We start from the raw sequence: 72,089 nt of genomic DNA, 5'->3' as shown, positions 1-72,089 counted from the left end.
AAAATAATATAGAACATTTCTTATATTTTTATATAATAAATATTTCTTTTGTACACTAAGATTCTCTTGTTATTAAACATCATAGAAAATTATTTTAATGATTGTCCAATGGTCCATTTGCTGAAAGTTCAGAGCAATTATTTACCTCACTATTATCCTCTTGTTGAATATTTAGAATATTCTCATTTATAGTATTGCTATTACATGGTTGGTTGTGAATGTTAACCCAAGATATTGCACAGAATTTCTACTGCATTCCCCTAATCTACTGTCCATTCTCTTACAGATGTGTGTTTACTCTCTACTCCTTTAACTCTATCGACTCTATCTTTATACCTACAGGACAGGATCTTTTCCCCCTCATTCTGCCATTGCTTCTTCTAAAAAATAGAAGAAGAAAGAAGAAAAGAAACAAATTTTAAAAGAAGCAATTAGATCAGAATGTCCCCAGCTGCTAAACTCCTATCTATTCACTGGTTCATATATTTTGATTGAACAGTCTGTGTTCCCATTGAAGGACATCCTTTCTACTTGAGCAACTTTGCTTTAGAAAGTTTTTTTTTTTTTTTTCTCTCATGGTGTCTTCATTCATTTTCTGTTTCTATAACAAAACGTCTGAGGCCAGGTAATTTGTAAGTAACAGAAGTTTGGGGCTTATGTTTCTGGAGGCTGTAAAGTTCAAGAGCATGGTGCTCAACATTTGGTGAGGGATTTCATACCACACTTCATATGATGGAGGGCATTGCATGGCAAGGCACAGGAACAGTGCTAGCTGAGGTTTTGTTTTTTTGTTTGTTTGTTTGATTTTTCCTCTTTCATAAAGCCACTAATGTCTCCCTGGGGGATCCAGCCTCAAATTCTCAATTAATCCTGACCACTTCCCTAAGTCCCCACCTCCAAGAGCATTAACATGTGAATTAGGGATTACATTTCCAACACATGAATTTTGGGGGGACATATTCAAGCCATGCTATTTGCTTATTAATATTTTCCCTTTTTGACTAAATTATCCCAATAGCATATAAGTATCCTATTTCTCCCACCTTTAACAAAAGTGGGGAAAATACTTAGTATCACGTCCTTCACCTACTTCCTCTGTCTCTTTGGGAGGAAAACTTCCCAGTTTTTTTTTTTTTCTTTATGAGTTTTCTGCAGTTCTTTTTTTCCATTCTCTTTTGAATCCATTCCAATCAGGATTTCACTTCAGATACTACCAAAATATCCATCAAGTTTAGCAATGATTTCCACTTTGCTCAAAGTTAGTGACGAATTAATTCTCTATTATAATCTTACCTGTATATGCAGCAGTTAACTTACTTGACTGTTGATGACTTTCTTTTTTGAGACATCAAGGATTTTATATGCTCTTACTTCCCTACCTATTTTACTAGTTGCTTCTTCTCTATTATTATTATTATTATTATTATTATTATTATTATTTTGCTAGTTTTACTTTTACCACATATGCATGACCTTCACTACCTGGAAAACCCAAGCAAGAGTTCCGAACTACTTACAACCTCTTCCTTCTATAACATCCCACCTTTGTGTTCCCATCCATGGTTTTAAATACATCTACATGTCCCAAGTGTCCAAATTTATATCAATAATCTATACTTCTTTGCTGAAATCCAAGATCACATGTGTAGCTACCTATTAGCTATAGCTGTTGGCATGTGTAAGGAATCTCAAAGACTGAACTTACAAACTGTACTTCCAAATCTCCAAATATACTTTTCTACAAATGCTCTCAAATAAGTAAATGACAAATTTGCTGTTCCTATTACTCAACCTTAAGAAGAAAAAAAAGCCATTCATGATTATTACCTTTCTTTTGTACTTTCCTCTGTCAATACATTCTTTTGACTTTGTTATCAAAACATATGCAGTATCTGAATATGTCTCAACATCTCCACTATTCCTACCCTGATTCAAGCCATCATTGTGTCTCAGGTAAATTTTTGCAATGAACTTCTAAGTTCAGGGATGTACAAACATTTTTCTGTAAAATGTTAGATAGTAAGTTTTGGAGGTAATGTATGTAGGCCATAGGTCCTTGTTTGAACAACTTAACTCTCATGTGTGTGAAAACAGACAACACTGTGCAATTGAATGATCATGTCATTGTTCCAATAAAATTTCATTTTCAGAGGAAATAGTTCTCTAAATTTGATCTTTAAATGGCAATTTTCCAACACCTACTATAGTTTGTCTTCCTGATTCCTTTCTTCCTTTTCAAGTATACATTCTCAACACATGAACCACAGTGGTCCTTTTGAAATGAAATTCATATCACATAATATCTCTATTCAAAACTTCTTGGGCACCCCATTTCAATCACAGTAAAACCCAAAATCTTTACTATGTCATACAGAGCTTCAAAATAATATTTTCCACACTTTTTGCTCCCTCTGGTCCAGCCACAATGATTTCTTTGTCATTGTTTTGTTGTTGTTGTTTTTATTATTGGGTTTTGGTTTGCTGGTTGGTTTTTGCTACAAACAAGAGGGCATTGGTCTTATCTACGCATAGAACTTGATAGGACACATTTACTATAGAGCTATCTCTCCATCTTCCTTGGTTCCCTGATCAAATGTCATATTTTCAGTGAAGGCTTTCCTCCCTGAGAAACTACAGTCAATGTCTTCTCAATATGCTTTATCCTCTTTCCTGCTTTATTTTTCTCCATGGAAAATTTCATCACATCTGCCAACATGCTAAAAGGTTATCTTCTAAATTTCTTTGTCCCCTCCTTAAAATATACCAAATTACGATATTAGAATATACTTCAGAACAATTTAAATTTAATGTTTCCTTATTTCACTCCAGAGTTCAAATAAGTTGGTGGTATGTTATTGGGGATTAATAAATATTTGGCTGATTAAAGTATCATAGATAAACATGAGAAGGGTGAGAGATAGTCTTTGGCATAGATACATAGAAACTTAAGAATTTAAATAATGTGTTTAATATAATTTAGCAGATTTTATCTGTAAAAAATTAGTTACATGAAATTTTGACACTATTTTCCTCTTGTATTCAAAATTAAATGACTTTATTTAAAATGTTTTCCATGTTATCCAACAGAACCACAGGCACATGCCCAGTTGATTTTGTATTTTCTTTTTTTTTATTTATTTTTTTTTACTTATATATGACAGCAGAATGAATTACACATATAGAGCACAATTCTTCATATCACTGGTTGTACACAAAGTATAGTCACACTGATGTGTGTCTTTATACATGTACTTTGGATAATAATGATCATTACATTCCACCATCATTTATAACTTCATTCCCCCTCCCTTCCCCTCCAACCCCTCTTTCCTATCTAGAGTTCATCTATTCCTCCCATTCTCCCTCTCCCTATCCCACTATGAATCAGCTTCCTTATATCAGAGTAAACATTCGGCATTTGTTTTTTGGGGATTGGCTAACTTCACTTAGCATTATGTTCTCTAACTCTATCCATTTATCTGAAAATGCCATGATTTTATTCTCTTTTATTGCTGAGACATATTCCATTGTGTATATATACCACATTTTTTAATCTCTTCATCTTCTGAAGGGCATCTAGTTTGGTTCCCCAGTTTAGCTATTGTGAATTGTGCTGCTATAAACACTGATGTGGCTGTATCCCTATAGTATGCTGTTTTTAAGTCCTTTGGGTGTAGGCCAAAGAGAGAGATAGCTGGGTCAAATGGTGGTTCCATTCTCAAGTTTCCAAGAAATCTCCATACTGCTTTCCACCAATTCGAAGTCCCACTATCAGTGTATGAGTGTACCTTTTCCCCCACATTCTCACCAACACTTATTGTTGTTTGTATGCATAGTAGCTGCCATTCTGACTGGAGTGAGATGAAATATTAGAGTGGTTTTGATTTTCATTTATCTAATTGCTAGTGATGATGAACATTTTTTCATGTATTTATTGATTGATTGTACATCATCTTCTGAGAAGTGTCTGTTCAGGTCCTTGGCCCTATGGATTGGGTTATTTGTTTTTTTTGGTCTTTAGCTGTTTGAGTTCTTTATACACCCTAGAGATTAGTGCCGTATCTGATGTGTGAGGGGTAAAGATTTGCTCCCAAGATATAGGCTCTCTATTCACCTCACAGGTTGTTTCTTTTGCTGAGAAGAAACTTTTTAGTTTGAGTTCATTCCATTTATTGATTTTTTAATTTTAATTCTTGTGCCACAGGAGTCTTATTAAGGAAGTTGGGGCCTAATCCCACATGATGGAGATTAGGGCCTACTTTTTCTTCTATTAGACACAGGGTCTCTGCTTTTATTCCCAAGTCTTTGATCCATTTTGAATTTTGTGCCTGGTAAGAGACAGAGGTTTAATTTCATTTTGTTGCATATGGACTTCCAGTTTTCCTAGCACCATTTGTTGAAAAGGCTATCTTTTCTCCAATGATGTTCTTGGCACCTTTGTCTAATATAAGATGATTGTAATTTTGTGGGTTAGTCTCTGTGTCCTCTATTCTGTACCATTGGTGTACCAGTCTGTTTTGGTGTCAATACCATGCTGTTTTTGTTACTATTGCTCTGTAGTATAGTTTAAAGTCTGGTATAGTGATGCCACCTGCTTCACTCTTCCTGCTAAGGATTGCTTTAGCTATTCAGGGTCTCTTCTTTTTTCAGATGAATTTTATGATTGCTTTTTATATTTCTATGAGGAACATCACTGGGATTTTGATCGGAATTGCAATAAATCTATATAGTGCTTTTAGAAGTATGGTATTTTTGATAATATTAAAATATTATCTGCTGATCCAAGAGCAAGGTAGACCTTTCCATCTTCTAAGGTCTTCTTTGATTTCTTTCTTTAGGTTCTGTGATTTTCGTTATATAGATCTTTCACTTATTTCCTTAAGTTGATTTCCAAGGGGTTTTTTTTTTTTTTGAGGCTATTGTAAATGGGGTAGTTTTTCCTCGTTTCTCTTTCTAAGGATTTGTCACTGATATACAAAAATGCCTTTGATTTATGGGTATTGATTTTATATTCTGCTACTTTACTGAATTCACTTACTAGTTCTAGAAGTTTTCTGGTGAAACTTTTTTGAGTCTTCTCAGTATAGAATCATATCATCAGCAAATAGTGCAAATTTGAGTTCTTCTTTTCCTATGTGTATCCTTTTAATTTCTTTCATCTGTCTAATTGCTCTGGCCAGTGTTTGGAGAACTATGTTAAATAAAAGTGGTGAAAGAGGGCATCCCTGTCTTTTTCCAGTTTTTAGAGGGAATGCCTTCAATTTTTCTCCATTTAGAATGATGTTGGCTTAGGGCATAGCATAGATAGCCTTTATGATGTTATAGATAGCCTTTAGATATGTTCCTGTTATACCTAGTTTTCTAACATTTTGAACATAAAGGGGTGCTGTATTTTGTCAAATGCTTTTTCTGTGTCTACTGAGATGATCATGTGATTCTTTAAGTCTATTGATGTGATGAATTACATTTATTGATTTCCGTATGTTGAACCAAACTTACATCCCTGGGATGAATCCCACTTGATGGTGGTGCACAATCTTTTTGATATGTTTTTGTAGGTAATTTGCCAGAATTTTATTGAGAATTTTTGCATCTATGTTCATTAGAGATATTGGTCTGAAGTTTTCTTTTTTTGATGTGTCTTTGCCTGGTTTTTGAGTCAGGGTGATACTGTCCTCGTAGAATGAGTTTGGAAGTCTTCCTTCTTTTTCTATTCCTTGAAATAAATTGAAGAGTATTGGTATTAGTTCTTCTTTAAAGGTTTTGAAGAACTCACCTGTATATCCATCTGGTCTTTGGTTTTTCTTGGTTGGTAGACATTTGATGGGTCTTCTATTTCATCACTTGAGACATGATTTGTATCCCAGTCATTTTTGTTTATTTTTGGTATTTAACGTGAGTTGGTTTCTCCTCTGATTATATTTTCCTTTACATAATCCTTCCCTCTGCTGATTTTCATTATTCTTTTTCATTTCCTCTTCTTGGAATATTTTGCTGAGGATATTCTATAGTGCAGGCTTTCTTGTTATAAATTCTTTTAACTTTTGTTTATCATGGAAGATTTTTATTTCATCATCAAATCAAAAGCTTAGTTTTGCTGGTTATAAGATTCTTGGTTAGCATCCATTTTCTTTCAGAGCTTGGTATATGTTTTTCCAGGATTTCCTGGCTTTGAGGGTCTGGGTTGAAAAATCTGCTGAGATACAAATTGGTCTCCCTCATATGTGATCTGATTTCTCTCTCTTGAGGTTTTTAAGATTCTATACTTATTTTGTATCATAGGCATTTTCATTATAATGTGCCTTGGTGTAGATCTGTTGTAATTTTATACACTTGGTGTCCTGTAAGCCTCTTGTGTGTGGTTTTCCAATTAGTTCTTAATGCTTGGGAAATTTTCTGATATTTTCTCATTGAAGAGATTGTTCATTCCTTTGATTTGAACTCTGTGCCTTCCTCTAGCCTAGTAAATCTTAGATTTGGTCTTTTGATCTGTCCCATAATCCTTGGATGTTCTGTTCATGGTCTCTTATTATCTTCACTGTGTGACCAACTTTATTTTCCAGATTGTATACTTTGTCTTCATTATCTGACGTTCTTTCTTCCAGGTGTTCTAGTCTTTTGGTTATACTTTCTAGTCAGTTTTTATTTGATTTATTGCATCCTTCATTTCAAGGATTCCTGACTATTTTCTTTTTTTTCAGAGTCTTCATCTCTCTGTTGAAGTAATCTTTTGCTACCTACATTTTCTCTCTTATCTCTTTGTTGGAGTGATCAATTTTTGCCTTTATTTGCTCATTTAGGTAATTCTTTAATTCACAGATCATTTTAATTATGAACCTTCTGAACTCCTTCTCTGATACTTCATCAACTTCTCTGTCCTTGGGTTCTGTTATTATAGTGTCCTGGTTTGTTTGGGGCACTTTTCTCCCTTGTTTTTTCATGTTGTCTATATGTGTTCTTTTCTTGCAGTTTGAATGTGAGATATTACAGTGTCTTCCCTATATTCTTGTCCTATCTGCACAGACTGTCTGTACCTGACCTTGATGTTGGGCTTCCAGACCCTGCTGGTATCTCTCAATGTATGCTACTGCATCTGAATTTGGTGGCTGCAATAGCAGAGGTAACATGAGATAACAGTTAAGGTACCCCAAGATGGAAGCAATGTCTTACAGAGATGGGGCTGAAAGGGTGGGCCTCATACTCCCTTTGGAATGCCTGTTCTGAGATGCAGCTGCCCTGTTTGTTGTCAAAAAGTTAGGGGATACTGTGTGGGGAAGGCTATGGCGATGACTGCAGTGTCCCAAGATGGAAGTGGGTTAGGCTTAGGCTCCCAGGTGGGGGAGGGGCAAATTTGGACCTACCCTGGACCTGGGTCCTGAGCAAGTTGGTGTGGAGGGATCTGGGCTGGGTCTGGACTCCTGTGGTAGTCTGCTGGGCAGAAGAGACAGTCCTGTGCCTAAGTTCTGGCAGGTGTCTCCTCTGTGGGTAGAGGGGTGAACTCGGGCCTACTGAGAGCCTGGGTCCCACATGGGCTGGTGTGGTCAGTCTGTATTTTCTTATATGATGCCCACAAATGAAATAGGCAGGTCAATTTACTCATTTTCATTAGGATCAGAGAACTTAGTCCTATCTCTATAAAACCTAATGATTAATTCTCATTGTTGGCAATTTTCCCAGCCATCATGCTGTTGACTAGGTCTAATTTAACTTCTAACACACAGTTCCACAGGTATGAGTAAAGCACAGAATGAATGAATGGTTCATAGAGCTAGAATCAGAACTTAAGACTTTTTTATTCAAGTAAATTTTTTTTACTCAAGTAGATTTTGTTCCATTTCAACATACATTCTTTTAAGCACCATCTTTAAATAATTAAAGATATAGAAAGAATTAGAACTCAAGTTTAAAGAACAAAAACCAAAGCCCTACACACACTCAATTGTTATTCTAACCAGACAACAAAATCCATCACATGAAAAGGCTACCACAAGCCAACCCCAGAATCAGTTTCTCAAACTTAATTTAAAAACAAATGTAATAATAAATTTGTCCATGACTGGGTTTGGAAAGAGAACCTAAACAAACCATAAATGAACTTCATTTATGGTTACAAAGAATCAAGCCCAGAGAGATCACCTAAGCTCACATAGGTACCCAATGGCTTTGCCAATGATATACTTCAAGTTCCCTGCTTTTGATATTCTTGTTACTTTAATTATACACTTCTTCCCATAATTTAACCCACAATTGGAATTTTACTAAAAATTGCTCTCATAGTTAGAGCTCTATAAAGGGACAGAAATAACAGGATATGCATATGTATGAGTATTATTAGATTGGATGACAAGGTAGGGGCTCTATTGTCCCAAAATGATAAACTTGCATGCTGAAAAACCAGCAGAACCAGTAGCTACACAGTCCAAGAAGCTGAAGCTTCAGAACAAGAGGAACCAATGATGCTGTCCCAGCCTAAAAATGAAGGCCTGGAAACTCCCTGGATAATTGTTGGTCAGGATTGATGTTGGAAGCATGAAGGAGTTGAAATCTGACATCCAATGGTGAGGGCAGCAGCAATGGAGACACCCACCCAAGAAAAACTCAGTTTATACCCACAAGGAGCTCTCCTGTCTGTTGTGCCAGTTGGCTCCCAGCGTACTGTATAGTGTTGCCCACATTCAGGGCAGGTCTTCCCTCTCTCAATTTGCAGTCCCACATGTCAGTCACCCCTGGAAAAACCCTGGACAACAGATTCAGTTGTCTCTGAATTCTAGGCATCTCTCAATACAATCAAGCTGACAATCCAGATTAAAAATCACAGACATAGTGCTGGGTTGTGGCTCAGTGGTAGAGCACTTGCCTGGCATGTGTGAGGCACTGGGTTGGATCCTTAGCATCACATAAAAATAAATAAACAAAATAAAAGTATTGTGTCCCTTTACAATTAAAAAAAATTAAAAATCACAGGAATAATATATTTAGTTTCTTTCAAAGCAAAATAAAGTAGTTAGTATGTAAGAAATCCATTGTGCTACTCTCCTATGATAGCATCATACTTTCTGTAAAGGAACTAATTACAAACAGGGACTAGATTCTTATATAATCTGGAAGATTATTTCTTAATTGAATTCATTTTTCAAGCTAATAATTCAAAATCAATCACTGTCAGTTTACAGCAATAATAAGAGAGAAGTTAGAGAATATTGGTGCTATTACAGGGTTTAATTTCTTCCCAAGATGGGAAGATCAAATCAATCCAGCAACTGGGAATTGCATTACAACTATTTCTAAATGGAGTTTAGCTGCATCATTTTACATTCCAGGCCCTTTAGTCTCAATGTTCAATTTTTTTTTGTGTGAAAAATATATGCACAGTGGATTTAAGATGGTATTTTAGAACTAATTACACTCCTTTCAGCTTTCCTGAAGGAGGCTTTCTTAGCTTCAGCAATGCCTTCCTTTCTTTCTTTCTTTGGTTTTTGTCTAGTCAAAAAGGAATGACAAGCAACTAAGTCTTGAATGATTCTCTTTTGAGTTTCTGAAAGGGATGAATAAGAAAAGAATGTGCCAGTAAAGCAATAATATAGTGAATTTACATATTAATGATTTTCTACTCATATACAGAATTTGTTTCTCAAACAAACAACTTAAACTCTTCTGCCATTGTACCCTAACATGTGTAGAGTCACTTAGCCTACTGCCTAGCATAAGGGTTCTAAATGTTATTGTTAATAGTTTTCATAAATCTAAATCATAATATAATCATCTCCCCAATTATTAAGTCAGAATTCTAAAATTCAGTTAAATTCTTAAGAAGATAATGCATTGCATAATTCAAAATGTAACTGTTTTTATTTGGAAATTGTGTAATAATGTCAGGGTATAAACAATTTTGACAGAGAAATTCAATTGAGAATATTAAGATTGCATGTGGGGAGAAAAGGAAAAAACTATGCTGACTCATGGTCCATCTGACACTGTTTTTCTGGCCAAATGCTTCATTATATAAGAATTTCTTCTTTGGTGTAGCTACTCACTGTTGAAACTTCTGTGTGTCAGTGATCACATTGACCTCAAATACCACAAGGAACAATGTAAACATAATGGGTTTCCAAGGATTAACAAAAGACAGACTAGGATGGTCTTTTGAAGAACTGATTTGAGATAGCCATAAATAGCAATTTGATGAATACATCAACCTAATTTAAGGAGAAGTTATTTCTTTAAATTGAAGATGCAAATATTTGCTTTAGAAGGTTCCTGGAAGGGATAAATATAGTGCTGTAGAAAAGTTTCACATTTAGTACCTGACAGATGTTAGATACACACTATTACTGATTTCTTTCATCCTTTACATATGCCATGCAGCTGACTTCCTGTATACATTCTTAAAAACAGTAAAATTTATAATATTTTAGCTTTCTTAAATCCAAATTAATATATATACATACAGTCATTTTATATATATATATATATATATATATATACCCCAAAGTATATCAGCCCAATAATGGGCAGTACTGCTACAAAGGATGGTTGGCAATCAAGATTTGGATTATTCCTGGCTTTGTGTATTCAAATATGTCTGGAATTCAGGCTAAAGAATATCATTAGAAATCTGAATTTTAAAGCTTTTATCGCAAAGATGAAAAATTATCAATGCTTATGTCTTGAACAGGGTTTTTTAATGTATAAAAATAACGATCAATTGTTTGTCAATGGGCAATATCAGATTTTGAAAGTAAAAAAAAATACGTGTAATTTTTCAGTGATCATGAATAGCCTCAGACCTACGTTAGGTAAAATAAATTACTGAAAATAAATACTCCAAGAGGGCATACAGTCATTTTTTTAAAATTTCCTGCATGTACATTACACTTAACTGAGCTAACAAGGCACAGTATTAAACCAATATTTTTGATCAATATTTGCATTAGAGTAATGGTTCAGCTAAAGGTTCATAATGGGAAACTTTGTAGTCTACTAAGTTCATGAAATATTGTTGAGATATTTGGGAATGTGTTCTTCAGCTATGCAAAAACTATGAATTTAATTCATCAAAACTTTTTCTTTTGCTAGATTTATTCTCTGCTACTGAGAGTTTCAACAAAATGAACTTGAATTTTTGGCACGCTATAAGAATCAAATCATTAGACCCCCATGGCACAAAAAAATTGAAGGCTGGATTGCTAAAGAATTCAGAAATCATTAGGCCACTGCATAAATCTAGTATGTGTGATGCCTGCTCTACATTGGACACTTGGAAACATGAGAAAATTAACTCTACCATAAATAGTGGTTTGAGTATACTGTGGCACACACATGCAGAGAAATTATGTAACTCATACAAATGAAATAAAAAGCACTATTACGAAGGAAAAAGCTTTGGGAAGACTAGAATTCCATTAATTTGTTAAGACCATCTTAATGAAATTCTATAGACTGGGTGGATTAAACAACAAAAATTTAATTTCTCAAGAGTTTCAAAGGCCCAAGATCCAAGTATTGGAAAGTTTGGTTTCTCCTAGGGCCTCTTTCCTTAGCCTTCTGTGTCCTCACATGGAACTTCCTCTTTTTCTTTGTATGCAGGTATCTGTGGTAGGTCCTTCTCTTTTTATAAGGACATTAGTCAGAATAGATGATAGAGTCCACCCTATGGCCTCATTTTTAACTAAATCATTTTTAAAAATTTAATTTTGAGACAGGTTCTCAATAAGTTGTTTAGGACCTCACTCAGTTGCTGAAGCTTACTTGGAACTTGCAATCCTCCTGCCTCAGCCTGTGGAGCCACTGGGATTCATTTTTCGAAAGCTTTATTCCCACATATAGTTACATGGATAACTATATATAACCACATATAACCACACTTACTCTCAGTTACTCTATCTGCAAATAAGGGTTTCTAAGGTATTATAGATGCAGCTTCAACATATGAATTTGGGGCCCACACAATTCATACCATTTCGATAATCTATTTGCATACACCAGTTCCTTCATATTGCAATTCTACTGCAATTAACTTGATTTCCTTTTATGAACACATTGACTAAGTTTACTTGTTTATTTTGTTGTATATGTATCATTGTAATATTATCCTTGAAGGTTCATAGGTTGGTTCTTCATGTGACATAAGATATTTTATGTTTACTGGAACTTTTCACTATGACTACAACTTTTCCTGAAGTCTCTTACTTGGGAGAAATTTAATGGTAGAGCATGATACTAAACTTACATTGGGCAACTTAGTCTCCTTTAACATTTTCATTGGAACATACTACTAAGTCCAAACAGCACTGTAATTTTCTCTTTCTTCTGACGCTAAGGATGAATTAAAAGTGTATTTATATAAATGTAATTGCTAGGTTTACATAAATGTAGAACATTCAGGTTTCTCAAAAGAAATATTTAGTTGGTATTTCTCCACAGAGTTTACTTTGAATAAATTAGGTCAATTTTTGAAATGTAAAACTAATATATGGAATAATAAATTGACTCAGTTCTCATAATTTTGGAGCCCTAAAAGTTAAATATTTTCAATCCATTGTGCTACAAAGTGAAGAACTTTTCCAGGTTTTGATGCCACTGGAGAAAGCATAATTTGGATGTCAGTTATAAGACAAATCCTTTGAAATATTTATATTGCCTTGATTAAGTAGAGCCACAAAGCCTGTTTCATATGGATTTGTTTCTCCAGTCTTCTTCCTGATACATGGACTTGTACAGCCTGACACTTAAGGCTTCCTCCTGACAAGACATGGCCATGGGTTTGTGCAGGTGGAAATCTGGCTTTCATTTTCTCAAAAACAAGAAGGGAATTCCTTTGCATTTTCCATGGCACTTCTTTTTTTATATCTGCTTCAATTTTGTTATATTTATCATCCTCTTTAATTTTCAGTCCTCAATTTATTCTTATACAAAGTATTGACAATAACTACTTCTAAAATATTTTAATATGGGAAAAACAAACTTTCTTTCTTTCTTTCTTTCTTTCTTTCTTTCTTTCTTTCTTTCTTTCTTTCTTTCTTTCATTCTTTCTTTCTTTCTTTCTTTCTTTGTGTCTGTACTAGGAATTGAACCCAGGTGCATTTTACCACTGAACTGTGAACTTGGTCTTTTTAATTTTTATTTTTGAAATAGGGTCTTGCTAAGTTGCAAAGGGTCTTGCTGTATTACTAACACAACCTTGAACCTGAAATCTTCTTGTCTCATACTCCTGAGTTGCTGGGATGACAGGTGTGTGACGCCTCATGGGGTTAAAAAAAAAACAACTTTATTTCAAGAACAGACTGATAAATAGTAAAGATCAAGTTTTGGTTATATAGAAGCACTTATAAAATGATCAAAAATATTTCAAGATATATACATGCTGAGTAACTTTTGTAAACATCTAGATGTTTTTTTTTTTTTTCCAGGTTTAGGGATTTTAGTTTCATGGTGGTTGTTTGTTTGTTTGTTTTTAAGGATAAGGACTATCTTTTAATTCTATTTCTAACAAGTGATTATTTGCTTTAGAGCAATAGACATCTACTCCCAAAGTGAAAATATTTATATGAGACTACAGAAAATATACAGAATTGAAGAACTTAGAATTAAGTTCTAAGAATGAACAAGAATAAAGATAACTCTGAGGAATCTGGTTTCTTAGAAACTAAGTTGTACAGACAGTAAAAATTCTATTAAAAATAAAATTTGCAAGGAATTATGAGATGATATTATGATATGGCAAACTTTATGGTAGAAGGATGAGAAAATAAATGTCCCTTACTTGAAATGCTGGAAAAAAAATTATCTATTGACAAGATCATTGGAAGCAGAAAATTGAAGAAGAAATTTGTCCCATGTAAGTATTGCCAAAATAAATATGGATCCAAAACATAGCTCAATTTTCTGTTTTTCTTCTAACTTCCTCATCATAGGGAGTAGAAATAAAGCTTTGGAAAAATTCACAGATACAATGGGCTAAACTACAGTTATACCAGCATGTTTTAGAAATGCATTAAAAAAGAAGAAATCATAGAATAAATGCAGAAACAACATTGCTCTTAGCTTGATTTATGTCATTAAGATACTATATTTTTTCCCTTATATAAACAAAAGAGATTGACACAATCAATAGTAATCTAACCAGGTAGGGTAGGAGCACTGAGTTAGGCAAACAGTTATTCTAGACAGCCTACAAACTGTGTCCTTCATATACAATTCAATATCATATAAAGTTGAGGGAACATATTACAAAGAATATATTTTATATGAAAAAAGTACATATTTGAGGTCCTTGGAAAGAAAGGAAAAGAAACATGGGCCAAAATATATATTGAAATTACGATTGAAGAGAAGTTATGAAACTAAGAATTTAAATGTGAGAATTTAAAGAAAAACATAAGAAAAATCATATATATATGTTTTATTTAGCCCCTTTCAAACACTTGGCTTCAAATTACAGTGGAATAATATCTTAAAAATTCTGAAAACATGGCACCTTAAGAAATTTAAATGCAGGAAGTTTATCTTTTAAGTAAAGAACAACAAAGTGACATTCTAGCAAGTTTCAGCTAGAAATACCACACAGAAAAAAAATTAACATGAAAGTAAACAATATTAAACTAAAAAATTGATCAAATTGAAGAATTCAAGAATGGTTATGCTGAGGTGAATGGATTTTGAATACAGGTAACTACAAAACTAATACTCAATAAAGGTAGGAATTAATATTTCAAATGCAAATAATTGGCACATATCTTTACAGAATAAAATGAAACTATAACTAAATAGTATAATAAGTAAAGATAAGAGGAAATACAAGTGAGCTAATTTTGTCACTTTTGTCAAGAATTCACCATGGCTTAGAATTGAAATACATTGTTAAAAGAAACATACATCATAACCTTAAGTTTCTTCATAATATTTCTTTATCACTTTCTTTAGAAACTATATTCATTTCTTTAAAAAATTGTCTAAAATTTAGCATCCTTAAATTTGACATTATTTTTCTTTTGTAAAGTACATTTTATAGAGAAAAGTCTGAAACAAACTTAACTAATTTAAAAAAATGATTATATTTGTGGGACTTTTTTTCTTTTGCTTTTTTTTTTCTCTCCTTTGCATTTTTAGACTTTTTTGACTTGTTCAAAACAGCTAAATATATTTTTAACAAGACAGAAAATCTACCATTCTTTTAAAAAGTATAATCTAAATCATTACATATCTTTCAAATATACAAAAATTAACTGGTAAAACTGTACACATAGGAGAATAGAACAATAGTTTCTATTTTAGAGTTGACTTGAAATTAATTATAAAAAATGAAAATAGTTTTTAGCACATAGTTAAATGTACAATGTGTATTAACTATTCTTTCAAATAATTGCATTTGTACTAAATTGTTGCTTTTCTTAAGAGATAATTTGATAAATTAAAATTTGTAAGTAGTACTACTATATTTTCCCTTGAAGGATGGATTGATCAAATTGAAAAGACAGCATCTACTAAAGCATTAGTACAAGGGTTAAAAGAGATCATTCTTTAAATACAGATGCTGAGCAACTACTAGACTAACTAATTAATTCATGCTTACATACCACTTCATTGTACTCAAGTTTAATTTAATACCGGTTATAGATAAAGTATTGTGCTAGGCACTGAGGACACAATGATGAATACAACAGATGTGCTCATGGACATCCAAGGTTTCTCATGAATACTTAAAATTTTGAATGGTAAATCTTCTAATATAAAATTTCTAATGTCTTGATTAGCATATCCAATATATTTCAATGGTTATTATGAAAGAATTTAAACTCTTAAACTACATTTTATTAAGCTCATTTGCATCCTGTTATAAATTAATTCTGACATAATTTCAGTTATAATTTATTGAAAGCTTCGATAAATTGCTAAGATGTTAATACTGATGCAAATAGGGTTTTGACCTAAATCTTTCTGTGTTCCATACTGTTTTCTTCAGTAGCCTATGAGACCATGCTAAAGAAAAAAATGATTGTAAGGTTAAAAGATCTTCATTAATTGCCAACTACCAGTGACTGCCCAAAAGAAATCATTGTATGCTCTTATAATTACTTAATCACATTTTGACAAATTATCTTAGTGTTTTGTAAATCAATAAATTATTTTAATTAAGTCAATGTAACTTCTTTAGTAAAAAGTCATTATAATAGCTGGGTACAAAATAATAAATTACTAAGTTTAAAATGTCAAACACACACACAAACAAATCCAATAATGGACATATTTCCTAGAAATTATCTGCTTAATAATGTGTACAAGTCATTATCTAATAGAACCCATTAAGACCCACATTTTTATGTTATCTTAAACATAGGTAGTGCTTTAGATATAAAGTTGAATGCTTAAGCTAAATTTTTTTGCAAATCTTCACAAATATAGTAAGAAAATTGTGTTTTAAATGTTCATCTTAAATAGTAATAACAATAATTTGTCAGCTTATTGTCACATATTATATACATAAATGCATTATATTATATATTATTAGTAATTTAGGAAAATTGCTATTTTTTATAATCACAACTCTCTACCATACCCTTATATATTAAAGTATTATTGAATGTTTGTAAATATAAAATTTACAGACTAATTCTGAAATTGTAAATCAGTAAAATAAGTTCACTATTTACAGAAACTTTATCAGAATGCCCATCATGAATTGGTTCTAGCCAAGCCTTTCTGAGAAATATTTTCCTAGTCATGAAGATGTCAGAGCTGTATAAACCAATGAAAATTGAAGTGGCATTAAGTGACTAGAGAATAAGAAATATGTAAACCAGTAGCAGAATGTCTTGTCATACCAAGTAGTAAGTTCTGTAAGGATCAAAACAGCAATAAGATTGCTAAAAGGTAGCTTTTATCAAAATGTGTTAGCTGAAAAAACAAAAAAGATAAAACAACTACAGATGAAAGCAGACAGAACAAATTGGCTTTGAAGCAACTTTAGTACTACCATAAGGGAAATGTGTTCACTATTATGGACATTTTTACCAAAAGCAAACTGTCCAGACTAGAAAAGTCTTGTCACTCTCAAATGATTCTGATAGGAATACAGGTAAATATTTTCTGAACATCAAATTCACAGTACATAACAGAATATTCAAACACATTAACACCTTATGATTTACAAGCATATGAATTTGCCCTTTAGAACTTAACATGAATATGCAAAAGAAGTTTCCTCTATGAAACACTTTGAGCATGTTGATCAAATACTTTTCTAAATATAATCAACAAAATAGTCATAAAAATAATTGGCTAAATTAATTATGGTAAAGCCATGAAATCATAAGAATTCTTTTGAAAGACTCAAGTCAATTGATATGTACATATGTAAGTATACATATGTATGTATACTTATGAACTTATATGTACACATGTGATTTTATATGCACATATGTACTTATACATGTATATATACATATGTTTACACATATATGTACAGATATTTACATATCTACATATATATAGAAAGATGGCCTCCAAATATAATAAAAAAGCAAGTTCTAAAGCTACATGTATAATGTGATATTTCTGAAGTGATTAAGTAATGAGACATAATATAAAGCTTATGGTAAGCCCATGAAATCACAAGAATTATTTTGAAAGCCTTTAGTCAATTAATACGTACATATGTAAGTATACATATACGTGTATATTAATATATATATGTATTATACTATATAATAAAATATGTCTCTATTAGAGTGATGAGGGAAAAGATGAGACAAAGCCAATAATAGTTATTGATTATAATTTGCCAAAATTAATAAAACATAACCCATAGCAGACATTAGAAAATCTTTGAACTATATTAGTGATAAGTATATTTAAAAAATTATAATCAGGCACAATTTTACAGTCTGGTAAAACTGTTATAAAACAAAGACAACGAGAAAAAGAATAGGATCAATCAAAGGAAACGATAAAAGAGATATTTTTAAAAGAGCAACAATAAGACTGCTACCTGACTTTTCAGTAAAAACATTAAAAGCCAAAGGACAATGAAATGACTGGTTCAAATGGCTAAAAATACAAAAAAAAAATTCATTTTGAATATATATTCAGTAAAAACACGGTTTTAAATGCTATAAATATTGGCATTTTTAGACAGGTAGTAAAAGTATTTTAAATTAACTTATAAGGATAGATGTTGTAATCTCTGAATCTAGTAATTTACTTCTAACAATTTATACACAGTGAAATTGATACTGTATGATACCTGAACCTAGGTTATTACAGGTAATGAGTGTATCTTTCCTCTCCCTTTCTCTCTCTTTTTCTGTGGTGTGTTTATGCTTGCTTGTGTTCACCAGGCATCATAATGTGATGAAGCTACACAGCCACATATATGTGTCAATAGTCAACATCTGCCTTTAAACATAGCTTAATGAACATTCACATGATTTCTGTCATCAGCCTTCAAATTGACCCAGATTTAGACCAGGTGTTGCAACAACTTTGCTTAAACTAGTTATGTCAGATCAAATACCGAATGTTGAAAAAGAATGTAAAGGAACTGAAACTCATATATTTCTACTAAAAATATAAATTAGGACATACACTATCAAAAATTTCAGTATGTATGTTGAAGTTTAATAAATAAATAATATATGAATCAAAAGTTCAATTTAATTGTATACTCAAATGAAATACATACACACACATATATTTAGATATTGAAAGACATACACAAGAATATGCATAGCAAAATTTTCATATTATCTATAAAAGGAAAATAATCTAAAATGTTATAATGGATAAATAATGTGAGGTTTATTCATAGGATGCAATGTAATATAATTGACACCATAAATATAATATTATTAAATAGTGATGTAAAACAAAGAATTAAGGATTCTGTTATAAATGGGAGAGTAAGTCCTCCTAAGAAGTTTGTTAAAATTTATTTATTTATTTTAAATTAGGTATATATGACAGCAGAATGCATTTTGATTCATTGTACCCAATTGCAGCACAACTTTACATTTCTATAATTGTACACGAAGTATTGTCATACCATGTGTGTCATCATGCATGTACCTTTGTAACTATGTTCATCTCATTCCACCATCTTTCCTGCCCCAATTCACCCTCCCTTTGCCCAATCAAAGTTCCTCCATTTTTCCCATGCCTCCCCTCTCCCCATTATGGATCAGCATCCACTTATCAGAGAGAACATTTAGCCTTTGGTTTTTTAGGATTGGCTTACTTTGCTTAGCATGATATTCTCCAACTCCACCCATTTACCTGTAAATGCCATAATTTTATTCTTTTTTAATGATGAGTAATATTCCATTGTGTATATATACTACAGTTTTTAAAAAATATTTTTTAGTTGTTGATGGACCTTCATTTTACTTATTTGTATGTGGTACTGAGAATCAAACCCAGTGCCTCACACATGCTAGGCAAGCACTCTTCCACTGAGCCACAACCCCAGTCCATACTACAGTTTCTTTATTCCACAGTTTAGCTATTCTGAATTGAGCTGCTATGAACATTTGTCGCAGTCCGGCTGCAGCAAAATAACCTGGGCGTGAGGAACAACTTGTGTATGTTGATACAGCAGGAGAGGGAGCCATTTATTGTAGGACAGGAGCGGTATTTATACATTCCACACAGCTTATCTTAATTAGCATAAACTAAATACATCAGTCAACCAATAAGAAATCTCCACACTTAATGGCTCTCTGGCCTTACTTCACAAACCACTCCCTCTGGCATTTTGCCAGGCACTATCCAGACTTGTTTACAGACTCTATCATTCCCCTGTCAAAATGCCAGGCGCCATCCTGAATTGTTTACAGACTCTAACAAACATTGATAGTCGCTGCATTACTATAGTATGTTGATTTTGAGTCCTTTGGGTATGGAGTGGTATACTGTGTCAAATAGTGGTTTCATTCCAAGTTTTCCAAGGAATCCTCATACTACTTTCCAGATTGCTTGCGCCAATTTGCAGTCTCACCAGCAATGTATGAGTATGCCTTTCCCCCCACATCCTTGCCAACATTTATTGATGTCTGTATTCTTGATAGCTGCCATTCCAAATGGCATGAGATGAAAACTTACAATAGTCTTAATTTGCATTTCTCTAATTATAAGAGATGTTGAACATTTTTTCACATATTTGTTGATCGAATCAATGTCTTCTTCGGAGAAGTGTCCATTCAGGTCCTTAAGCCAGATTTTAAAAGTTGTTTCACCATGACAGCCAAAATTAATTTTTAGAGGTATTTAAGAAAAAGGATTTATTAGATGTTTAGAAGTTGGAGGTACATATCACAGTGAAGAGCTGCCAATGCTCACAGGTGGTGAGCAATAGAGCATGGGCCTATGAGGAAGTGGGAGTCCAGGGAAGGCACAAAGGTATTTGGTAGTTTTGAATGCTCTCAGGTGGTAGTCAGGGGAGAAAAAGAAGGGGAATTTGTGGCAGCCAATCACATTGATGCACCTGGTTTCCTGGGAGTATTCAGTATATTTATGAGGAAGTTGAGGCACTGGGGGAATATGAAGTTTCAAAAATTTATAATACAGTGACACATTCATCAACATGACTAAGTTCTACAAACATAAAAATGGAAGCTAGACACAAAGTATATAAGAGATGATCTGAAAATATATAAAAATATTCTAGTTGACCCAAATAAAACAATTATAGGTAGTTCACATGAAAGGAATTTAATAGTGAGAATTGGGTACAAATTATTGAAAAGGTTAATAAAGAATTAAAAGTAAGATGAGGATGCTCAGAGAATAGTAAATGCAGGAAGGTGATCCACGATCTTAAATAGTAAAATAAAAGGAATAATAATACAACCAGGAGTCCAAGACGTATATGATAATTTAACTGCTATAGGAATCACTACCATGGTGGATTCAGAAAAGGCCCAAACCCACAAGTAAACACTGATTCTGCAGAAGACATGGAGAGCACCCACTGCTGCTGTGAGTTAGGAGGTTGTGAGAACTGAGTCACTGCTGGACTGAAGGATGTCTCCATTTTTTCACAGTGTTGAAATCATGCTCACCAAGAAGGTGGCCAGGTGCCTACCTAGCCACTTCTTGTCTGATGTTGTAGAGATTTTACCAGTAACAAGTAAAATCTGCTTTTCTGTTATTTCCAGTTTTCAATGTCCTGAGGATGATTCCCATTTGAAGATTTTAACCAGAAACTTACTGTCAGGGCAGTCTATTTAATCTTGCCTCTAACTCCCTGAGATACAGAGGAGAGGATATAAGGCAGACCAGAGGAGCAGGCCAACTGACAATTTGCCAGCACATCTTATCTTATACTCATTCAGAGCAGGAATTTTATATCACATCAATATCTTGAAAAAACTGGAAAACAAAAGCACATAAGAGATTATGCAGCCATTAACACTAATAACAAAAGAAACTTCTTATCATCCTTGGATCAGGAGAAGCAAAAAGGGCAGTAGTGTCACTAAGAGTCCACAATCACTGTGCTCCTCAGATCTTTGGAGCTGATGGATTACATGTGGTAGGGAGAAAAGGGAGAATTCTGATTCATCCAACCAACAGAATGGGGGTGTTTTTCACTGCATTTAGGCAATACAAGGAAATGTAATCATCCCTGCCTTGCAGATTTGTGTCAATTGTTGCTGTAGGAGGTGTGGAGTTTTATGATAGTAGTAAAGGGATCCGTGGACAGGCTAGAATGGTAAAGAGAGCCACTGATGACCAACCTGTATAATAAAGTAAATTTTGCTACAAATATCAAGTAGTTAAAATAAATTATATTTACAACTGGGAAATCAATCAATGTTCTATAAAACTGTGTTGACTTGAAATCTATATCTATTAAAGTTTCCAGAAAAACAAATATTAACATGCACTTAGAATCCTTCAGTGAAAATGTACACTTAAAGCGTGATAATACCAAATTTCATGCAGGTTGATGAGACCAATGTTTAACCTAGAGATTATAAACAGAACTAACAAGGAAATTTAAATATAAACACTGCAGTTCAAGGTAGTAAGAGGTACTAAGTGGTTTCCTAGTCTAACTCCTTGAGAGAGTAAATACCTCCAGATAATGCTTGATTCAAATCATACTTCTCAACAGACAGCTCTAATTTAAATATTTACTAAACAGCAGGGGTTTTTTGTGTTCATTTATGTTACCCAAAAAGACTTCTCTGTGCTCATAAAAGAATCTTTGAGAGATCTTTCTGACCTTGAATATCTTCTAACATTATCCTTCTATGACTCTGATAGAAACGCCAAGGGGAGAAGAAATGTACCACACCAAGTACATTTTCTCCAGGAGCATTTATTGAAAATCCTATGTTACTACATTCTATGTTTTAAGGGAGGCAAAAGAAATGCATTGGTAGAACAGTAAAAATGATAGGTCTTCCTGCTCAATAGAAATTTCAATCTAATGGGTAACAGAAATAAGTATATTTGGAAAACTCAAAGGAAGCTAGTGGGACTGGATTTTTATGTTTGGAGAAGAAAAATGACAAATAAAGCTGGAATGACATGTAAGACCCAAATCATCTGGGATAAGAGAGCCATATCAAACAGTTAGGCCTTTATTCTTTAGAGAAATAGGATGATATGAAAGTCTATTCAACTGCATGGTGCTGAGATCAGATATCTGTTTCAAAAGCTCTCTTTAACTGCTAAGCAAAGAACAGATTGAATGATGTTATTGCAATGATTAAGTACAGAGACACTGGCTGACCTGAATTAGAAAGAGTGTTATGGAGTATTTGAGGTTGATGGAGATACCAATTTTCCAATTTTCATCACTATACATTATACATATATTGAAACGTCATAATGCACACAATAAATATGTATGATTACTGTGTCCATTAAAATAAATGCACATTGTATAAAAATAAAAACTCTGTATATAGTTTTAAAAAAAGGAAAATTATGATGAGAATGAGAAAGTAAAAGGGTGGACAGATTCAAGATATATTAGTGACTAAAATCAACTAAAAATTATTGAAGGACTGGTTGTGGAGGGTAGTGAAAAGGGGATGCGTAACAGAGCACAATGCGGAGGAGGACTATGACCAGAGGTGATAATGAGCACTTACACCATTCACTGAGCCTGGGAATACAAAAGCAAAGTATCTCCATATCCTTTCATGTGTGGCTTCCATGTCACTGCAGCACCAAAAGGGAGTTTTCAAAGGCCTTGGATGTTTTGCCTTTAAAAGCAGTAGTTAACTTTTTGGTTTTCCTGCTTGATATTCAGTGCATTTATTAATTAGTGCTCTTGGCTTCCCATACTTCTCCAATCTTCCCTAGTACCACTGAGTTCTTTTGGAGGCATGATTCTTGCTCAATTTTTTGATAAAGTCTCCATATTTTCTCTTTTTGTTGCTAGCATATGTCTTAGTTTGTTTAAGCTGTTATAATGAACTAAATAGACTGGACAGCTTATAAATTATTTTCTCTAAGAAGTTTTCCTCTCAGAGATCTGGAAGCTGGGAAGTTCAAGATGAAATTGTGCTGCAGTCTGGCTGGGCACAAATCAGGAGCCACTCAAGCAGGAACAAACTTTATTTCCGAACTCTACCAGCACACTCCCTGGGAACTCTACCGAACACCACCCACAAGGCTCCTCCAGGAACACACCACACACCAACCGGAACTCCCTCCACCAGAACTTCACCAACCAACGCAGACTCTCCAGGAATTTCCACGAGAGCTCAAAAGTACTGGCAAAATACTAGGTGCCATCCCAACTCGGCTGTGGCTCTCAACAAAGTTGCCTGCAGATTCAGTGTCAAGTGAGGAGCTGCTTTCTGATTCATGAATTGCCAATTATTTATCCTGTCCTTACATGGCAGAAGATGCTTGGGATATCTTTGACCTTTTCTTTAAGGGCATTAATTCCATGTACCATGACGTAAGTACTTCCCAAAACCTGACCTCCAAATGCTATCACACTGGGAATTAGGGTTCAACACACCACTCACAACACTGGTTTCTGTTTCTGCTATAGATGATTCTGCAGTCAGTCTGTTTTCTTTGGTGGTATAAATAGCCTGTCTTCTTATTAACCCTGCTATTTAGATATTCTTTTGCCTTTGCTACTTCTGAGCTTCATTATAGTATGTCAAGTAGTACAATTTACATTCTCAGGAATTTGAAATTTAAAAAATTATTATCCACTAAATTTTGGGGTATTGATGTTTCTCTATTTATGTGTTTCTCTTTTTCAATTCTGTAGCCTTATCTCTCCTCCTTCTTCCCACCTGTCTCTCCATTCTGGGTAAATATTTTAAATCTTTTACTTTATTTGGCTATAATCTGCCTTTAAACAACTTATTGTTCTTAAAAATTTCAATTTATTAAATTACTTCTTATATTTTCTGAAAATTATATATTTTCTTTTAAAAATTTGTCCACTCTCTTTAATACTCATTTCCTACTCATAAGCAAACTCAACATTGATAAGTTAAAATGCAACTTGTGACTTCAATGAAAATTTGAATAAATAAAAGATGCACCTCCTTCTGTGATATAAAAGTTAGATATCATAGATATAATTTTTAAAAAATCTATAAATTTCATGAGATCCCAACAGAATACGCAATAGAAGCAGGATTTTAAATTTGTCAAAGGAGCTTATTCTAAAGTTTATGTGGAAAAAGTACATTGGTGAGAATAAGGAGAACAGTACCAAGAATGTAACAGCATAAGGAAAGATTATTTCTGTCATATAATACATGGTAAACTTCATTCATTTAACTAGTGGATATATATTACTATTAAATGAAACAGATGAGTATCTGAAAAAATAATGAACAAATAGAATATATGTTTAATTATATAAAAATATCAAATAGGAGAAAATATAATAGAATTATTTCATATTCTCTAAGTGCTATGAATAAATTTCTTTTTTAAAAAACTGGCATGCTTTAGTACTTAAAGTCATTTCTGCCCATGGTAAATATCTTTCAAATTGGAATAGAAAATTAAATCTATATTAAAGAAAATGAGTAAATTTAATTAATATATATTATGAGGTTCTAATAGTAATAAAACTTATATTCCACATTTTAAAATTTTCAAAAGACATATTTCTGTAAATTCTTAATTATTTTTAGAGACTTACAAATGCTCAACCTCAATCATAATATGAGACATCCATGTTAAATTTACAAGATGCCATTTTTTACTCATTAGAATTATAATTTTCAAAAAGTTTGCTAATACACAAAGTGCAAAACGTGGAAGAATATACATTTTTAGAGTACTGATAAAACTGTTCGAATCCATATGGTAGACAGGTGTACTGTATTTTCTGTTATGTTTTTTTTCCTCTAATAGCTATAAAATTTTTAAATGCATATATGTTTTGAAACACCAATTCCACTTCCAAAAATATTTCCTGAAGACATTTTTTTCATGTGTAAGAAATACTTATGAGAAATTATATTCATTGAAGCATTTTAGTACTAGAAAAATATTAGAAATATGCATAAAGTGATACTCATGCTATTATTAAAATATATTCTATAAATTTTAATACAAAGTAACACAGAGATCCTGTTAGGCCTATGTCTAAAACAACGTGAGATCAACTACATGGAAAAAGCAGAGTAAATGACTGTACATAATCAGTAATACTTATGTTTTAAAAAGATATGTTTGTGTGTGTGTGTGTCTATATATATATATATATATATATATATATATATATATATATCCTGTATGAATAAGTCATACCATTAGTTGCATCCATGAATAAAATCTGTTTGCCTTAGGAACAAGTATGAGAGACTTAGATTTTCTATTTTATATTTTATATTTTTTACCATGTACCACATAATATTTCTTGAAAGAATATTCAAATCATCTTTCCAAAGCTAAGGCATTCCAATGCCATTTTTATTTCAAGAGGCACACTACTTAAAGGTCACCATTTATCTTTCAACATTCAGACAACGAGATTATACTTAGCTTGACAATAAAATCCGGGTACCTCAAACCCAAAGATATGTGCTAAGCAGACTTGGGAACCATGTTGAAAACGTGTGTTCTTTGTATTTCATAGAAATAGTCTACTTTAGAAATGTTCAAAGCAATACAATTCATTTAGATTAGTCACAAATTTTAAGCTGGACCCAAGATTAGAATTTATATGTAATTAGTATATACTTTAAATCATGGCAATCAGCAGAGGGGAAGATTTCCATTGGCCTATACAATTTTTTTCTTTCTCAGTAATTGTTTTCCTGTTTCCTGCTTTCTTTTGTTGTTTTTAAGCAACATCTCAGTTTTTCTATAGAGAATCAACCATTATTTGAAAGAGTTCATGTAGTCTAAGTATAGCAGACTCTAGGCACCCCATATATGTGAACTTACCTACCAGGGTAAGCAAGACTCAATCAATGTATGTTTTCTCTCAAATTTTCCTTTTTCTTACTGGCAGAGAGAATACTTAGTGATGGAGATAAGTACCTCACTTCAAATTCTCTAAGGAGGGAAAGAAACAGAATAAAATGATAAATATTGAATTGTCATAGTTTTGAATTTGGATACCTCTCATGATACTTTGAGTTGGCTAATCTATTTGAGCTTGTGTTTGCCAGTTTATACATCAGTCTGTCAGAAACATGATACTTTCACATATTTTCATAATTATGTTTTCTTGTAAACTTAGCCAGCCTCATTCACTACTTTAAGAATATTCTAAATTGAAATTGTTGATAGTGCACTAGTAGAAAGAAATTTTTTTTTTTTGCTGGTTTTTAAGTGATTTAGAACTCTTAATTATTATCATTTTAAAATTTTACTATGCCCTGAAGTGTAATGAAATGTAGCAAGATTATAATAAATAGAAACATAAAATTATCTAATTATGTTACATGCTCACAAAAATGCAAAAATGTGTTCTGCTGTTTAGATGGTATCAATACCAGAGAAGCTTGAAATAATCAATCAACACTCCTCTTGCTTCAGGCCCCACAGAGCCACAAGTCTCTGAGGTTATATCCTTCACCTTGAAGGCAGAGAAAAAGAATGGCATGCCATCTGACCACTCCTGTTCTGGCAAAGAATTCCACCCCATTTCTTCCCAGATACTTTCTACCTAAGGAAGTCTAAACCTATTTAAGTGGCTTTCTTCCTATGTATATAAAATCTACAGCGATTTTTGCAGAAATAATTGGAACTTCTCTTAATAAAAGTATTCAAATTTTCTAAGAACTATCAAAAATATTACTACTACTATTACATTTACTTATTACTACCATTATTGGTATAATAAAAAAGCAAACATCTGCAATAAAAAACAATAACAAAAAATATTCTTAGCTTGTTTGCCAAATATCGCATACAAGGAACCAAATTGTTTTGTTAGTTTTCAATTCTGGCCAAAAGCAGAACAAAGATGAACCAGTACCTTTTTTTGAAACACCAGCTCTCACACCTACCACATCTATAAAGCCCTATAGTAGATCCCATGAGTTCTTTAATCTGATTCATGTTCTGCCTTATAGTTGAAGACATGCTACTTTAACATAGGATCATAATTTATTGATACACTCAAGTTGAAACCCAAGGAGAAATGACTTCCATTTTATGAAATTTTCCAAGAAAATGAATGTCCAGATTTTTTTGACACATACAAGATTCTAAACATAGGGAGAGACCATAAAGGTGGAAGTTAAAACAGACACCATTAGGGCTGGGATGTGGCTCAAGTGGTAGCGCGCTCACCTAGCATGTGTGTGGCACCTAGCATGTGTGTGGCCCAGGTTCAATCCTCAGCACCACATACAAACAAAGATGTTGTGTCCGCTGAAAACTAAAACATAAATATTAAAAAAATTCTCTCTTTAAAAAAAAAAGACACCATTAGCATTCAAAATTCTAAATATTTCTATTTCCTTAATGGAGTGGCATTTAACATTCAAAGAATAAGGTCTTTAATCCTACATTATGGAATTTTAAATATATTCTGTGGTATTAAGAGAACCATATTCATTCCCTGGCTATCATCATAGACCATTTACTTATTTCAATAATTGTTACTATATTTGTTTGTTCTACTCACACTAAAGAAATTTTACATGGTTCATAGGACAAATTCCCTTGTTAAGTATCAGTTGAATAATGGTCCAAACTTTGCCATTCTTGGTGTTTCTAATCTGGTCAGCTCACCACAAGGGTGTCTGACTGGCCACTGTTGGCTTTTTAACTGATATTCAGTGACTGAGCAGTTGGTCAATCAATTCCTTAATAAATGGTTAAAAGTCATTCACACCTGAACAGTATCAGTTGAGTAAATTCGTATCAGTATGGATAAGGAATCAAGCTTAGGTGAGTCACTTAAATGAGCCACAGTGATTTAAAGAAAAGTTAAGTACAGTGAATTCTCCATATCCTCAAAGTTCTGCATCTTTGGATTCAAGCAACAATGGATGGGGTTATGGTTTAGATAGGATGTGTCCCTCCAAAGTTCATGTGTGCAACAAGGCAAGAATGTTCGGAGATATAATGATTAGATCATGTCAACATTAAACCTAATAAGTAGATAAATCCACTGAGATGGATTAACTAGGTGGTAATGTAAGCAGACATAATGTGGTGAGAAGAAATCACTGGGCTTGTGCCCTTAGAGTTCCTACTTTTGTCCATAGCAAGCAGAGCTCTCTCTTTCTGTTTCCTGATTGCCTTCTTCATAGCTGCTTCCCTTTGCCATGCCCTTCCACCATGATGTTACAGCACATCTCTGGCCAGAGCTATGGAGTCCACCAACCATGAACTGAACCTCTGAAACCATAAGCATGTAAATACACTTTTCATCCTCTTATTAGTTTTTGTCAGATCCTTTGGTCACAGCAACGAAAAAATCTAACTAAAACACATAGAACATATTTAAAACACAAATTGTGTCCATAATGAACATGTACAGACTTCTTTGGTCATTATTACCTAAACAATAAAGTATAACACTTATTTATAGAGCATTTAATTTTCTTAACTATTATAAGCAATATAAAGATAATTTAGTCCTATTATCTAAAGATAATATCATCCTATGTAGGACATATGTGTAGGTTATTTAAAAATATTATGCCATTTTATATAAAAGAGTTTAGCTTCCACAGATTTTAGTGTCCTTAGGATAGCCTGGAACCAATTCCCCACTGACACCAAATGATGACTACATTAATTTTTGAGACTTATATGTTTGTCAATTTGATGAGCAATTTTTTAAAAATTTATCTCTCACCCTTAAGAGAGTTATTTTATCCCCATTTTATAGTTGAAGAACTAAAACTCAATTAAGAAACATGCCCATATTGGTATATTTCTATGTGCAAAGCAGTTTCAATCCACCCTAATCCCAAATCAGCACCTCTTACATCACACTGCACTGTTCTTTCTCACAGTACTAAAATTCACTCCCTGCCTAAAATTGGATGGTTGAAATGAAGATGATGAGGAAGAATATGTCAATATGATTCCTATTATAATCAAAAAAAACCAAAAGAGTTTTTAAAATTTTATGATTTAAATGTTTGACATACATTTCCTCATTCCCTCCTAACAATTCTACGCACATACCTTAGTACTAAGGCCATTTTCAAGATGAGAAATTTACACATAAAAATGTCTAAGAAAAAAATGTATATCTTTGTTCTTTATGATAATAAAGGATATATAAGCCCTAGATTATGATTCCCAAACTATTTTAATGTACCTGTGTCGATATTGTTAAAATATTTGCAGACTTGAAAACTCGGGACTTAATGGGTTAAGCTCTCCATGCTTCAGAGAAAAATGCCTGGTACACGGTAAGCACTGTGTGTTAGCTGGTATTATTTCATTCTAATCCTTTTATTGAAATTCTCTTTAACATTTTAATAAAGAGTTCTATTTGTTTTTAATATTAAAAAAAAGTCTAAGAAACTAACCAAAGCTTTCTTAACCAGAACATTGCAACAACCCAAAGAGACAGCTGCCAACACTCATGGGTTTTCTTGTGTAACTGATTGCTTTTCTACAATTCCTTCATCATAGTATATATTTTGTTAAACACTGCTTTATTGCCTCTAGTAATCCTGTGTTACTGTTTTCTCATGAAAAACAAAAATAATAAGAAGTATCTTTCTAAAATGTCCAACTGATCCCAACCCCAAAATAAAACATTGTGGGATGCCACCCGTAAATTATGAGCTTATTTATCTGAGTGTCTTTGCAAAGCCTTGAGCCAGGAAGATTTAGGTTTGGCACTGCAAACTATCTCATGGCCTTTCCCAGTCAATGGATTGCACAATCCATTTGACCTCTGTCTTCCCTGGGCTAGGGAGAAAGCTCCAGTAACTCTAGAGTGGGGGTATAATCCCTTGGAAACTGGACAGCCCAAGTACTACCTTATTTGGCAAAAGAACATTCTATGGAAAACCTTTGATGTTTCCCCGCACATAAATGCAGACTCTCACTCTCTCTTTTCCAGAGTGGAATCTCAACCCCTGAGGTGGAAGAGCAGGCCCATTCCCACTTTCTAAAATTACTTCCTGTGTCCTGTGGTTTCTTCACTGTTTTCTCTTTCTTATCTTTATTTCATAGCCAGCCTTTGCAGCCAGAATGTTACATGCAGAGGAACCCCAAATTCCGTTGCCCTCACAGGACGTGGGCAAGAAAACATGAATACTGACTCTTTTTCTCTCAATAAAGACTATACCAGAGTGACAATTAGGCAATGTAACTATGTCCAACAGCTGATCATTTCTATGTATATTGCATTCTATTGATAAAGTTTTTCCTTGACATAAGTATATTGACATGCAGACAATTTAAGGGAAAACATACTAATAAGTATTGAGATCAAAACATTTATTGGCTTTGTTTAATACTTTGAGCCAAAGCATTATTTAAATGTTCATTCATAGGTTGAACACATGTACTTAGTAAAGAAGATAATAGAGATAATTATCCTACTAATTAAAAGGTATATTTTTGATGAAATTTACCTGCTCACGTTATGTATTATTTTGTGTGTGCTCTGTAAAGTCTATGTTTTCTACCAGGTATAATTTTTAGTATTGTTCATTTTATTTAAATATGATCAATTTATTCAAAAGTCTTGGATTATGGCATTTGGGGCTATCTTATAACTAGAAAAAAAGCAATGGAGAGATAAAGTAATAAAATCTAACCTAAGAAAATAATGAACTTGTAGAAATCAGGAAATAGTGACAATAATTCTGAGATTAAAGAAAACCACAAATATAAGTGAAAAGCAAATAAAATAATAACATTAATACACATACCCATTGTTTGTTATTTATGAATAAGATATAATTAACCTCATCAGCAATCCTTTGAAATTATCTACAATTGTCAAAGTCTGTGTTTGATGTATTTTTTTCTTCTTGCAAATAGATTTCTATATGTGCTATACTGGCCAAATAAAACCTATTTTCTTATTTATAACAAAACCCGTGTGGAAATAGGAGTTGCCTAAACCCACCGGAAAAAAAAAGATAATCAGAACTCACACTCACTTTGGATTGCATTAGGAAATTATAAATCTTTGCATGGGTTGCAGCTTCAGAAGATAAGCATGTCTTGGAGGATCTGAGGAGAAATCTTTTAACCTGGATTTCTGGACTAAAGGCCTGTAAAAGAGATCAGTTGAAAGCCCGTTATACATTTCAATAATGTTTATTGGATAAAACTTTACAAATACAATGTGACACTTTGTAGTTGGCAAAAAAAGCAAGGCATCACAGTCAAAAAAGAGCATTTGAAAAGATAAGGACTTGTGTTCAGGGCTGCTGATATAGGGGTTCAAAGCAAGCAGCAAAAGTTGTCTTATTTACCTTTCTGACATCCCCATTATCCTGTAAACAACTTGAGGGGAAAGACTGTTATATTCATAGTTCAAACATAGAATAGCCTGGTACACTGTATAAACCTAGTAAATATCTACAGAAAGGAAAGAATTAAGACAACTAACCAGTGTAGGGCCTCTTATCTCCTGATAAAAAACATAGGCTTTATTCTGCAAACAATTTATAGCAAGGTCTTTTGACAAGGGAATATATTGATCCAACTATGCCTGCAATCTGCAGAGAAACCTGTAAAAGGGAGAAGAGAAAAACAGTTGAAAACTATTGCAATGTTAAAAATAATTTATTGCAAGGTAATTGTAATAAGGTAGAAATTAAGAAAGATATTAGAGAAATAATCTCAAGGAAAATTCCATGACTATATATGAATTTAGGACAATGAGGAAAAACACAAAATTAGAATGCTTTCTCAATAGAAAACCTTTATTCTGAGTTACAAATTTGTATTCCAATTACCCACTCCTGCCCATAGTCTTTCCAACCAGGTCTGTCATCTGAACTCAAGTAAGGGTCCAGAAGACAGAAGGCAAGGGTCTTCTTTCATTAAATAGAGCAGGAATCATGTATAAATGAGCTAAATTTTTTAGTAAAAGCTTTGGAATCAAAAATGCAAAACACTTTGTGAAATATATGCAGTAAGGGTAGAGGAGGGAGGAGGTTTATAATAGCAAAGAAAAGAATAGAGAGTGTATTCAACAATGAATAAAACAATGAATTAGAGTCTTTCATTATAGTGTTACAGAATCTGTTAGTCAGCTTTTTCCTGCTGTAACAAAATACCTGAGAAAATCAACTTAAAGGAAAAAAGACTTCTTTAGGCTCAGAGTTTCACTTGGCCCTATTACTTTGGGCCTGTGATGATATAGAACATCACGTTGGGGAGTACATGGCAGAGCAAAACTGCTCATCTCATGGTGGTTGAGAAACACAGAGGCAGAGAAGGAACCAGAGACAAGATACACCCTAATGAGCTACTCCCTTTAAGTAGGCCCACCCCCTACAGTCTCCAGCACTCCCAAAAGTCCACCTCAATCCATTCAGCATATCAAAGTCCTCACGATCTAATTACTAGCCAAGAGCTCCCAACTCCGAACATTGTTGCACTGTCCCCAAGCCTTCCACACATAAGCCTTTGGAGAAGATTTCAGATCCACGCTATAATACAGATAGACAATAATAAAAGAGAATTGCTGATCTCCTTTCTTTTGAGTAATTTGGTTTAAAAGAAGAAAAGACTGAGTTCTGTGATTTAACAGGGGGCTATTTGAAGTCCATTTATGAAAGTGTAAATCAGAGAGTACTTTTGCTCTTAACACAGACAAAATCAGATATTGTATGGGAAGGTACTTATAGGAAGGGGTCTTCAGAAAGATCCTCAACAATTCCAGAACTGGTATTCTTGCAAGACCCTAAGTGTAAAATTGTTTTGGACCAACTATCCTCATATCTGTTAATAATTCTATGAGATATTTAAATTTCAAAATAAATGTCCTAAGGAAAGAGACAAGAAGGAGGAGGAGGAGGAGGAGGAGGAGGAGGATTCTAAGGGAAAGAAAATGAGGGAGAAAATGGCAAAGTTGGGACTTCGAGATGATTAATCATCATCATCATCACTATCCCAAGTAGCTCTAATGAAACTGCCAAATATCTAGAAAGCAATAAAATATGAAGAAAAAAATTTACATATAATTGTGAATAAACATAAAACGTAGAAATAAATAAAACACAAAATATGCAAGAGCATAAAAATACTAGAAAACCATATGAGGGGAAAAAAATAAGACACACAACTAGAAGAACATATGTATTTATATACCCTAAATTAAAAACTAAGTGTTGTAAAGATGTATATTTTCTTCAAATAAAACTACAACTTTAATGAAATACTCAAAAACAAGAAAATTTGTTTTTGGAATATGTAAAAAGTAATTTTATTGTTCCTATGACATTTGAAGATACCAAAAAAAGTATAACAATTGTGGAAGGATCTGTCCTTCTTTATACACAATAAATAAGAATGAGTAAAGGTATATAGCTTCATCATTTGGAAAAAAAATGGCATGAGAAGTTCATAAGTTTATGCTTATGTAAACATGCACAGGTATGTATATATACATATGTATCAATAATCATCTTACATAAGCAAACAGCATGGATTTAGAATATGATTTAAATGACTTCTCAGATAAAAATACAACATGTTATTATGTAAGGGATGCTGAAATGATAAACATTTACACACAGAGAGAAAAACAAAATCTAGATCCTTACCACACTGTATTAGTTTTGTAGAGTTGCAATAGTGAAGTTCCATAAATTTGCTTAAGCAATAAAAATGTATTTTCTTAAGATTCCGGGATCTTGAGAAAGATCTAAGACAATGGTAAAGAGAGTTTTTGTTTTGTTTTGTTTTGTTTTTTTGTGAGACCCATTTCTTTGCCTCATATATGGTTGTCTTTTCCCTATATCTTCTTCACATGGTCTTGCCTTTATAGACGTCTGAGTCCTAATCTCCTCTTATAGAAGCATAACTCATATTTGATTAAGGCAAACCCTAATGACCTCATTTTACCTTAATTACCTTATTAAAGTCCTTATCGCCAAGTGCCATCATATTCTGAGATAATGGGGGTTTGGTCTTCAACTTATGAGTTTTCAGAGGACACAATTCAGACCAGAACATACATATAAAACAAATTTCAAAATAATTAAGGAAAAATATGAAAAATAAAAAACTTGAATATGATCCTTTTAATCTCAATATAAAGGTTTAGAGATCCAGTGTGTCCTTGAAGACTAGACTTTCTGTGTATGAGAATATATGCATGTTTTTAAGTGAAAAGCTGTATCAGTCTTAAGATTTGTGAAAGAATTTGTAATTTTTTAAAGTTTTAATACTAAATTAGAATATAAGTGATATTTATATAATACTGAAATGGGTAAAGATTCCCTGAGTATAACAGCAAAAGGACATACCCTAAAGAAAAATATAGATGGATTTGACTATATAAATATTAAACAATTTTTATGGAGAAAGAAATTGTTAACAAAGTTAAAAGTAAAAGCCTGAGGGAAATAATTATTTCATAGATAGGGAAGTTGCATAAAGTGGAGCTAAGTACCTGGGTTTGAAATGAGACAGTTTTAATATCAGCCTACTTGTTACTAGCTGTATGCCTTCAACAAATTGCATACATTTTCTGTTTTTGTTTTTATTTTTCACCTTCTTAATCTTCTAAAATGAGGATTACAATACTATGTAGTAGAAATACCAAGAAAATTATATTGGATAATATTTCTAAAAGCTAGTAAAATAAGTAGCTCATAGCATTATACCAGTAATAGTTGTTTGAGAAGGCAGAAGTTTTACAGACATACTAATATACACAATTTATAGACTTGATTTTAAAATTAATATGACACAATTTCAATGAAAAAAATGGCACCAGACATGAACAGAAAATCCAGTAAAGTAGCGCAAATGATGAAAACTATCAGAAACAATAGGCAACCTCACACTCAGAATAATAAGCATACCAGTGTGAGTGGCTTAGAGAGGCTGTAAATTGAACCTAGTTTATAAATTATTAATGCATAATGCCTAGCAGATAGTGAGTACTGAATTAATAAGTATTAAATAAATAGTTCTTTCTTTAATAACGTTAAGTAATATACTTAATACATATTAATGATTTAGTTGTTAATGAAGAGCAAAAATCTATAAGAATAAATAAATTTAAAAGAAGTAAATTAAAATAAATAAATGCATGAGGCAAATGACAAGACAGGATTGAGAAAGGACTCAAAACAAGTATAAATCAAGGCAGTAGAATGACATGTAACAATTCCAAGTTAATATATTAAGCTGAATATTTATAACAGAAACTAAAAAGGTTAGTTTGGTAAACCATACCATAAAGAGGCATGGGGAAGATGATGGTGCAAAAAGGAAACATCAGTCCAAGTCAATTACCCATATAATTAGAAAATAGTTTTATTTTTTATAGTCCCATGTCTTTGAAAGTCATACTGCTGAGGAATGTAGAGAATCTCACTTTATCTTCATTCTCACTCTTCCTATGACTTACGTTCTGTTCAGTTCACATTGTTCTAACAGGTGAGGTGGTTCTATAATTAAAACGGGGTCAACTGAGTCACTTGGAGATGGTTCAGTCAGCCCAGTCTCTCCCCAGCATACCTTTTACCATGACAAACACCTCTGTGTGCAAAAAAAAAAAAAAAAAAAAAAAAAAAAAGTCATCTTTTTTGTTGTGAAAATGGAGGGGAATTGTATGCAGTGAATGTAAAACTTTTACAAATACAAAAAAAAGGAATATTTTAGCATTACAAACATCTATTTTAGAGGAGTGACTTCAAACAAATAGCTGATCATTGAAGTTTGAAACTCTTATTTTTAATGATTCAAACTCCTAATGTTTATTCAAATAAAAGAGATAGCTTATTCTAAATTATCCATAAGGAATATGCCCCCAGACTAAAGAATCCCTGTGAGATGAACCCAGATCAAGCACACCTGTCTTATTCCTTATTCCTTATTCCCACTTTGGATTGATGTCTAAAAACTAAAAAAAAAATAAATGAACTAAAAGTTTGGTAGATTGCCAATTGCTGATATTATATCATTGAAATGAGAATCACATTAGCCATGCCTGTGATGTGCCCTGCATAAAGTGAAGATGGCAGACTATGTCCCTGAATATATGTAGCCTATATCTGACTGTGACAAGATACAAATTTCTTCTCTACTCTGAGTTGCAATACTTGAAGTGTTAATTTTCATGAGTTGAAAATTTTTTAACTCACCAAATTAATTTTCCCAAACACTGAAAAGTATGGTTGATAATTGTAATAATATAAAACTCTACTCATTATTTTTCAAAGTTTAATTTTTTTCCCTATTTACAACTTATTTAGATAAAGGAAATTAAAGAGTTCTTTCCTTTTTTTTCCCCTGCAAGACCGTACACTAGCATGTAAATGAGGAATATCTGCACTGGGTAGGCAATTATTGTCATAGAATATGTATCTGTGACTATACATACATAAATGTATATGAACCTTACTGCCACTTTGCAAAACATATTGGAATTTGTTCCCAATTGGGCTCAAGAAGACTTTTTCTTTTAATTTCTCTTTGAAGTAACAAATTGTCTAGCTCTAGAATGTTGCTTACCATTAATGGTTGTGGCCTTAGGGATGGTTACTTTATTACCTTTCTGAACCTTACTTCAAAGGAATTAATTAATTGATGTTCTTAGCAGCCTCACCCTGACAAAAACATATGATACTCAAATGTTAAACATGGAACCTCAGATGAAACTGTCAGGAAAAAGCTGAAAGTGGTTATTAATATGGCTTTTGATAAATATCTGTTCAGCCTCACACTGTGCCTCGTCTGTTTTCATCTGGGAAAGTAGTTAATCTGATTGATGAAGATCCTGGTTCAGATTGTCTCCCATGCTGAGTTTAATAACAGTGCTTTTTAATTTTTTTTTTCAAAAAAAATTTATTTTCAAGTGGAGATATTTGTGCCTTCTTATATGACTGTTTTTTTAGGAGCCCATGTTTCAAATGCTGTCCTTAGCATTCCCTACAATGGTAGAAATTCCTTATTGACTCCCAAGCACAAGAACAGAGACTGGTTTCCTGGCCTAAACACTCTGCAAAATGTAGATTAATGAGGATGCTGTTAAATGCTAATTCTAACCCCGAAGGCCTATAAGAGCAAGTCCATCAGGACAAATCAGGCAGCAAACTCCAATGGACTACAAGTTTTGGTTCATTATTACCCACCATCTCTCATGAACTGTGACTCTATTTCATCATAATTTGATTTCATACTTTCACTTCTAGATTAGACACAATCACAGCAATAGCTGACACAATAGACAATAGCTAAGTTTTATGACATTTATGCTCTGTGGTAGAGTTACTTACATTCCCTCTACCCACCTTAATTACTAAGAGTTAACACATCACTCTCTCCATATTATTGAAAGTTCAAAATCATTCTGATTGTTATTAGTCAAAGATCAATTTAAAATAATTGACAATTATATTCAAGTTATAGTAATTGGCCATATGGCAAGTGAAGAAAAAAATTAAAAACTTCCTTTTTTTCTGTTTAGATAAAATAAGTATGATGAAATTAGGAATCAAAGTTCAAATTAAAATGAAAAAAATCTCCATTCTTTTGGTAAATAGCCTACAATTGTACAGGCAGCTATAATCCTGTATTTCAATATTCTAAATTAAGGAGAGTAGCTAACATTTGTCATTTTCTTTGTAGACGCCGACATCAAAATCCTATGGACAATCTAGATATGTAACTTGGACTTTCATCTTCTGTAGCTCTGAACTCTCTCATCTTCAATGAGACCTTTTCTGTATCAGTTAATAATAGGTTACTAAATAAGACACTCATTTTATTTTCTTCAATTATTTTCTAAATATCCTTCTCGATGTTGTGTGAATGTGTGTTTACATTTAATCTCCAAAACAATGTGCAGCTTAGAGACATTAACACTACTTTACATTAACTAATATTGCATAAATAAGATCAACACACACTTATTTGAAACTGGCCCCTTTTTGTAATACAGTATTTATTCATACAGGTTGTCAATTTGTTTCTCATAATATAAGGCTAATTCTGTAAACTTAGTATATTTTTATAATACAAAACCTGAAGAAGAGTCAATCGTCCCATTTTTAGATTCTTTCAATGCTAGGAAGATTTTATAACGGATCATGTATGGAGAAAAGGCTTTTTTTATGGACCTGTTTCCATGGAAAAATAACATGTAACTTCAAGTTGAAATAACAATTAGTATTTGTGAGGTGTGGCTACTCTTTATGGGGAAAACAAAGTCATTACTATGAATCAAATCAGACATGTAGTGATTTTACTAATCAGCATTAGAGAAATAATGAGATGAACAGAAGGAGATCTCAGGACCAAGAAAGTAAGCTTCTTAACAGTATTAGTTTATAACACTAAGGAAAGTAAATTTACCTCTGTGATGGCTATAGAAAGAAACTAGATATAATTTTTGGTCTCTTGAGTTTCAGCATTGAGGGAAACAGAACCAATGGCATGAATGTATGTATGCTTATGTTATGAGGAATTGTCTCACATGATTATAGAGCTTCAGAAATTCCACAAATAGCTACAAATTGGAGACCCTGAGATAAGCCAGTGGTAAAATTCAAATTCAAGGCTGAAGTCCTGAGAACCAAAATAAATTATGGTCATAGTCCAAAGGCAGAAGAATGATGTTCCAGCTCAAGCAGGTAGGCAGAAGGCAAAAGAGACAAATTCTCCTTCATCTACCTTTTTGTTTTGTTCATGTTCTTAGCTTCAGTGAACTGGGTGGAGCCCACTGATTTATTGATTCATGGATTCACTCATTCAGAAAAGCCTTTACAGACACATTTAGAAATAATGTTGAATTGGAGCACTCCATGGTACAGTCAAGTTGACACACACAAAAATAACCATCACAGCTATCTTGAAGATAAGGAAGGATGCTGAAAAGGAAATGAGGAAGCAGCTGTGGAAAGCACATTTCAAGCTCAGGAAAAATACACTAAGAGGCCTACAGGTGTGAAGCATGCTGTAGACAAAGGAAAATTTAGAATGTAAGATTCCTTTGTGGAGTTTGTGCTAGGCAGCTTTCCCATGCCCACTTCATGACACTCATGGCTTTTGTAACTTTCTCATTTTTAGTGGCATCTGTATGCATTGACTCATTTTTCAAAAGCAGATTCCAGAAAAGTGATGAAATGTTACTTCTTACTCTCACTCTTTATCATTCTGCTTCCAATCCTGATGAGTCTAAGAACCCACTGAGGGTGGCATCTGATCAATCAGCAGCAAGAAAATCAGACCTTTGGTCCAACAATCACCAGGAATTCAATCCTGAGAGCAACTTAATGAGCACAGAGGTAGATCCTTCACCAATCAAGTCTTCAGATGAGAATGCAAAGCTTGATAACATATTGATTAAATCTTCATGAGAGACTGAGGCAAAGGATCCAGTTAAACCATGCCCATATCCCTAGTCCACAGAACTTATGACATAATAAATATATGTTGAATTAAATTTGTAGGTTTGGGGGCACTTTGTTTTATAGGAATAAATTAATTATGCAACAACATTTATCAACCTAGGGAATTTGTTGCACCTACAGCAGGAATAACTGTTACAATTTAAATGTAAACTGTCCTCAAAAGCTTATGTGTTGGACACTACAAGAAAGTTTAGAGGTGAAATGATTGGGTTATGAGATTCTTAACCTAATCAGTGCATCTATTTGAATGCATTAACTGGGTGGTCAGTATAGGAAGGTAGGGTATGGCTGGAAGAGATGACTCACTGGGGCATGCCTTTAAGGTATATATTTTATCTCTAGTGAGCAGATCTCTGATAAATGACTGCCATGTCCTAAGCTTCTTTACTGGTCCACATCCTTTCCTTCCACTGTAAGTTGCTATCTTACCTTGGGCCCAGAGCACCGGAGTTAGCCATCTATAACTGGACTGAAACCTCTGAAATTGTGGATCTTCCTTTAAATTGTTTGTGTGGAGTCTTTTGGTCACAGTTTTAAAAATTTACAAAACACCCACCAAGTGGCTTGCACATAGACAATGCTTAATATTTTTTATTTTTTATTTTTATTTTTTTTTTTAGTGGAAGAAATAAAGGATGCAAGGAAAACCTGTAAGGAGTTTGTACAACTGGGAAACATATCAATACTGATATTTGATTTTTCACTTATTGTTTTTGAAAATAGTTTTAATTTTAGAAAAAGTGTAGATGACTTCACTTTTATATCTTTGGCATGTGTACTATGTGTAAGTGAAGTGACGTTAAGATATCTGCTGGGAAAGTGAAATCCCTGGGAGATTCAGTATTCAGTCAATGAAGAGAATAGAAAAAACTGTCCATGTTAACATAAAGAAGTTGGTAAATTGTTCTCACCTGGAACAGATGCTCTCCAAGACACTGGTAAAAGGATAAGAGATGAGGGCAGGCATGAATCATTAGATGATCATAAATTTTTGACTTGAAAAATAAGAATATCTAAACAAGAAACATTAAAAATTTTGGTTGGAAACAAAAAGTAAAACCATGAAGCATAACCATGGCTTCGGGGCTTACTAGCCCCAATTTCTCTGAATAATCCTCCTAGTCCTGAGATAATGTCTATGTGAATCCTATTCCTGCTGTGCAAATGATATGCAGAAGAAATAAATGTACCATTTTCTTTATACCAAGATGAGCCTATTTTTTTTAGAGACAGATATGGTTAAAGCCTTGTGTTGCTGGAATGCTATTATAGCAAGTAATTCTAAGTTACCAATATTGTTTGACTTTTTATTGAAAATTTTTATTGTGCCTCCCATGTGATATACCTCACATATACCCCCAAGAGAATTGCTTCTGAAGAGAGTACACTTACTTATATCTCTGTAATTAAAGGTTAGCCCTTCCTCTATGATGTAATAGGTGATAAAATGGGGACGAGTGTGAATTAGGGAAAACTAAGGTCATAAATCCTAGTCAGTAAAATTCAGTTCAATGAAGTACGGAGTTTCATCAGGAAGTTTCTGTAGAAGGCATATTCTAGCTTTGGCCACTTAAAGCTCATTCTGCTTAATTCCTAGGTCCTCTAGACATAATCCTATGATTAGTTTGGGGGTTTGGTTTTATTTTTGTTTCTTTTTAGTGAAAGAAGATCTCTGACTTCTGAAACTATAAGATGCTTCATGCTCAACTAATAAACCTTCTACCCTGTTATAGTTAGTCATATCAGCAAGAGACTATTTACTGGAGACTGGTATTAGCAACCAGAATTTACAATGAGGACTATAGGACATTTAGCTTTTGCTGGAAATTTCCATTGGAAAACAGCAAAGGCTATTTTGTATATCTCAAATGATATCATCTTCAAATAAATTGGGAGTAGGGAGCAGAGTAAAACCTTAGGGAATATTTAAATCATATGATTCAATAATATGACAACCAATTTCTATCTGTAGCAGAGCACTTAAACTCTAAAAATCTCTATCTGCACCAAAATAATGTTTTTGAAATATTGTCTCATTTTAGCATTTGACTGTTTCCTTAATTGAAATATTTAAATGTTACTCTATACTTGAGTTCCAAGTTAAGGGAGAGTATGGGGAGGGGGAGTAGTAGAAAGGCAGAACAAACATTAGTGACTATCACAGAAATTAAAAATTGAATTAAAGAAACTTGGTAATGTCTTTTTAAAATTAAAATCAGTAAATTTAACTGCAGTAGGAAGATGTTAAGGTTTACAAAAAGATAATCACTTGGAAAGCTTTACTTTAAATTTAATTATCTCATAGAAAAACATACAAGATTCCATTATCTCATCAGATTCTTTTAAATCTTGAAAATTTAAAGTATAAATGAGTGCACTTGGTGCCAGACTCCTTAGTTTCAGCCTAAAAGAATACTCTTTTGTGAAATCCCAGTTAAAGCCAATGCTGACAATTCAAGAACAGAAAACAAATGGTACAAAGACCAGGATACTTCACTCTCAGCAATCATAGGAGGTCATTATTCATTTCACAACGATGCTATATGAGATATACAGGGAATTGCAAATAGCCAGGATCTGTGTCAAATGTTTATTAGGAATGATTTATAAGGCATTTTACTAATTCCTAGATAAATAATTGAGTAAAGCAGTAGAATAACTTAAGAGAGTATTCCACTGACAGAGATAAAACTCATTTTTTGATATTTCATTTGAATATTTTATTTATTTAAATAGATTAAATTTTAGGTCATATTGCTCTAGAAGTTTACTCTGATCACTTTACTCTGGTACAAACACTATCAAGAACCTTATATTTACTGATTTAATAGCACATTGAATTGTTATTATGCTTTCTATGTCTATTTCCTCAATTATATTTAGGTAATATCCTTCCAATGTTATCTATGGAAAATCTACTCTGTGATAAGCAGTTGAACTTGATAGTTAAGAGTGTAGGCTCTCTAATTAATGTGCTGCATTGGAACCTGAATCCATAACTAGCTTTTCAGTGTCTGTGGGCAAATTGTTTCACTTTGCTGAATTTTAATTTCCTTCTTTGGAAGATCTAGACAATAAATAATAGCATATATCACACAGGATTTACAGGGGCTATATAAGGAGGTTATCTATACATAAACACACACACACACACACACACACACACATATATAGAGAGAGAATATAAAATACATAAACTCAGATTTCCTGAAACATTGCAAGAGTTTTCAATGAATAATATTTGTTTTTATCATTATAGATGTTGATTAAGAAATTTCCATATATACTTGGGATTCAATTCTAACAACACAGCTATGTCTTCAATGAGTTTTTGTTACAGTAGAAAGCAAATAAATAAAACCAATTTTAATTGTAAGAGATACACAAACTACTACAAATGTAAATAAACATGCCATATAGAATTTAGGGAGTTAAGTGAAGTTGGCCCTCATTACCAGTCCCTGTAGAAAGAAAATTGGATGAGTTAATGTTCAAGGTCCCTTGCAGCTCTCTTTTAATGTTGCCCCATACCAAAATCAAAAGTCAACTACAGACACAGTTATTGAGGTTTTGAATATCATAACCTTATAAATCACTTAGATTGCCATATCTGTACTGTTATAAAGACCTGAAAAATTGCCAAACTTTTATTGATTTTACTTTTATAAAAGCACTTATATGTCTAACATGGGAAGATAAATTCCACATGTAACATAAAATCTGTCTGCTTCTATTTTTTTTAAAGAGTTTTTGAAACATTAATATTTGTTATTTCCCTTATTTAGAATTCTTGAGTGAACGCTGCTGTTTCTGTCACTATATTTGTTCTTTTCAGAGGAATGCTTTTTCAGAGTATCAAGTCCCCAAACTAAACAGAGACTTTTCCTTAATCTGCTTCTATCCAAATTTTATCCATGGTGAATTTTGTATACAAATCCATTGAAACAACCCTTCCTGTCCTCATTGAAGATTTGTATTCTATAGCCATCACCATATTTTACATTTTATTCCTCATGGACACCCTTTATGATTGATTTCCAGTAATCATCCACACATATTGCCCCTTCATCACTCTCACTTCCGCTTCCTTGTTCTTTAGACTACAAGTCACTCACTAAAATTAGAGCACTTATTTTCTTCTTTCCTGGAGCTCCAGTACTTTAGGCTCTTTATCTGCTTGTTTATTTCTGTACACCTAGAACCTAAAAAATAAGCCCCCCAACATGAATGGAAGCTTAGAAAGAGTTTAAGAACAGTGTGGCTCCAAGACAAGACTGGGCTCACATACTCATTCATCTATGTACTGTCAGCAAGCTACCAAACCCATTGATGCCTTATGTTAGTCAATTATAAAACAGAGATAATAATGATATCTCTACTTTAGGATTATATCCAGACAAGGTAGGTAAAAGTCCTAGAATATTAGTCAACAATCAATAAATGTTAATATGTATCATTATAGTAAGCAACTATTTCATATTTGTTGGATAACTTACAGAGTAAATCATTTAGGATGTAGGGGTCTTTAAAACAGAAGTCTTAACTATTAGAAAACACTCTGCACCAAGGAGATGTATCCTTATAAGAGTTAAACAGAGATCTTATTACTTCAGTTTTCAGACTGGGAATTTATACAAATATTTTTAAAAAACAAAAGTACTAAAAGAACATTTTTATGATCAATTCCACAGTACATTCTGATCAGATTAAGTTGACAATATTTTGACATTTCAAGTCAATAACAATCATCAGATAATCATAAATAGTTGAGGTAAAAGTATCATGACATTTGTTGTTTATTTGTATGCCAAAAATGAAAAAAAAAATTATCAATAAGTGGCTTTTCCCCCCACTTTAACAAGTTGAAATAATTTGAAATATTACTTGATTACTGAATCAGAGACATTGGGGTAAAGTTTATTCACTGACAAATGTGCATTCTCACTGGATTTACCTTAAAAGAATAAAGTTATGCCACACATTCATTGCGGATTGGCTTTAACTCAGCTTTTTTGTCTTATTTCAGGGCTTGAGCAGTCTGGAATAAAAGAGCAGTTCCTGTCTACAAAATTACCAGTTCTATAGCAGAAGAAACACACACACACACACACACACACACTCACACTCACAAACACATACACACACATACACACACACCATGGCAGAATCACACAGTTGCTCCTAATGCATGTACTTAGGAGTAACAGAGATGCTTTATTCATATTCAATTGGCACAGGCAAGTCAAGTCAAATGCAGCAGGAAATCATCACCTTATAAAAAGATATATTGCCAGTTACATGTCCAAATATGACATTTAAAATACAAGAATATATGCATAGAAGAGAAAATTTTTATTTAAAACTTTTCCAACTTTAAAATTATTGGAAGTATGTTTCAAAAGGAGTCATGTGTGTATGTGTATGTGTGTTGTTTTGGTAGAGAATTTTAAAAAGTATACTCCTTTATGATTAATTCACCAGTCAGGCCAATCTTGGTGATAATATATATGTACTACTACATGAATACTTAATTTAATAACAGAAATTAAAATTGTGAAACTGGCCAAAATAGACAATTTCCCAGTGCCACAGTCTGTTGCTACTCCTTGGAAATACACAAAAATTAGAGTTCCTTAAACATTGGATTCAAACATTTAATCAGACTCATGTTCTTAAAATTTTCTGATATGAAATATATATATATATATTTTCTCCTACTGCTTAATTAATAGATTATAAAAAATTAGCTACACCAGAAACTGAGTTATAAGAAAGATGACTAAATCTTGTTTATATTTTCCAGTAAGATACCCAGAGACAAAGATGCAATAATTTTTGTAATTTCATGGAAATTTGCAGAGGAAAGTACTAATTTCATGGTAACATCTAGGGAAATGTGATGATTTCATGCAGTTTTAAGCCTCTGTTCCTAACCCATGCACAAACACAACTCACATGAGTGTAAAAACGGACAGGTTCCTGGGAAAATTTCCAGTATTCCAATTATGTAAATGAATAAACAGGTAGAGAATTTTGAAAGTTAGAGTAGTTGATCCTAGAAAAATTGAGGAAATGATTACACACAGTCCTGCTTCAAAGTTTTTAAAACTGTGTATTTATATTAAAAAAATTTCAAATTAAAAACAATTCTCCACTAACAAATTTCTAATTCAATTTTGGCACAAAATTGACAACACTTTCAAGAGTAATACAAACTCTCATCTAACAATTGATCTGAAAAAATCCAGTAAATATTGACTACTGATGTAATCCAAAAAGAGATGCTCAGTTAATGTTTAAATATTTCAAGATAACATTATACTGTTATGACAACTTGTAGGTCTGTGGATAACTGGGTGTTGCTTTGTATGATCTTCATAAGGTCATAATTGGCCAGGACTTGAATTTCAGTGCTTACCCCACATATCAGAGGTTAGTTTCACATAAATCTAGGACACTCAGATGGCCTGTAACATCTGACAGCAAATAAAACAAGGAAGCAAAGATAAAACACACACACACACACACACAAAAAAAAAAAATTCTAAAGGGTTAAACTACATTCTGAATGAGGATTTTCTTTAGGCCTCTAAAATTTACTTCACACAGTCCCAGAATGTGTTGTCCACTAACTCTATTTCAACTCATTAGAAGAACTCATAAAAATTTTTCCTTTTGGGGGAAAAGATGGAGGAAACAAAGAACAACAGGAATTTATGAGATAAGACAGTTATTTGTATTCTTGGGTTCTCTTCTGTGTTGCAACAACTCAACCTTCCTTCTCATCTTCCTGTCTCACACAGTGCACATATGCTTACCAATAAACTGTGAGCCTTGAGTCCTGAAGTTGATGGTGAGGTAGATGAAATAACCAAGAAAAAAATACCAAAAATGTACTGTAAAATCAATCTGTAAGAATGTAAAAAGTTAAGAGGACAATTTCTGCTAAAATTGTGAAAATTCTTTTTTTTTCCAGAAACACAAGTAAATTTATCCTGAAGATAGAAACAGTCTATATAATTCCAATGTTTTCAGCTTGACTATGTTTCTATGTGTTAATTTGTCCATTTATATCTCTAGGCTCTGCAAACTTATAAATTATATAAAAAAATCATAACTCAAAATTTTCAGTTTATGATAAAATAGTGTAATAATGAAAATTTCTAGTAAGAAAGATGCCTGTTTTATTTATTGATTGCAGTGTGAAGTGAATTACAGTATTCATTCTCCATACAATTATTTCCTTTCCCCATTTTAAGTTGAACAGACACATTTTCCCCCTATCAGTACATAAAATACACATTTTAAGCCCTATACTTCTGATTATCATGTGTTTCTGGAACATAGCAAGGAAGAGATAGATTGATAAAAACATCTGGGAAGGTAGGCAAATAGACAGGGCCAGATCATGCACAGTCCAGAGGCTGGATTATATTTCAGGAACAATGGGAAGCTAATAAAATTATTTTACAAGTATGTTGAGATATGCTCTGAATTAACTTTACATGTCCTTCTGATTTACAAGGAGAATGATTAGGAAACAAGCATGAGTAGGAGCAGAAAAAGAAGTGAGGAAGAAGTTGATGTCGTGGAAAAAAAAAGTACATATGTATGAAAATATATATATGTGTGTATATATATATATGTATATATACATACATATATATATATAATTCAATACATGTTTTGCATAGTTATAAGGAAATAATACAAGATAGCTTGAAGTAGAAAAATGTTAGTAGGAATAAAAAAAAGAAAAAAAGAATAGAATATCAATCTGAGAAAAGGTAAAATATGTTGGTCAGTTGGATGCATAGGATGGGATGAAGGGATAGAGAAAGTCATTATCAATATCAACTAGTTCACAGAGGATAAAAACAATTTTGTGACAAGGAAATTAAACAGAATTTCACAGATCAACTTGCTTTAATCTCAAAGATGTTATAACAACAATATAAAGATTTAGAAAAAATGTTGAAATTGTGTTTAGGAGAGAGATCTAGACTTTAGAGCTATGAAAACAGTTAAAATGATAAGACTAGACAAATTCATCAAAGGGGATTTTAAAGATAAAACCTAAGAGAGATGGTGCTATGGTTTATGTCCTTCAAAGTTTCCTGTGCTGAAGGCTTAGTTCCCAGAGGTGGACCTCTTGGAAAGTAATTGGATCATAAGTGGTGGATTAATAATTTGATGGCATTATTAGGAGGTGGTGGAAAATGTAGAGGTTGGGCCTCATTGGGAGAGGAGGGGTATGGGGGTAAGAAGGACAGTAGAATGAACTGGACATTATTACCCTATGTACACATATGATTACTTAACAGGTGTGATTTCTCATCATGTACAACCAGAAGAATGAGTTATACTTCATTTATGTATGATGTATCAAAATGCATTCTAATGCAACTAATAGAACAAATAAAAAACATATTAAAAAGTCAAAAAAAATGGAAAAAGTAGGTAACTGGGGGCATTCTCTGAAAAGGTCTATCTCTTCCTTGGCCCCTTCCTCACTTTCTCTCTGCATCCCTGCTACAAGGATGTGAGCAGCTTTCTTTTGCCAGACCCTTCTGCCATGGTGTTCTGCTGCACCTCAGGCTCAAAGCAATGAAGTCAGCCATCCAAGAGCCGAAATCTCTAAAACTGTGAACTAAAATAAATGTTTCCTCCATTAAGTTGTTTTTTCTTCAGGTATTTTGTCCCATCAACAAAATTCTGACTAACACAGAAGGTAACAAAAGCTTGAAGATGACATTTTAAGTCATGGGTGAAGGCTTTAAAGCATGATTTAATTCTTTCTGAACAGGCTATATTTAGTTTAGATATGAGGTTGCCCATCTCCCCACAAAAGCTCCTGTCTAAATGGAGGAATGTACAGAGTTGAAATGATTAGATTGAGAGCTACAACCTACTCACTCTACCCTACTTTGAACAGACAAAGTGGGTGGTAACAGTAGGCAGTTAGGGTGTGGCTGGAGGAAGTAGGTCACTGGGTGCATGCCTTTGGAGTTTATATTTTGTCCCTGTGCCTTTCTTTCTGCTTCCCAGGTCCCATGACCTGAACATTCTTTTTCCTCCACACATATCCTTCGTGATGTCCTGTCTCACTTGGGCCCAGAGCACTGGAGTCAGCTGACCACTGAAACCATGAGCCAAAATAAACTTTTCCTCCTCTAAGATGTTCTGACCAGGACTTTTAGTCATAGGAACCAAAGGCTGACTCACACATTCTATGATAACATCCTGTGTAATCAAGTATATAAGGCATTATTTGATTTGGTATCAATAACTCAATGTCCCAAGATTCTAAACAGCAAATTTAAAACATTTAGTTTCTTCATTATCTTAATAATATCTGATAATCAATATTCTCTTAACAGTTTTTAATTTGTCTATCTCCACTGGCACCACCAATGATTAAGAGTATATGTTTATACTGTAGTAATGCTTCCAATGACATTAGATGTTATGAGTGATTAGTGACAAAGTGTTTGGATCTGCAGCCCTGTGAACACAAATCTGGTAAATGCACTGAGAGTATCAATATAGAAAACCCTATCATGAAATAGCAGCTGATCATCACTGCCAATGATTGGCAGTGGAAGATTTCCTATAGTCAGAGTAAATTATCCTTTCATGTCCAAGTTTAAGTTATCCCTGTTGTCATAATAATATAGGCAGCAATACTTTAATTTCTTAACTTTGGGATCCTGGTCTTATAAATACGGTTATGGAGTTTTTATAGGTCTTTGAAGCCATTGGTAGTTAAATGGAACTATGGTTAAAACAAAACAAAACAAAAAACCTGTTACATGATTCCAAGGCAAATCTGAGCATTGTAATTCTAGATAAAGAATCACTTCATGCACAATTTTAAAGATGATTGCAGGTGCAAGAAATCATGAATCTGTTGATGATAGTAACCATGCATTATTTTAAAGGAATGTGTTGATGTCATGCAATCCCCCAGGTCTTGTTCTGTTCACCATCCTCCCTGACACTGAATAGACTTTGTAATATTAAAGCAATATATAAATTGATAAATATATGAACACATACAATGTAATAATTTATCAAAAACACTATTGCAACCCATGCTAAAAATAAATCCTTGTCAAAAAAGTAGACAATAGAAAATTCAAAAAGCTTTAGTTCCCGTTGAAGCAATTAATTTACCTTCTTTTATACACATTCCTATCAATGTCATCAAATCTCAAGTTAGGTTTCAGATTTTATGGCTTTCTAGGGAAAATGATACTAACTTGCCTGTTTCTCAAATTACTTTTACACTTAAACTAAAAACCAATTTAGAACTCTAACATCTCTTTAAATAGATTGGTTTTAATATGTTGTTGATAACAGACATATACTTGATTGGTCTGTCGAGTTAACTGATAGTGCTAGCTAATATGATCACTGCATAGAGTTGAAATAGTCAATTATGAAACTGAGAAAGACAAAATGAAGGCTAATACTTTAGATTTCTATTGCAAAGTGAAATAAATGAATAGTCATCCTGGTGTTTGGATTCTGTTTGAAATGTTACATTTGGCATTTTCCAACAAAAGATGCAATTAACGTCATGGCTGGCACTGTCACACTGCATCGGAAACACTTCACTGGATGTCTGTCAAAATCAAAGCAGCTGTCACAATTTAACATAAAAAACTATTTTAAGGAATTTCCTGTATACTGATGTTAAGTCAAACCAGTAATTATAGGGATAACAGGCAGAAATTTAGACTAGAAAATTAATATATTTTCACCCCCCAAAATAGTTTTGCTTTACCCTTTCTTGAGATTTATTTTTTGAAGGCATGACTTTGAAAAAGGAGTAACTCACAAAAATGGTGATACTATTATGACATTAACTCACCATTCTAAGAAGCAAAAGATACTTTTCCCAACTAAGGGCAGCCCAGATGTCTGCCAAAAAAAATATTGCATTTATTTCTTATAACTTTCTATCCTTAGGACAATACATTGCCCTATTCAATCTCAAGATTACTAAATTTCTGCAAAGAATTTACTTCAGCAATTGAGAAGAGGAATCATGGATAACTCACAAGGACCTTGCAAATGATGACCAATCCTAGGGGCTAAAGTTTGTATACTTCTTATATACAAGTACACATCTTATTTTTTCTTTGACCATTCTGCAAATAAAAAGTTTGTGAAATGAAATCTGAGAGTAGATAAACTTATAAATCTCTTTAAAGCCTGCACTTGGAATAACAGTTCCTTCAGTGTAGGAGGCATTTTTCTGTTCTCTGTGAGGAAGTTTAAAATAAATTGTAAATGAACCTGAAAAATAACTTTTAATATGACTTTGGAAGAGTCATTTTCATTTTTTCAATTCCATACTTTTTTACTTTAGAAATGTCTTTTCTCTCCTTGAAGTTTAGACATAGGAAAATAAAACATTATGCAAGTATTCATAATATACCATTATAAGAGATATTGTAAAAACTATCTTGAAGGTCAGATATGTATGGTAGTCTTATACATTATATCCCTGTCTCAAAGATTAAACAATTCTCATTTGATGTATTTGCCAAAGATTGAATTTTTCTTTATTTAGTGAGAGCAGAGTACCTATCACACTCTATTACACTGAGATATATATATATATCAGGAATAAATCACCAATGAGAGAAGCCTTCCTTGGAAGTATGGGTTGAGAGCAAGTGGTCCAAGTATGTACAAAAGGAGTTCAGAAGACCTTTGTGTTTTCAGAATTTAATAATCTAGCAACTCCTTACGTGAACTCAGAGAAGACTAAGTGTAGTGAGTAGAGGAGGAAGTGTTTCTGAAAATAAGAGGCCACAGTCACCCACAAGATTTTATTTTATTTTTTTAAGAGAGAGTGATGGAGGGAGAGAGAGAGAGAGAGAGAGAGAGAGAGAGAGAGAGAGAGAGAGAGAATTTTTTTAATATTTATTTTTCAGTTATTGGCAGACACAACATCTTTGTTGGTATGTGGTGCTGAGGATAGAACCCGGGCCGCACGCATGCCAGACGAGCGCGCTACTGCTTGAGCCATATCCCCAGCCCCCACAAGATTTTATATTCTCAGATTCAGTCTGAACAAAGAGTGACTCTGTATATTAAGGGATTGGGTCAGGTGTTGTCCTTAGCTTTAGGATTCCCAATATGGAACTCCATTGGCTAAGCTGGCATTGAGGAAGGAGATCACTCTCTCACTACAGCCTCTGAGAAGATGTGAATCTACACAAAGTAATGTACAACATGGGTCAGGCTTCATCTGTCAAGTCAGTCTCCACATGTATTTCTGTTTGGCAGTAATAGGTAATGACGGGAATAAACCAATCACATGCCAATTGGTTTGGATCAGTCAAAATAATCTTGTTTAAACTGCAAATTATTCTGGTTCTTTGACAATATATGCAAGTTTAAATGGGAAAGTTAGTAATTTCTCTGCTTATAAGACAAATGAGAGTTTAAGTGAATGGAAAATTCTAAACAATTTTATGTTGTGTTTTTGCCTTTGTACAAAGACATAGAATGGCATGAGAGATCTGAGAGGAATTTGACCAGATACAAACAAATACTTTAGTTTTGAATGAGTAGCTTGATTCTGTGCTTCACTTGGAATTCCTTGGGCGGGGATTTATGTAATTCAATGGAGTGTATGTAATTCAATGGAAGATCCTTTGCAACAAAATCCTGAATTGTATATCCACAGTAAAAAAATAAAAATAAAAATAAATAAATCAACATAAAACTCATTGTACCTAAACAGAACTGAATATGGATCACAGATCCAAATATAAAACATGAAACTATAAAGCTTTAAGAAAAATATATTGAAGGGGCTAGGGTTGTGGCTCAGTGGTAGAGTACTCGCCTAGCATCTGCGCGCCCTAGGTTCGATCCTCAGCACCACATAAAAATAAATAAAGGTATTTTGTCCAACTATAACTAAAAAATAAATTTAAAAAAAGAAAAATACATTAAAGAAAATCTCAGCCCCTGTACTAAAAATATAATCCCACATGGAAATTTTAATAAATGGACATCATATATCAAGCAAGCCATTATAATATGACCCAGCAATTATACTCCAGTTCATTTATCTCATAAAAAGGAAGAGATATGCTTACACACACACACACACACACACACACACACACAAACAACACAAAATTGTACCAGATATTTATAGAAGCTTATGGATTATAATGAAAACTATAGAAATCAGCCCAAATATCTTTGAATAAGTGAGTGGTTAAACAAACTGTATATACATAACAAATTATCCCTTAGATATAAAAGAAGAATGAACAACTGATATATACAACAACTTAGAAAAATCAGAGTTATAATAAGTTAAAAAAATTCCAAAATTAACCATACTATAGGTTATGGACTCAATGTTTGTGCCCCCCCCAACTCCAAGATTCACACGTTGAAACCACAACCCTCAAACTGTTAGTGTTTGGAGATGGGACTTTGGTGTTTAGAAAGATGACATTATGATGTAGAGCCATAATGATGAAATTAGGGCCCTTGTAAGAGACCCTGAGAGCTTGCTTATTAGCTTTTTTGGCCATGTGAGGATGCAGCAAAAAGGTAGTTGTCTGCCAGCCAGGAGGAGGTGCTTCACCAAGGAACAAAATTGGCCATCTCTTTGAACTTAGACTTTGAAGGATCCAGAACTGTGAGAAGGGTACATTTCTTTTGTTGATAGCACAAGCAGAGTATGTTTTTGAAGTAACAAAATTATAGAAATAGAGAACTAATTTGTGGTTTCCACGGTTTAAGAAAAGGGGAAAAAATGGATGTGGTTATAAAATGACAACCTCGGGGAATGTTGCAATGAAGAGAACCTTCTGGGTCTTGACTGTTTTAATGTCAATACCCTTGCTCTTTCACTGTGGATCTGTGAGCCTACCATATCCTAACTAAAAAACTGTAATTAAAGTTGGCCATGAGTGAGAGACAAGTATGGAGAGGGCAGGTAGAAATACAGAGAGAGAGACAGAGAGAGAGGGAGGATCTAATACTCCAAGGAAAAATCAAAAGATTTAGATGAATCAAAGCAGAATTTCTAATTCATAAAGCATTTATACGAAGTAGAATCCTTGTTTTTTTGTACTTACTGAAGAAATATTTTATTTAAATAAAATCTCCTCAAAGCAAAGAATAACTTCATTTTCAAGATGATTTGCTGTTTAGAATAAATCAAGAATCAAAATGGAGTCCTAGCCTCATAAATTTCCATAGATTTTAATGTTATTATAATTTTTCTTTTTGCCAAGTTCTTGGATGTAACAATATTTTCTTTATGGTTGTATAAACCAAAGTAGCAATGAGAAAGAAGTTCCTATGCCCCAAATGATTTAAATCTGTAAGATAGTATTACGAAGATAAACAAAAAGGACTCTAGTCTACACTTCAGAAGTGAAAGTGAGTGCCAAGCTTGCTGTAACTAACTAAATAAATAAATAAACAGGTTGAAATTACATGGTTCCCATTGTCAGTACCATCACTTGTCAAAAGTTAGAAAGGAAGAAAAACAACTGAACTCTTCATTATTTTGTTTACTATTTTATCCTTTTACCAAGTAAATTTCCATTAAATCTTGGTGTTCTGGGCTGATTCCACAGCAGGATCACCCAGAAACATACTTTAGAAAGGAAAGAATTGTCTTTTTTAAAGTGTAAAAGAATCCATGCATTTATTGATTTTCTTGTCTTTCCCTTCAAATCCTTTGAAATATGATCAAAAAAGTGTCTCCATTTTATACACCACAATTTTCTTTTAATAGCTTTTTCTCCACAACAGAAGCAGAGTTCTGCCTTCCTAACTAAAGAGGAAAAAGCTGTCTCAGAGGAAAAAATAACAGCCAAGCTAAGCCAACCCCAAACCACTGTTAAATGTGAGAACATTTGGAAGGTCAGAGAAAGGCCATCTGGTGGCTAAACTCTCTGCTTTAGCGACTGTGCACAGCGGGTCTCACTAGGCACAGGTCTAGAGGACATGGCTTATCCTTTTGCTCATCTTCTGGGCATCACCTACCCATCCCTTTTCCATTTTCCTACTTACTGTCTTTCCATCCATGAAGTATCCATACCCAATCTACTGATTCCCAGCTCTAGCAGTTAGAAATAACAATTGTCTGAGAATTCATACAATGTTTAGGCTCTGAAAAACATGTGTTTTAACTACTTTCTGATATTTGAATCCCACCCACAGAACTCTTGCCAAAAGATGTCAAATCACCTGACATGGGGAAACTTCCAGATAGAGGAAATTTATTCTCTCACAAAAGCTTTTTTGAAATTATTTTCTGACAGCTCTGACAGGTACAAATAGCTTTTTTACATTTCTGGAGAAAATATGTGCCAAATGATTCCAATTCTAGTTGTTGGGGCTATTTAAGATAAGTTAATCCCTTTCTTATTTGACAGTATTATTTGAAGACAGTAAATATGCCTATACCATATTTTCTCCTTATCATGTCTATCCTAACTCTTCTTCACCCAGTTCATTCTGAAGTGGTTTTAAAGTTCTTTTAAATGCTTTTTCAATCCTGATTTCTAAATATTGGATAATCAATCATTGTACTATAGACTTTTTAAAGCACTGTACCCTGTGCCTAGTAAGTACAGTATAAGAGTTAGACATGGAATTTACTAACCCTGTGGCCTTTTTGAGTAGCTAACACTCTTATTGCCTCCATTTCTTCACTTGTGAAATAACAAAAGTGTGAATACATATATCACTGGATTTTCACATGGATTGAATATGTTCATAAATGCAAAGAATTTAAGCATGACCAATAAGTTTGAGTTACCATCATCAGCATGATGATCTCCCTTTACACAGTCTTAGAAGAGTTTGGTAATACATGACTATCCAATTTCTCAGTCTATATTCATTTTTCTTTAATATGGTCTAAGTACTTGTTTTATTTTTTATACTAGTTTCTGATTTTTTGATATTAGTTTCTAATATTATAATTCATTAAGTATATAGGAGTTCATAAAAGAGGAGTAAGAACAATCAGAACACTTTATTTAAGAAGAAGGGAAGGGGAATAGGAATAAGAAAGACAGTAGAATAAATATATCATAATTTTCCTACGTACTCATCTGGAATTACCTAAGTGAATTCCACCATTGTGCCCATCCAGAAGGATTGGCTAATTAAAATAAGATACATATCCTTTGTTTGTGTAATTTTATCATGATGGATTCTACTGTCATGTATAAGAAGATCAAATAATTTTAAAAAAAATTAAAAAGAAGCTGGTCTTACAGTAGATGTCAAAGAACTAGTAGAATTACATTTGAACGGAGAACTGCCATCATCTTTCTACAAGGTATATGCCACTAGACCAGTACTTAGTCCTGCCTACTTGGAGGAAACAAATAAACAAACAAACAAACAAAAAGGTGGGGGGAACAAGGACAAAAGGGTGAGTAAAAGAACATTATTATTATACAGAATTATTTAACTGAGGCTAATCCAATTATGGAATTCTGCTGCAGCAAGAATTCTAGGAGAATAGGGTCTGTGATCATTCTAGGTTTCAGTAACAGGGAATTGTATATTGCTGATTGGTAGTAATGCTGAACACACTGCCTGGAGTTTTCAGTTTCAGAGTAACCTTGTTGTTTAAGTTCATTTAACTTGGATTTTCTAGTTCTCACCACTCAGAAAGGATGAGGGACCATACAGCAATGTCAACAAAAAAGCATGAGTTTGACACCAAACAGAACTGAATTATAGTCCTGATCTGCTGTTCAAAAGGCAAATTATTAAATATTGTTAATTTATTCATCTTTTCCAGTAAAAACGAAGTGAAGAGAGAATTTGGAAGAAGAGTCATTAGTTTCAAGTAGAAAGCTTGGAATGACAATATTTTTCTAAGGAGGAGATGAAAATATAGTTGTCCAAAGTGAAAGGGCAATATAGGAAATTACCTTTTATTGGTCATGTTCATCTTGGCAAACAACTTGCATTAACTATGACATATTCTCTAACCAGAAGTATAGAAATGATTATGCAGTAAGCCTATTTTTGTATCAACCACTAAGCTCCCTGAAATTATAAACATTTTGATTCCTTCAATAGAAGCTGCTTTCATTGAAGCAGTTCCTTTGCTTATAGTGGAATCTCTTTTAAAATATACTTCCACATGCAGTTCCATTTCTTCAGAAAATGCTATGCAATCACAAGTATAGTGCTATTGCAGGTTATATGCAATGTGATTCAAAGCAGCATGGACACTATCCTTTTGACAATTTTGCCTATGGGAAACCTAAATGAACTCACTAAATCTTCTCTGGTTCAGTGGTTGAGGAAATTCTTCCCAGAGTTTGGCAATAGCAAACATAGATTAAGTAACTAAATTTCCACCTGAAGGCTTTCACCAGCATTACCTAACCATGCCCTGAAAAGAGTTTTAGGTTGAATTACAGAGTAAGCAGAACATTGGCAGAGAGAAGAATTGCACCTAGCAGCCTGGAAAGATGAGAAGAATTTCATCTGTCTCTGTATAACAACCTACTGTCTACCTTCCATAATGGAGAGAGCTAGAGTAATTCACAAATGACTTTAAAAGCTAAAACAGAACAGGGAGATTTCCATCATTGGGGTCCTTGACAGGCTCACCCCAGCCCTGTCAAATATCCTAATGTGGAGAAGGAGAGGAAATGAGCCCTGTTGGTGAGATCATCATCCCACAAATCACTATTATTTACAGATGTGGCAACTTGTCTTTCATCCCCTGCTCGATATTTTTCCCGGCTTCACTTCCTCAGACACAGTATTATTAGGGATCATACGTTGGCACAGAAAATGCCAGTTCTCTAGTGCTGTGATGACATTTCTGGAAGTACTGTCTAAGAAATACTCTGAAATTGTGTGTTGGGAGCCAAGTCAGTGACTAAAGAATAAAAGGAGTGAATTCAAAAAAATGATACTTTATTATGTGAAGAGAAATCATCATAACTAAAAACCAGAAACTGAAGTTGATAACACTATATTTACTTGTCAGGAAATAATAGTAAGATGGAAAAGAAGCCATACCCTTGTATCCTTTGTATCTCATTCTCTATCCTAGAGAAGAAAATAATTCCCCTATAAACAAGCTGTGATTATGCAGTATAAAAAGAAATCGAATAATTCAGTGACTACATATAACATAACAAATATCAGGATCATAACATCTTAACAGTCAGCCATGGTGGCATGATCAGAGTGATTCCAGAGGCTGAGGGAGAAAGAAGACAAGTTCAAAGCAGCTTTAGAAACTTAGCAATCTCTGTACCAAAACAAACAAATACACTACACACACACACACACACACACACACACAAACATGAAATTTTACTGAAATTTAGCAGTCATCAATAAAATTACAAGTTAAAGAACTGACTTAATTTTAAGACAGTTGCAAATATACCTTCATGACAAGTGCAGACAAATTTTAGCATGAAATGTGGTCCTGCTTTCTAACACCTGATACTTCCAAGTAGACTTATATGAAACAATTAAACAACCAGAGCCCATGTCATTTTGTATCTAAAAAAAATTCTGAATGTACCTCTTCCTCATTTCCTGAGCAGTTTATGATGCTCACCAATAATACTGAATTTAAAGCCATAGATTTAAATTGATTAATGTTAAAATTTAAAGCCTAATGAGATATTATCAATTTAAATATATCATAATTCTCAGCCATTAATGAGTATTCAGAGGTAAGTAAATCATAAAAATTAAATATTAATGATGATTGAAAATGTATGATCCATTGAATTCCTTAATATAATGACTACACTTTCTCATAAAACAATCCCAAATCCACAAGATACTTGAAACTCTGAACGTAAACTCTATTCTCATTTCTCTGTCAACAATGAAGAACATTAAAAGTCTTTTATAATCTCTGAGTATTCCTACACTTCAGAATAATGCACCTACTATTGTATTTTACTAACCATCTCTGAAGTATACCAGACTTTTTTTTTAGAGCAGTTTTAGGTCTGCAAGGAAATTAAAGCATAGACATTTCCCATATTCCTTTTGTCCCTCATCATTATCAGAGTAGCTCTATTGTTAAATTCAAGAAAATCACGTTGATAAATCAAAATCATCCTAAGTCATAGTTTATATTAGGTTTCACTCTTAGAGATTCTATAGCTGTGGACAAACATATAAGGTTTCATTTTAACCAGGTTGTTTGCTTTCTTACTGTTGAATTATGAGAGTTCTTTAATATTTTGGATAATAGTTCTTTATTAGATGCATCATTTGCACATATATTTTTCCAGCCTGTGGCTTATCTTCTTTATTCTCTTGACAGTGACTTATGTATAACACAAGATTTTTTAAAATTTTAATATTAATGTTCTTATCTTTATGTTCAATTTATAGTTTCACATGTTAAATGTAGTTATATGACTTGTTTTGTGTTCATTTTTGTGAAGTGCAAGTTCTGTGCTACATTTTTTTTTTTGCATAGGGATTTCCTATTATCCCTTACTGTTTGCTGAAAAAGATTTTCTTTGATCCATCATATTGTTTTTGCTTCCTTGTCAAAGATCAGATGAACAAATTCGTGCAGGTGTATTTCTGAGCTTCTTATCTTATTCCTTTTATTTATTTGTTATTTTGTCAATGTCACACTGTCTTGGTGATTATATCTTTATAGTAAGTTATGAAATTCAGTAGTGTAAGTTCTCTAACTTTATTCTTCTTCAGTATTATATGGCAAATCTGGGACTTGTGACTCTCCATATAAACATTACAATCAGTTTCTCTTTACACACAAAATAATTTGCTGAGGTTTTAAATGAAATTGCATTGAATCTGTAGATCAACCTGGGAAAAAAATGACACCTTGACAATATTGACTCTGCCTGTCAATGAACATAAAATCTCTCTCCAGTTGTTTGCTTCTTTGGTTTTATTAATCAGAGTTTTATAAAATTCTATACACAGATCATGTACATGTTGTTAGATTTATATGTATTTCATTTTCTCAGATGCTAATGTAATTGACATGGTATTTTTAATTTGAAATTTCACTTACTCATTGTTGTATATAGGAATTCAATTTACTTGTATATTGACCAGTGTTCTATAATCTTGCTATAGTCCCTTATTACTTCCAGGATATTTTTTCAATTATTTCAGATTTTCTGCTGATTATCATGTCATTGTTGAACACAGATAACTTTTTTCTTCTTTCTCATTCTAGATTCTTTTCCTTTTCTTGTCTTATTGCAAAAGTTAATATATCCAATAGGATGTTGAAAAGGAGTTATTCAATTAGGCATACTTATTTCATTCCTGATCATAGTAAGTAGAAAGCTTACAGTTCCTCACAATTAAATATGTTGTTGGCTATAGGTTTTTTGAAGTTTTTGTTTTTACTAACTTGAGGAAATCCTCATCAATTTTTAGTTTACTGAGAATTTTTGTTATGAATGAGTGCTGGACTTTTCAAATGCTTTCTGTAAATACATTGATATAATCATGTGTTTTTTCTAGTCTGTCAATATGATGAATTATAAAAACTGATTTTCAAATGTTGAAACAGGTTGCACGTCTGAATACACCTCACTTGTTTGTAGTGTATAATTACTTATATGCATTGTTTAATTTAATTTGATAATGTTTTATTGTGGTGTCTTCCTAGAATGAGTTATTATTACCTAAGCTTCTTCATCTGAAAGATATCATGAAAAACTGGATAAATTTTGTCCTTAAAATTGGTATAATTTGTCAATAAACCCATCTAACCTAGTGCTTTCACATTATTAATTACTGATTCAGTTTCTTTAATATGAATGGGTCATACAACTTCTCTGTTTTAGTCAGCTTTTTCTTCACTGTGACACACACACACACACACACACACACACACACACACCAATATCTGACAAGAACAATTAGGGGAGGAAAAGTATATTTGACTCATGCTTTCAGAGATCTCAGTTCATAGGTGGTCAACTCCATAGCTCTCCACCCAAGGTAAGGTAGAAAATTGTGTTGGAAGGATGCTGGAAAGTTAATTAGCTCAGGATATGGCAACAAGGAAGCAGAGACAGGACTACTCACCAGGGACAAAATATAAACACAAAAGTAACACATTCTATGACTTACTACTACCTGCCTACAGTTCACACTTGGTTAATCCTTATCTGTGAATTAATCATGTGATTAGATTAAGGCTCTCATAATCCAATCATTTCATTTCTAGAAAACTTTGCATTGTCTCACACTTCATATCTAAACAATAACAATGTCTATTGATTCTTGTCTGATTTTTTGGCAAATTTTCTTTCAAGGAATTGGTGTATTTCATCGGCTTAGGTGTGCAGAGAATTGTTCCTAATTTTCCTTTATTATCTTTATAGTGTCTATGAGATCTGAAGTGATATCCCTTCTTTCATTTATAATATTAGTAATATGTGTCTGACTGTATTTTCTTACCTCTATGTATTAGTCAACTTTCTGTTTGTTGCAGTGACCAAAATATCTGTCAAGAACAAGTTAGAAAAGGAAACGTTTATTTTGTGCTCACCATTTCAGAGATTCAGTCTGTGGTTGACTGACTCCATTACTCTGGTCCTGGGGAAAGGTAGAACATCATGGCAAATGGGGATGACAGAGGAAGGCTTCTCAGTTAATGGTAGCCAGGAAGGAGGGAGAGAGTGGGGGGTGCTTGCATCAGAGACAGATACAGGTCCCAAAGTCACACCTCCAGTCACCTACTTCACCAACCGTGTTCCACCTGCCTATAATTACCACCCAGTAATCCATCAAATGGATTAGTCCACTGGTGAGATTACAACTCTTATAATCCAACCATTGCCTAAAAAGTCCTCCTCTGAGCTTTCTTGCACTGGGGATCATGGTTTCAAACAAGAGCTTCTTGAGGGACATTTCAGATTCAAACTCTAACATTTCACCAAAGACCTAATGATTTTATTGATCTTTTCGAAGAACCAGCTTTTAGTTTGTTACTTTCTTATATTGATTTCCTATTTTTAATCTTATTGATTTCTATTCTAATTCTTCTTATTCCTTTTATAAAATATTATAATTACTTTGGATTTAATTTGCTCTAGTTTTTTTTTCTAATTTCCTAAATTGGAAAATTAGATTATTTATTTCAGATCCTTCTAATAGATGCATTCAATGCTATTAATTTCCTATTTTTGCTGCTTGCCACAAATTATGTTCTATTTTCATTCTCATTGTGTTCAAAACATTTTAAATTCTTTTGAGATTTCTCCTTTTGCCTAATGTTTACTTCAGAATGTGTTATTTAATTTTCATGTATTTTGCATTTTCTCTTTATTTTTCCCACATTGATTTCTTTAGTTTGCAAATAATATGCTTAGGTATAAACTTTTTATTTCCCATTTTTTAAAATCTATACTGCTTAATGTTTCCTGAGTCTCTTGGAGCTGTGATTTGGTGGCTGATATTAATTTGAGGAAATTGTGAATCATTATTACTTCAAATGTTTTATTTTGTTATTTTGTGACTTTTTAACCTTTCTGTTTTCCCATTAGGCATTGTTAAACCTTTTGAACTTAGCCTAGGTTATTTTATTTTATATTCTTTTTCTCTTTGCTTTTTAATTTCAGAAAATTCTACTGGTACACCTTCAAGCTCAGAGATTCTTTTTCTTTATATTATTTGGTCTTTTTAATTATACATGACGATAGAGTTTTTTTTACATATTTACACAAACAAGGAGTATATCTTATTCTATCAGGATCTCAGTCTCCTGGATGTACACAGTGGTGAGATTCACTATGGTGTGTTCATATATATGCTTAGGAAAGTTAAGTCAGATTCTTTCCTTGGCTGTGTCCTGTCTACTAATGATCCCATCAAAGATATCCTTCATTTATGTTAGTGTTTTTGATCTCTAGTGTTTGTTTTTGAATCTTCCTCAGAATTTCCATTTTTCTGTACATATTGTCCATCTGTTGTTACATGTGGCCTACTTTATCAATTAGAGCCCTTAGCATATTAATATAGTTGTTTTGATTCCCAGTCTAATTCAAACATTCCTTCCATGTCTTGTTCTGGTGCTTGCTCTTTCTCTCGAAATTGTTTTGCTTTCCATTACTTTTTTTATATGCCTTGCCATTGTGTGTGTGCTGGGGATGGTACTAGAGAATGAACCCAGGGTTGCTTTACCACTGAGATACATACCCAGTCCTTTTTATTTTTTTTTTATTTTGAGATAAGGACTTGCTAACTTACTGAGGGCCTCTCTAAACTGCTGAGGCGGGCCTTCAATTTGTGTAACTTGTGGTCCTCCTGCCTCAGCCTCCAGAGGTGCTGAGATTATAGGCATGTGCTACTCTGCCTAGTTCCTATTTTTTTTTTTGCCATTATGTACAGGTTAAAGGAGCTTATTTAAATAGGTCTTTGTGATGAATTTGTAAGGTGTGGGAAAGGGGAAATACTCTAAAATGTTATGGTTAGGTCTACAACGTGCCTGTGCCTCTTGACTGTGAACTTCACAAGAGTTCCTCAACTTTTTTCTCCCCTCTTTAATTGGGACATGATTGCTAGAGTGTTAGAGTTGGTTAATTATCTTTTCCCAGGTAGAATAGTATAGCTGAATAGCGATGAGCATATGCTTCCTTTAGGTCAGTGAGGCTGTACTAATAACCCAGAAGGCAGGCTCTGGTTCACTAGTTTCTCCTAAGGAAAGCCCTTGTTAGGAACAACAATACTGTTTTCCAGAGGGTGCTCAATTTATGATGGTTCAACTTACAGATTTTCAACTTTATGAATGCAAAAGTGATGTGCTTTTAGTAAAAACCATACTTTGAACTCTGAATTTTAATTTTTTCTTGGGCTAGCAATATGCAGCATGATAATCTCACAATATTGGACAAGGTCTGTGAGCCACAGCTCCCAGATAGGCATGATTGTGAAGGTAAACAATAGACTGCTGTGTATTGTGTTGCTAAATTATGATGCTTAATAGGTTAGGTGCATTAAATATACTCCCAGGTTACTATATTCTCAGCTTAAATTATCTTATTGGGATATAACCCCAACATACATTGAGCTAATCTAGTTATTTTTCTGTTCTTCATGCTAGAGTATAAGGGGTTCTTCTTTACTTTTTTTGTTAGAGCTTTATAGTTATACATTGGAGCTGGTTTTATCCTGGCAAAATCATACATTCATGAAATTTGATTTCAGTTCACAATCCTCACCTTTGTCTTCCTTCCTTTACCTCCCAACCTCCCTCCCTCTCCTGTTCTCCTTCCTATACTCTGCTAGATTTCCCTTTATTCATCTATTTATTCATATTTGATTGTTTTCATTTATACATACAGGTGTAATTCCCTGTGGTATATTTATATGTGCCCATAACATGATTTTTTAAAGAATTCATTCCACATGGCTTCCCCTTTCCCATCTCTCTAGTCTGCCTCTCAGACTCCTTCTTCTACACGACTGATCTTCCCTATTTCTTTATGATACTTGATCCTTCCCTCTTCCTTACTTTTATTTTACTCTAGCTTCTATATATGAAAAAAAAAAAAACATTTTATCTTTGAGCTACTTCACCTAGCATGTTGTTCTCCATTTCCATCCATTTACCAGCAAATGCCATAATTTCATTCTTCTTTATGGCTGAGTAGAACTATATTTTTATATATACCATAATTTATTTCTTAATTCATTTTCTATTGATAGACACCTTGCTTAGCTCAATAATTTAGGTATTGCAAATTCTGCTGCTATAACATTGATGTGACTGTATCACTTTAGTATGCTGATTTAAGTTCTTTGGGAAAAATACCAAGGAGTAGGGATAGCTGGGTCATATGGTGGATCCATCCCCAGTATTTTGAGGAATCTCCATCCTGCTTTCCAGAGTGGTTGTACTAATCCGCTGTCCCACCAGCAATGTACAAGTGTACCTTTTTCCTCATATCTTCACCAGCATTTATTATTGTTTGTCTTGATCACTGCCATTTTGATTAGATTAAGATAAAATCTTAGTGCAGTTTTGATTTGCATTTTCCTGATTGCTGGGGATGTTGAAATGTTTGTTTTTTTTTTTCATATATTTGTTGGCCATTTGTGTTTCTTCTTTTGAGAAGTTTATGTTTAGTTCTTTTGACCATTTATTGATTGGGTTATTTGTTTCTGGTGTTTTATTGAGTTCTTTAAATATTCTGGATATTAGATTTTCTCCCATTCAGTATACCCATTCTTCACACTCTTAATCATTTCCTTTGCTACTCAGAAGCTTTTCAGTTTGATGGTACCCCACTTATTGATTCTTGGATTTATTTCTTGTACTTGGGGGGGGGGTCTTATTAAGGAATTTTGTGCCAACACCAATATGGTGAAGTGTTGATGAATGTTTTCTTCCACCGTTTGCAAGATTTCTGTTCTAATTCCTAAGTCTTTGATCCATTTCAATTTGACTTTTGTGCATGGTGAGAGTGAGGGATCTAGTGCATTTTTCTACATATGGCTATCCAGTTTTCCCACCACCATTTGTTTAAAAAGACTGTCTTTTCTCCAAAATATATTGTTGGCACCTTTGTCAAGTATCAGATGGCTATGTGGGTTTGTCTTTGTGTCTTCTATTCTGTTCTATTAGTCTTCATGTCTATTTTGGTGCAAACACCATGCTGTTTTTATCACTACAGCTCTGTAGTATAACTTCAGATTAGGTATCATGATGTCTCATATATTGCTTTTCTTGTTCAGTATTGCTTTGGCTATTCTGGATCTCATATTCTTCCAAATGCATTTAAGGATTGTTTTTGTTTGTTTGTTTGTTTTTGTTTTTCTGATTCTGTGAAGAATGTAATTGGAATTTTGATGGGAATTGCATTGTATCTGTAAATTGCTTTTTGTGGTATGTCCATTTTGATAATACTAATTCTGCCTATCCAAGAACATGGAAAATCTTTTCATCTTCTAAGGTCTTCTTCAATTTCTTTCTTCAGTGTTATATAATTTTCATTGTATAGCTCTATTACCTCTTGGTTAGATCTACTCCCAAGTATTTTATTTATTTATTTATTTGTTTGTTTGTTTATTTGTTTAAAGTTATCGTGAATGAGATGATGTGCCTGATTTCTTCCTTGGCTGAATATCTGTTGGAGTATTGAAAGGCTGATTGTTTTAAGGGTGTTCTTCTGGTATCCTGCTCCTTTTCTCAATTCATTGTAAGCATTAGCAGTCTTCTGGTGGAATTTTTGAAGTCTTCTAGATATAAGATCATGTCATCAGCAAATAGAGATAGCTTGATTTCTTTTCCTATTCATATTTGTTTGATTTCCTTCACTTGTCTGATTGTTCTTGTTCATGTTTCAAGGACTGCATTGAATAAGAGTGATGAGAGTGGACAGCCTTATTATTGCATCCAAATGTGATGTGATATTTCTCTTTTACAACCTTTAATATGCTTTCCTTATTTTCTGTTGGGAATTTTGATTGTGAAGTATCTTGAGAACTTCTCATTTGATCACGTTTATTGGGGGTTTGTATGAATCCTGTATGTACATGTCTATCACCTTTCAAATATGGGAAAATTATTCTGTAACTATTTCATTAAAAATGTTTGTATCTCCCTATTCTCTTCTATTCCAAATAGAAGAGAATAGGGAGATACAGGAGAAGGTTTGGTCTCTTGATGTTGTTCAGGGTTCTTGTACATTCTGATCATATTCTATCATTCTTTCCCCTTTATTACATTGTATATACTCAAGTTTGCATACTCTTGACTTCAAAGCCTGAAGTTCTGTCCTCAAGAGCTAAAGTTTTATATGTATATGTGTATGTGTGTGTGTGTGTGTGTGTGTGTGTGTGTTTAGTCTCTTAGCGATGCTTTCAAGTGAATTTTTAAAATTTGATTGTGTCTTTTGTTGCTGGTAATTCTGATCAGTTTCTCTTCCATGTTTCTATTTCTTTGTTGAAGTGGTCTTTCATCTTCTGTATTTGCTCTTTTAATTCATTCCTTAGATCTTGTTCTATTTCACTTAAGCTTTTACTAATCAATTCTTTTATACTCTTCCTCTGGGATATCATCCACATTGATGTTGGTGGAACACTTGTTTAGAGAATTGTGAATTTTGAGTGGAGATTTGTTTGCCTGCTTCCTCGTGTTTTTGGAGGTCTTGGACTTCCACATCAATTGAGATGGATTCCCCTTCCTCTTTTTTTATGTGAGTATTTTTGTGTGTAATTATCTTATTCGTTGTGGGGCTTTTTTAGTTAGTTTTGACACATGTGTAGATGTCAGGGGCTAGGAGCCTAGGTCTCTCTTGGATTGTTCCTTCTTGAGTCCTAGTTGTTGGTTTGGGGGTTTTCTCTCCACAGTTCTTCGAGTTGGAGTAATAATAAGGCTCAGGTAGACTGTGTGTAGTGTGAGATTCACTGTTGATTTTTTAAGATGTATTTTTCTTCAGTAGGATATCTACTCTGTGATCTTGAAGTGTCCCTATCTCTTTCCAGCACCTCTTAGAGGGAGAAGGAGCCAGAAATGGCACTAATGTCAGCAACAGATATACAGATTTTTTTATAAATATCTGGTGTCTACTTTGACATCTATAATACAAACTACCATCTATATAGGAATGATGGGTCAGAATTTAATAACAGTACCAACAATAAAAAAATGGTGAACTAGATCAGGTGTTTGATAGCAGGTGCTACTATGTTGTCCATTGTACTAATAAACATAATTTAAATGGGTTAAGAATTATATAACATATACTTCTTTTATTTAGTGGGATTATAATTTCTTAATAAGGTAGTCAGGCAAGAGAAACTTTGAAGTGTTTGAAAAATTAATCAGAGGACAGAAAGGAGATAGGAAGCAGGTGTCAGTTTAAAGAAGAAGGAATAAAATGTTAACTGAAAGTAATGAAACAAAGAGAGCAGGAAGGAACAGGGAATGTTGGCTGTTACTGGGGGAAGAGAGTGAAGAAGGAGAGATAGGAGGGCCCAGAACCTAGGTATGAATGAACAGGAAATGTAAGATTGAAACAACTCAAACCTTCATATAATTGTATCCTATGTAAATCTAATCTAGGCTAAATAATGATCACATGCAAGAGAGAGCTATTAACAGCTGAGTAAAAATGTATGAAGATGTAATAATAAAACATATTACATATATACACATATTATATATTACATGCAATATGTACACAATATATAAAACTATATAATGTAATATATAAACCTATATATAACCTATATATGTTTATATATAATGTAATATATAAACCTATATAACGTAATATATAAAACTCTCCAGGCAGTGAGAGTATACACAACCACACATATACACTCACACAGAAAATTATGCATAATGAAAAAAAAGATGATAATACAATACAATGAAATGATGTTTGAAAAAATTAAAGAAAATATTAAAATATAAATAGCAAAAATGTGGGAACATGGAGGAAAGAGCAAATAAGAAAAAAAAATGAAGAAAGAACAAAATAAAAAGGAAAAAAAAATCTTAATTATAGAGTTGTTCTCAATGGTCAAATCTGTTGACAGGAATAAATTTTTAATCTTTATGTTTATTTTTGGCTCTGTTTTTTTAGCCACTACTTGCAGTCCTCACCTACCTGCCAGCCAGCAGACTAGTAGAGCTCAGCTCTCACTTTCCTAGTGTCAGAAGTATAGGCTGGGGCGTACTGATGAATTGTGTAATCCTGCAGCAAGGGTGATGCAGAGGTCTAGACAGGAAATTCCATTTGGCCTTGGGTAGGTTTTTGAACTCTGCTGGTGGAATTGGTTTGGTCCTCTTCCACTATTGCTTTCAATCTCTGCTGGGTTTCTGGATCTTGGGGGCTTCTTTGAAAAGCCATATTGAGGGTGTAGGTACTTAGCCTCAACAGGTTTCATCTTCATGGCTACAGATGTGACTTACTGGATACCCACCCTAACATGTAGTTGTGCTTGTGTGGCTGCAGTCAGTGGCTTCTCAATAGCTCTTGTGAGGTGCCAGCTATTAAGGGATCTTCCTCCCTTGGGATTCAGAGGCTGAATGCTCCAAGTGAAAAATGTTCTTTGTGCATGTTTCTCTGGTTCAGGCACCCTCTGGAAATGTTTTCGTTGGCTACTGCTGGCTTCTTTATGCATTCCCACTCCTGGCTCTGTTCACACCTGCACAGATTGCTCAGGGTCAGCTTTCTGCTCCTGCCTCCACAAAACATTTTCACCCCAGCCACCACTTCAGATGTTTTCTCTGAGACTTGCCAACTCCTTGTACATTATAATCAGCCTTCCTCTGTAAATTATAGATTTCCCCAGGTCAATTTTTTTTAAATTCTTTACCCACGGGCCTCTCTTCTCTTTTCTGTATGCCCTGCTCTGTTCTCTGGAGGCTGGAGCTGGAGCTTCTCTCAGGTATTCTTTCTTATCGTCAATTTATCAACTTTCTGTAGTTTGGTGACTTTTGTTTTACAATTCAGGATAAAGTTTCAGGGAGGTTCCTTTGTTACTCACCTCTCTGAGGAGCTGTCTTCCTGCTTCCTAAGTCCGAGTGGGGAACCAAGTGGCCTTGCTTCCTCTGTCCTCTCGCCATCTTGCCCTGGGAGATTTTGTTTTCCCTAATAGTTACTAATGGGAATTTGGTTGAATGCCTTCATGTAAATATCACAGTGCACAGTGTTATCCCCCTCATCTTTGGGCTCCGCTATAGTTTTTAACTTCCTGACAGTCTCCACTGAGAATTATAATTCTGGCACTGGTTCCAGCTGCACTTTTCTCATAAGTCTCTGCTCCTATAACCAGTGTTACTGCTGTTTACCATGACAAGTCCTTACTTCCCTGAATGCTGAAGTATAACATCAGAGAATCACAGGTGGCAGAGAGTAGTGTAGAGAGGAAAGTGGAAGGCTTTATTAAAGGATAGCAGAAAAGACTTCTCCCCAGAGGGAGAAGGGGAAAGGCGAATCCCTGGAAAAGAGAGATCTTTTCTTTTTTATATCTAAGATCTTCTTTTTGTCCTCCCACACACCTGTCCTTTGTTTCCCTGTATCCTGCAGTGATGGATTGCAGGTGGGAAGGCCAAAAGGTGGGAGATAGGTGGACTGATGGGGCAGGGAGGAATAATCTGGGCTGGAAGGGCCTGGGGTGGTTTGATTAGCATCTCCCTGTTTGCTGGGAGCTACTTCATTAACAGTTCTTTGGGGTGGGTTCAAGGCCTTGGAAATATTAACATTTCAATTTCCCCAGGTGTTGTTCTGGTTTCTTGGACTTCAGTCTCAATAACAGTTTCCATTTCCTTTATATTAGTCCATATTAGACCCAATTACCTAACTACACTAACTACTAGCACTCCATGTATTCACCTGCCTGCCTGCTCTCCAATCCTAGAGAGTTTTGCTCTTGTACTTGCTTCTCCTAGTTTCTCAGTCTGTTCAAGATTTTTACTTGTTGATAAAAGGAAACTGGGATTTAGAAGCTCTTTGCAATGAGCAACTGGAACCACCAATTGTTTTTTTTAACTGCAGTTTTATATTCCTCTAGTTTTTCTAATTATAGCAGTGTTGTGGTCAATATTAACAAAATTATCATATACAAGTTTTTGTACCCCCATGTTTTTTTGTAACAATTGGTGAGTTTGGGTTTCCACATTTAGAAATTTTTATAGATATTCATCAAACTTAAAACTTCACAGGCGTACATTGCAACAAATATGAGAAATTCTTAAAATATACCAAAAATTGCCACACAAGTTTCTTCTTTCTTCAGTCTAGTGGTGAGGAAAAAAAAACAAACTTATGTTACATTTCTGAAATTTGGGAGAGTAAGCAGATTTTTACATACTTAGAAGTTTTCATATTTCTTTTTTGTGAACTATCCCATATTCTTCCAATTTCTATGTTTAACTAAAACTGTATTTAGAAACATGAAAAGGATACCTTATCAAATATAGTAATATGATTCCCAATTCATAAAAGGAATTGATGGTGACATCTTTTTATACCTTCTTCTTTAAATAATAATAATAAAAATAATGCTGATGAGGTTCCTTGACTCACAACTTTTTCATATACTCCAAAAGTTGAGCCATTTCTCCTGCCTTGAGTTGTAGCCTTATGAGTAATATTAACATGAGTAGTAACAGGAAAAGCACATCACTCATTTGCAGTGATGGCTGTTGTCTGGTTGATGTCACGTGTAAGGTGTCATTACATTTAGGACACATCATGATCTCAAAGATGTTCAAAAGGGGTAAAAATTGCTTTTTATGTAATTGACAGATTATTATGCAAAGAATTATTTCAATGCTATTATGGAACAAGTAAATTTTCCCACTGTCCTGTGGTGTCTCTTATTGTATTCCAAGTTTCATGCATGCTTAGGTCTTCCTTGGTAATGCCACCCTTTCTCATTGATCTATTTCTCTACTAGTGCCTCAATACCATGCTGTTCTACCCATCACTTATGTCTTAAAAACTAAATGAGCACATTGCAGTAACACTTATTTCTTGTTCTGTACATTTTTGAATTATTTTGTTTCTTAGAAATTCACTATTCTGGTCCAGCAACCAGCGGAGCCACAGAACAGCTACAGGCGCCTGCAGGGAACGCGGGCAGGACCCACCAGTAGGACAGGGCTGGCGGCCCGCTGAGGGGCAGGCCCGTCCCCTCCCCCAGTGTCTGCAAGGTAGAAGGGACTGTGACCACCGGCAGATTGGGCCGAGCGGCCTGCTGAGGGGCGGAACCGGCCCCTCCCCCAGTGCCTGCAAGCTAGGCGAACCTGCGACCCATTGGGAGGTTAGGCCCAGCAACCTGCGGAGTGACAGAGGTGCCCCTCGTGCCTGCTGGGTAGGCGGACCTTTGACCGACCAGCAGAGCAGACCTAGGGCCTGCCAGCATGGTAGACGGATCACACCAATTGGAGGAGGATCACAGCCACTACCTGCCCTGCAAGGGTGATTTTTCAACTACACAAGAGCAATATAAATAAATACAGGGAAAATTTCAAAAACACAACAGTTTCACCAAGCAGAAAGAAACGCCAGCAGTATGAAAAGACAAGGAAAGAAAGGACCACAGGCAATGCAGTTCAACTCAACTTTAGAAGAGGTA

This window comes from Urocitellus parryii, chromosome 3 (genome assembly GCF_045843805.1).
Source record: "Urocitellus parryii isolate mUroPar1 chromosome 3, mUroPar1.hap1, whole genome shotgun sequence".
Lineage (NCBI taxonomy): Eukaryota > Metazoa > Chordata > Mammalia > Rodentia > Sciuridae > Urocitellus > Urocitellus parryii.
The sequence above is the reverse complement of the archived record's forward strand: the minus strand, read 5'-3'. Positions refer to the sequence as shown.